Source organism: Lathyrus oleraceus, chromosome 2 (genome assembly GCF_024323335.1).
Source record: "Lathyrus oleraceus cultivar Zhongwan6 chromosome 2, CAAS_Psat_ZW6_1.0, whole genome shotgun sequence".
Classification (NCBI taxonomy): domain Eukaryota; kingdom Viridiplantae; phylum Streptophyta; class Magnoliopsida; order Fabales; family Fabaceae; genus Lathyrus; species Lathyrus oleraceus.
Genome location: NC_066580.1, coordinates 31,070,273 through 31,142,361, shown reverse-complemented (window position 1 = coordinate 31,142,361; position 72,089 = coordinate 31,070,273). Strand labels below are relative to the sequence as shown.

The following is a 72,089-nucleotide window of genomic DNA, read 5'->3' as shown; positions in this document are numbered from 1 at the left end:
TTGCAAGTCGATCATACCTCCTCTTCCAGAATTTGGAAGACTGAGGAAGCAGAGAGGTCCAAGTGTCGTTCGGATCGTCGATCACTCGATGCTCGAGGAACTCAATCATAGCGTCCTTCTCCTTAAGCTGCTGAAGCAATTCTTCTCTTTCACGGATCCAAGCACGTGAAAGGTCTTCTTCTCTCAACTCCTCTACACGTTGGGTAGGGAGGGTTGAAGGCCCAGCCACATCCAACGGTGTAGGTCTCGGATGGTCGTATGGCATTAAGTACACGGCAGCTCTCTGTCTGACCCAAGAGGTGTATGGCTCCAAAGCAATGCAGTTCTTTGGACCCAACTCGTTCCTACTCTTCTTGCGAATACTGCGCCAAGCACGGACAAATCTGGCTTTCAGGCCTTGGGGATCTTTACCCTCCTGAAAGAATACGCCTTCTAACAGAATGTTATTAGGTTTATCCTATAGGGGGAACCCAAGCTGACGTCGTGCGAGAATGGGATTGTAGCTGATCCCACCACATGTGCCAAGGAGAGGCACATTAGGGAATTCACCACAATAGTCAATGATCTGGACGGTATCATACACGCGATCATACCAAGTGATATCATCATTGGTGAGAGACATGAGTCTCTGAGACCACCGTAGACATCCCTTGTTCTCCCTTAAAGCAACTGTCTGCGGCAAGTGCGAAATAAACCACTTGTATAGCAAAGGTAGACAACAGACAATAACTCCTCCACCCTTTGCGTTCCTCAGATGCAAAGAGACATAGGCATCGCCCAACAAAGTCGGAACGGGATTAAGAACTGAGAAGATCCTAATGGCATTCATGTCCACGAACTTGTCGAAGTTGGGAAACAACACCAATCCATAGATGAGCAGCACAAACAAAGCCTCAAAGGCATCCTCACTCATGGCCTTCCCATAAAAGGTAGCTTGATCAATGAGGAACTCGGAATGAAAACCCTGAATTCCGCCTTTGGTAGTCAGATTAGCCCTAATCAGATCTTCATCTATGTGCAACAAGTTGGCAATCTCTCGAGCAGTCGGAATACTCTCTAGGCCACTGAACGGCACTTGATCCAGAATCGGAATCCCAATGAGATGAGAATACTCCTCCAAGGTTGGCAGCAACTAGAAATCTGGAAATGAGAAGCAATGATACAGGGGGTCATAAAACTGGGCTAGAGTACTCATCAACCCTTCGTCAACCTGAGTAGTCAGCAGAGGTAGAGGCTTCCCATAGCGAGCTTTGAAACCCAAGGGATCTAATACATAAGATGTCAGATTCCTTAACTCTTTTACATCGGGCTGTCTAAAGTTGTACTTCTTCGTATGCCTTTTTGGTCTTTCCATGTCTGAAGATTTTGCAAATAAACCCCTTTTAAGTTCCTTGAAAATTTTCTTTTTCTGATGACATGAAGTGCGGATGAATGCATGAATGCATGAATGCAACAATCACACTCAAGGATCAAACAAGTCACACCAAACAAAGGTCATGGGAAAGCTCATTGTATCCCTAATATCAATCATCCATTTTGGTGGATTTAGGTTTTCACCTTATCGACACCCAAGTTCCATTGATATTAACGGTACATGAACCGGTTCGAACATCCTTAATATCAACCATCCTTTTTGGGGATTTAGGTTTTATACCTGATCAACACCCAGGTTCCATTGATATTAAGGTTGTCTGAACGACTCAACCACGAATCACGGGTTTGTTGAGAGTCACGAGCATGGAGTCTCGGTTAAGAACCACCCAAAGGGAGTGTACTAGGGTTTAAACCTGCCAGACATGTTCTACCAGAGGTTCCCATAATCATCGTTCCATCTTTCGAATATTATCGGAGGAACGAATACTCGTATTCCAAAAATATTCTCAAGAGAAACTCTTATGAGTGTAGTATCGCGTGACAATCGTATCAGAACTTACATCTGAACGACCTCCGCACTACGTCCTAAAAAATAGGCCAAGATGGGTTTGGTAAACTAAGGTCCTTGGCTTCTGCGGCACATGATTGAAAGAATAATGCCTAACCACAAATAACTTGTGTGACATTATTAATCCAACATGACCTCCACCAAGTGAATGGACTCGCAAGTCAACTGGCTAAGGAATACTCCACACCAGTCAACAAGACTATGCCATTCTCCTATCCTAGAGTGCACTCGAGTTCGGGTACAGAACTCATCTCACAGATCACCAGAGCAAACAACAATTGTATATCAAGCAATTCAAACATTACAATCAATACAGTTATCCCAAATGGTACAAAAATATGTCATATAACAAATAACAATATATCACACAACAAGGGTGAAAAGTAGGCAATACCACCAAGGAATCATTGTCCCCAGTGAAGTCGCCACTTTTCTGTAGCGGTGTATTCGTCGCTATATGATTTATTGATTAAACCATAAGCAAAGCATACAATGAATTCGAGTCGCCACCGCACTTTTATTTATCCAAAGGACTGGCTAAAAAGCGAACAAAAGCCTAAGAAGTTTTACGCGTAAAAAACTAATGAAAAAGATCAAAGAGTCTGGGTAAGGGGTAAATTACGCAATGGGAAGGTGTTAGGCACCCACTACGTCCTAGGTACTCCTAGGGAGCCCTTTTCACACTTGTTGTATAAAATTGTTATTTGTTATGAAATATTTATTGTGCAAACATGATTGGGATGATGAGAAAAGAATATACAATTTTTATTGTTTTTGTGTTTGAACGGATGAACCCGTTGCCTACGTACCTTCCATCAAAGGTAAGGATCAAAACGCCGTAGTTCGGCTAAATAGATTTCCAAAATTTAGTGGATTCAATTTTAAACACAAGCCCTAAGGTCTTACGTTATCCACGGGAGAAAACTCAACCTTACACACACAACGAGTCCACCATGTGAGAACAGCTTCAACTTGCTAGTGAGGGGTTAACCCTATAATAAGCAAGGAAGACTTACAATTCAATCAACTAAGGACAAATAGGTGAGATTAACATCAACCAACTAGGATAAATCAAACCTATGGCTAATGTATGAAAACTTAACAAGAATGGACAAAGCCACAAAACAATTGAATGGGTGAAGTTAATTGGTTATGATTATTCATGAAAGTAGGGTCAAAGTATGATTAAGATTGATTCAAAAGAAGTATTATGAAAATGGAGTTTGAAAAAGTCAAGGACTTGGGGTCCAGGTTTTTAATTTAAAAGCATGAAGATGTTTGCACAATATTTATCTCAAGTTTTGAAAGCAATGTGTGAAAAGGTTTAGGACAAAGAGGGATGAATGGATGAAGATGGAGTGTAAAACTTTCTAGAAGGTTCACTTCTTGAAATCATATAGAAGATGACTCAAGTGTGTCCTTTGGAATAGACAATGAGCAATAACAAACAAGCAAAGCAAAAGAGGAAAGTCAACAAAAGCGGATACCGGATGCCAATCACTGGACTTATACCAATCTCCTAAAACAAAACTGGATATCAGAGGCCACTCTATGGACTTATACCAATCTCCTTAACAAAGAAATAAAAAAAGTGGATACCAGATGCCAATCTATCTGGACTTATACCAATCTCCAACAACAAAGCAAACATTTGGATGTCAGATGCCAATCTATCTGGACTTATTCTAACCTCCAACATATGATCATGGGAAAACAAATGCGAAATTACATGGACTTACAATTGCATCCTCACATACAACAAACAAATGCATCAAGCAAAGAGAAGATGAGTGGCCAATGAAATGGTCTTACACTCACTTCCACATCATAGGAACAATGGCCAATGAATGGTCTTACAATTGTCCTCAATGGGCAAACAACAAAGATATGTCACACAGACAAATGAAATGATCATGCACTAATGAGCAATTAATGATGATAAATGCACAAAGCATGCAAGCAGACATGTACAAATGAACTAAGTAATCAATCAACCAAAGTCATTCAGCACACTCTATAACCAAACAATGAGGCTCATACAAAGGGTTAGGCATTGAAGCCAACTGGAATAGGGTTAATGGTGCTCTTAACCTTGACATTGAGAGCCAAGGTGAAGCAGATTAAAGGATATTAGGGGTGTGCCTCATCACTCTTATCCCTGGTCAGGGAGAGCATTTGAATATCAGAAGGTGTGGGAGTTCAGAAAGATGGAACTCTCTCCACAAGTTAGACTCTATAGATCTTGGGTTTTTACTCACTATGCATCAACACATGTGGTGTGAGCAAGGTGAGTGACACACAGAATAGTAGGAGATAGGTTACATATCTCTTGGATTCTACCAATTGCCTTATTTAAAGGACTTTTCCTGCTTGGGACAAAAGTAAACAAGCACAAACATCGCCTCTTAAGGAGGACTTCAGACAGTTGCCTGGCCAAGTAACAGGCCAGGTCTTCCAGACTACATGAAGAAAAGAGATTCTACCTCAATGCAAATGCTATCAAGCAAAGCAAAGCAAGTTCTTAAAAGAACTGAGCAACTAATGGTACCTGAAACCAGTCAAACAAAATCAGTATACAACTCAAATTCAAAACCAACATAAGACAAGGATCAACACAATACAATCAGTCAAATGTGCAATGCACAAAGCTCAAAGCATATGAGCTAAGCACCCTACAAAACAAGCAAGTTAGTTCATGATAACCAAACAAACTCAAATAACTTGCATAAGTCTCTTTAAGGTATTTGCTTCTTATCCTGAAAAAAACAAACTCAAACATGAGCAACAAGACCACTAGGACAAGCCTAGGGTCAAAAAGAGATAAGAAATCCACAACAGCAAGTGAAATCTATCCAAAATAAAATTCAAACAATTAAGAAACAAACCCAAGTGGTTTCATGTTCATATCATTCATCATTATCATTTCACAAACAAATTAGGTCAAGGCATGTCATATAGAACCTCAAAGAAGTCAACAGAAAGACTCAACTCAAATCCAATCACAAACATTTCAATAAATTCTCAAATAATTCATGATAATTCATCATCCATAACATGATAAGCATACCAAATTTCAGCTCATTTGGATCAAGGGAAGTAGGTCAATGAAAATCAGAAAGTCAAAGCAAGTTCAAGCAAGCTCATACAAAGCAACAAAACATGCACCAACTTCAATAAATCATAAAACAGAAACAACATATGATAAATGAATGGGACCAAAACCATGACAAAGCTTAAGATGTCTATAATTCACATGTCAAATTTTAGATCCATCCAATAATGCATGAGGATTTCACAAATCAAATAACATCATGTGTCACAAGGGGTCAACAATTTGGTCAAACAGGGGAGAAATTATCAAACAAATAGGAAATGCCATCAATAATTCCAGAAAAAATCACATGTAGTCTCAACATCCACAAGTATATTCATGCACAAATCCAGACCATTTTGAGTTCAATAAGCATGGTAATTAAAATCATGAAGTTGGACATGAATGGTGTGACACACATTTTTACACCCCTATTCATAAAACCATATCTCATCAACCAGAAACGATAAATTCACAAACTCTACACCAAAATCACCATGAACATGTCTAGTTTAAGCACAAAAAATTTGAGAATCATTGGATAATGTATCATCATTTCACAAGCAATTTGGCAAGGCATACACAAAATGGACAACATGAACAAACCCTAGCACATTTTAGAATCCACACGTGCAAAAAATCTGGAAGAAACATCATAAAAAACTAGAGATCAAGAGAAACAATCCACAAAAAATCCCATCAAATTTGGATAAATAATGAGTGATTTATGAATTTTTGAAGATTGCCATGCCAAATGAAATAAAATAGAGAAAAAGAAATGGATTTAATTAAATGAAATAACCGGCAGTGGCAAACTTGTAATATTGAGACTCACTAAGTGAAACGCCGCGTTTCACTTAGTGAGGTGGCGTCCTCTGATATGCTACATGGCCAAGAACACGGGAAGCTCATGCAAACTCCAATTCCAAAGATCAAACACGCATATGGCATGGGAATTTTAGGGTTCTAACGCGTTCATCATCATTTTTTCCAGCAAGAACAAATCGTGACCAAAATCAAAAACCCATATACCAATGTGTTCATCTCACAGAGTACATCAACAATCCAAAGCTCATTAACCCTAATTCAAACTATCAAGAGAGAAATAAGCAAAAACATATTTGACAACCAAACTTAAATTCAATGTATCTCTCTCAATAATCAACCATTTGCCACGATTCAAGTTGCATTGTACTCAGTATAGCAAGATCTTTCTAAAGCATAGCATGATTTTAAGAATGGCTAGGTTCGAAATTTAACCTAGCTTGAAGAACAGTGATGATTTGGTGGTTCTTTGGTCGTGCAAAGTATAAACAGAAGTTTCTTGATGCTCCAGATGATGAATGGATGAGTATTGGAAGTTCAGTTGCCTTGCTTCTAGTTCCAAATTCGAGCTGCCATGGAAGAGAGCTCAATGCAACAGTGTGGATTCTTTGCTTACAGTGATGAAAAGGTACTTGTTAAAGCTTCCAAAAGGATGGTGAATGATGAATCAATGGATAGTAGCACAAGTTCCTTTGAGATTTTCAGAAAAAAAGTTCAGATGAAGAATCGAGTATTTTTAGAGAAAATGAATTTGGATCTGTTTTGGCAAAGTGTGGCTAGGGTTTTCAGACTGAAAATGATCCATATATACTCTGTTTAACATCCTTAAGTTTGGTTAATTGAGTGGTAATCACAATTTGCTTAATGAAGTGTTTTTGATATTTTGCTAAAAACCACTCAAGTTGCATGGGGTGCATGAGCTACAGTGCGAAATATGAGCCTAAACCATATCCAAATGTGATTTTTAATCATTTGCAATTGGTAAAATATGTGGATAAAGGTTAATTTGAAAGTTCATTTTTCACCCCTCTCTTTTTAAATTCAAGCCACTTGAAAAAGGCCATTTTGATTGGTTGATATTTGGTGAATTGTGATGAAGGATTTGGATAGAGCACATCAAATATGACTTGTAGCAAAAAACCTCACTCAATTTGGCCAAATGGTTTGGAAGATATGCCACTTTGAAGTTCAAAATTTTTTGAGAATGATTTGATCATAACTTGCCAACCACAAATGAGAAATGAGTGTTCTTGGACTTTTTGGAAATGAGAGAACAAGATCTTCAACTTTCATGTTGGACAAAAATTCATTTGAAGCTTGTATGATGATGTAATTTTGAGGAGAAGAACTTTCCATTTTTGGCAAAATCCAATTACAGGTCAACTTTCTATTTTTGGCAACTTTTTGTTTGACCTCAAATTCTTCACTGTGGATGTTTGACATGTTATATGAGGCTTATATGGGCATGAATGAGACCTCTCAAACCAATTCCCACCATCAAATCACTGATTAAATGCACAGTTGACCATAATTGACTTCAGTTGACTTTGCTAGGGTTTTGGTTGACCGAACCATGTTCTGATGAATTCCAAGCCCCTACCACTTGATATCTTGATTCAAAATGATGTCACAACTCATATGAACTCTTGGTGAATGATCATGGTGCCCAAATTCTTCAAGAATGGCCACCATCTATTGCTCAATGGCTGATTTGACTATTTTAACCTAGCTTGCTTCATCTGCAAGTAACATGGTTAGATGACAAAATTTTTGTACCTTTGGTTAATAGACAGATGAAAAGCAATGATATACAAATTCAATACATGCTTGGTGATCAAGAATCATACTCACAAGATAACCCACCCACTAGGAGGGAAGCAAAGGTGTACAAAGATCCTTGAGGCAATGATATGGTATGATATGATGCCATGAGGGATCTTAGGGGACAAAATTGGGGTCTTACACCTTGGACAATATTATTATTTCCTTCTGAAACTTACAGTCATAAGGGAATATGGAAGCAGATGTCAGTATGACATTCTGGCTTGTACAGGTGCTGGAGCTACAGTAGTTGTTATTTGAGGTATGCACAGATTTATGGGGGGAAGTAGTACCCTTGTGCATTGAGCATTTGTGTGTCTTACTAGTTGCATCCATAACTAGTAATTCTGTTGTTGTTGCACAGATTTAGGGGGAGGAGAAGTACCCTTGTGCATATGTGTATTACTAGTAGCCATAGCTAGTAATTGTTTTGCTTCTGCTGCAAATTAAACTACTGTTTAGTGGTTTAACTGCTGATAGTTTTCCTTGTGAACAAAAAGGACAGAATGTTCACAAGATGTCATATGTGATGTCTTAACATAAGATATCCTATGTTCCTGCTGGAAGCTATTTAAGGAAATGTGGATGTGTGGTGCTAGGTGTCAAGCTACCACTGGAGGTGAGAAAGTGGTCTTAGGGAATGGTGACAGGGAGAATATATGGAGAATGCAGACAAAAGCAGTATCAAATGTTAAGACATAGCTTGTAACGTGTCTGACAGCATTTATGGAATAGTCTTGGAACTGCTGTTTCTGGAAATAGTCAAGAGCTGTAAAAGGTATTCAAAGATTGTCTGGGATATTGGTGGTGATTCTCTGACTGATTCTCAGCAAATATGGATGAATCTTGACCAAGCATTTACTCCTACCGTTAATTCCTAAGCAGATATGTATGGATCTTGACCAAGTATTTATTGTCGCCGTTAAATCCTAAGCATGGTCTGGCCTATTTAAAGGATGCATTAGCACTCCTCTTCTCACAAGAGCGACATTTCATTCCCTCTAAACCACGGGGTTTGTTAAGATCTGGGCATACTGCTCCTGGATCTGGTTTTGTGAAGGTGTCATATACAAATGTTTAGCTAAAAAGGGGGAGAGAAACATTGTCCTGAGGATGCACCAGAAGCAAGCAATATCTGGTGGCAAGGAGAAGATGGATTCAGACACAAAAATCACTAACTGGGTTCATCAGTTGTGTCTTGTGATCTGAGTTAAGAAGACAATTGTGTCTTGTGATCTGAGTTACATTATCTATGTACTCATCATTACATATTCTTCAGGAAGCCCTCCTGTTGAGGGGAAAGGTTCTGATGCAGTTGTGTATTGGACAACTTCTTCCTCATGTACACCAACAGTGGTGGTGGCAATGGGGCTGTCTATGACAAAGAGGAAGTGCAGACCCATATTGGGTTATTTGTTTTAGCTAAAATTTGCCAAAGGGGGAGATTGTTAGTACCTTAAGATTGGCATTAATTTTGTAAAACAAATAATGTACTCACCTCTGTTGTTTTAATATGTTGGGTTGAAGAAGTTCAACATCTGGACCAACCTGCCTCAAGTAACTTAAGAACTTCCTTTTTAACAGCATCACTCATTATAGGGTTTATTCTTCTCTGATGTTCCCTAGAGGGTTTTGAATCTTCTTCGAGCGAAATCCGATGCATGCATACGGATGGGCTTATACCTTTCAGGTCAGAGATCTTATATCCTAAGGCTGAGGGATGTCTTCGTAAAACGTCTAAAAGTTGGTTCGTTTCCTCTTGGCTCAAGGTAGCACTAACTATAACTGGGGGGTTCATCTTTTCATCGAGGAACTCATATCTCAGGTTCTTAGGCAATTCCTTAAGTTTTAAGGTTGGTTTCTTAGGGCATGGCATAAGATCTGGGGTAAGGGATAAACATTCTTAAAGGTTATCATCGATGTAGGGTTCTTTAAAGTCATCATCTTCCTTTATGAGGGTTGATGGTAACTTAATTGTTTTTATAATTTCTTTTTGTTCTAATTCTCTAACACATTCATCAATGATATCTAAGGCATAACACGCGTCTCCCATCACGGGTGCCATAAGAAATTTCGAAAGTATAAATTCTATTTTCTCGTCACCTACCTCAAATGTCAACTTTCCTTTCTTGACATCTATTATGGCTCCTGCAGCCGATAAGAATGGTCTACCTAGAAGGATTGGTATATCATTGTCCTCTTTGATGTCCATGACAACAAAATCAGTAGGGATAAACAACTGACCTATCCTAACAGGAACATCTTCTAAAATGCCTATCGGATATTTGACAGATCTATCGGTTAACTGAAGAGACATCTTAGTGGGTTGTAACTCTCCTAAGTTTAACCTCTCACAAATTGCTAAAGGCATTAAGTGAAGGAGAATTGCGGTCCAAAACGCAGCGGAAATTAAAATTTCTCCTTTAGAGATCCTTACGAATGGTCATGATCAGTGATAGAATATTTACCTCTTGTGATGATCGAAACCTTTGGTGCAGATCTCTTGTGACGATCAAAACCTTTGATGCAGATCCACGAAGCGATCACGAACGTTGAACGATGACAACGTCTCTACTCAGTCCACACGAACGGGTTCCTTCAATCTCAGTGCTAGCTGGTACGAATGAAGGCTTTGAGTGAGAGAGAGAGAGTGAGAGAAAACGAAAATAATGCAACCGCCATTTATGCTTCTGCACAAGGGTTCTATTTATAGAACCACTTGTGTGGGCTTCAAGCTAAAAAGCCCACTTAAGTGTATTTTGGCCCATATCTTATAATATGCCCAAAATCACTTAAGCCCATGGTACCTTACCATATTTCGTATTCTACTCAAGTACACCGTACCTTACGATGTTCTATAATTCACTTAAGGGCACCGTACCTTACGGTATTCCTTAGTTACTCTATCTCTTATCAATCCGTCCTTTGTGTGTGACCCTGTAGGTTTTCGTGACGTTGGCAATTATATTAAATCACGCATTTAATATAATAAACAGTGAGCGGTATCTAGCAACACATCACTGCTACCCAAGACACGAAAATGTCATGTGATCTGACAAAACCATCTGTGATAATAATTATGTGTATAATTACCCTTTTGCCCTTATGTCTATATTGAACACAAGGCATAGACCGTGTCATCCTTATCCAGTTCAATATTGGGCCCATAGACATTTATCCTGTTATGTAGGATGGGAAAATTCCATCTAGGTCACTCATGTCCCTCAGCATGCTTTGTGGAGTACCCATCAACTGTCTTTATGGTTATCCAGTTACGGACAATGTTGGATCAGCAATAAAGCACTCGACTCTACATCTAGGGTCCATAGTGGTTTCAGGTCGAAGAGTGGAATACACTATTATCACCATGAGAATAACTTATGACACCTTGCATAACTTTCTATATAGTATTCTCATAGCGGGTCAATCCGGTATAAATATTACTCTTAATATTCATACCTATGTTTAAGACTTGATAACTCTTTATCCATGATCCATGAGATGTGATCATCAGTCTACAAACATAATAGTCTTAATGCTTTAATGTTATCCCACTTCACACTAAATCTCGACTACGGATACTTTAGGAATAGTGTCCTTATGTTTAATGTGTTCTCACGATTAAGTCACACTTAATACATTAAACGGACTATCTATTCCAGGGACTTTATTAATCAACCATAATAAAGAGAATGCCTTTTATTATTAATAAATAATTCGATACAAGTACCAAAAAGTATTGGCCTCTAGGGCTTACACCAACAATCTCCCACTAGCACTAGAGCCAATCAGGCATACCCCTTATGCCCATTGATCTAGTATGGCCATCATGCTTCTGCTGTGCAAGAGGCTTTGTCAGTGGGTTAGCAACATTGTTAAGTGTAGGTGTCGCAACCCGAAAAATACGGTAGTGCGAAAAAAACAACCGGCGAAAGAAAAAGATGACAGAAGAGTCGCCACCGTGCGTTATTTATCCCAAAGGAGGGAAAGGAAACGCTCGAAGTAAACCTGGAGAAAGGAAAAGGAAAAGACAAGGTCTCGCAACCAAATCTTGGGTTCGGGAGTCGATTATGCGAAGGGAAGGTATTAGCACCCCTACGCATCCGTAGTACTCTACGGGATCCACTCTTGTTGTTTCTTGTCTAGAGGGTGTATGTTTATCTAATGTACTATTTACTAAAAGAGAGGGTCAAAGAAAATGACTCGCACGGATGTCGCATCCACTGCATACGTATCTCATCTGGAATGAGAATCAGAGTCTTCGTAGCTCGGGTACCTATGAGTTAAGGATAAGTGTGCTCGCTAAGACATCGCGTCTTATGCCTACGTATCTCAACGGGAATGAGAATCAGAGCAAAACGTAGTTCAAACTAACTACGGGATTAAGGGTCTCGATTGCAACTAGGGCAAGAGAAAAGGAAAAGGTCTCGATCGCAACGAGGGCAAGAGAAAGGGAATGTCTCGATCGCAACGAGGGCGAGAGAAAGGATCGCAACGAGGGCGAAAGCAAACAAGAATTGGTTGTTAGTCGTTAGTCAAACTCGGCAAGACATCGCATCTTGTGCCTACGTATCTCATCTGAACATGAGAATCAGAGTTGCCGTAGTTCGGCTCACGCACGCCAAACAAACAATCACACAAGCAGGCAAACATGGAGCCTGAATGCCAATCACTGGACTTACATCAGCATCCGAACCAAAACACACACAAAAAGGCAAACGTGGAGCCTGAGTGCCAATCACTGGACTTACATCAGCATCCGAACCAAAACACACGCAAAAAGAAAAAAGAAAGGTGCCCGGAGTGGTCTCGCACGACCACCTGCCTACATACCTCGTCTGGAACAAGGATCAGGGCGATGTAGTTCCCCTACATAGGGGTTGCCATCTGAATATGGACTTAGAAAAGGAGGACACCAGTTGTGTCAAAAGAGAGTGGGCAATGTGTTCACATCCTAGCAGTAGGTGTCACAGCTCGCTGAATCGAGTCTTAGGCAGTTACCTCTTTGCAATAGAACGGACTACATGCCACGAGATCAGAGACGCTCAGAAAGGTCTAGAAGTGGGGAAGCTCTGCCCTAGAGTTGTCATGCAATATGTACTTAAGTGTTAGGATTTACAAATGGGAATATCTACCTAAGGTTAGCATGCAAAGAATATGGGAATTCCACCTATGTTATCATACAAAGGGTTCTATCTAATGGGTGCTACCTAATCGGAACAAGAATCGACGAAAGGAGCGAGGAGAAGTGTTAGGGATAAAGGTAGATGGCGATGCACGAAGCAATCGACTTACAAGGTTGATGGCGATGCATAAAGCAATCGGCTTACAAGGTTGATGGCGATGCATAAAGCAATCGACTTACAAAAGGGTGGATGAATACGTGCTGGTTCTGTTAGGTTTTGAAAAATGATTACTCGATGTTGGATCGAGGTTTTGATCTTGCTTTGAAATGGTTATCGAATGTTTATTTTATTTCTTGTATTAACAGATGAATAAAGAATGAAAGAATAAATATTATACATTTCATGGGAGAGGGATACATTTGTTATGAATGGGGGTTGTCATGGCAATCAAACAATATAAATATATGCCTCATACATCACACAAGTAGGCAACAGTTAATCAAACAAGTAAGATATAAACAAGTATATAATCAAATCAAATAATCAAAGAATGAAATAATGAAACAATAAACAATGTATGAGTGTAAGTGTAAGGGAACCGGCTCATTGTAAGAAAGCCCAAGAGTAAGCTATGTGAGGTTGATGGCGATGCTTAAAAAGCAATCGACTTACAAGGGTGTAAAAAATGGGCTCGATATTAAATCGAGAAAAGTATGATTTTTACAGTTTGAGAAAAATGGTTTTTTGAACTAAATCCAAATACAATAACTATGCATTATTAACAAATGAAATTATAATAAACATAAAAAACAGATATTAACAAAATACTAAAAGAATAAAAATGCTAAAGGAAAATACAATCAAACAAAAAGCAAAAAGTGTCACACATGAGTATTGAACCCTCCCCATTTAATACTATGAAACTAACCTCTTTCCACTAGACCACTCAACAATATTTGCTACTGATATACTATGTTAAATATATGAACCGGGCTAAAAAAAAAAGATTTAAAATAAAAAAAACAAAATAAACATTTTTATGGGTTTTTTATCATCTCTGTTAAAAAACAAAATAAGCTAAATAAATAAAAAGTAAATAATAATAATAAAAGAAAATAAAAACATATACATTTTTCTGATTTTTGTGTTAAAAATGAAATAAATTAGATAATAAAAGAATTAATTAAAAAGAAAAAAAGAAAATGGAAACAGAAGCTCGTCTCCCTCACTCTCTCTCACCTTACGAGCTCAGACCTTCCCCAACAATGGCATCCTTACGCACTCGCCCCTCTCATCCCTCTTATGACGCCGCTCATCAACGAAACCCTCTTACTTCTCAAAACCCAACGAATCAAACCCTCTCAACTTTCACAAATATTCTCAGACAACAAGCTAGGAGAAAAATAGAGAGAAAGAAAGAAAAGTCCTTACAAAATGTCGCAGTGGTGGCGGTGAAGAACGTACAGATGCTGGCCTCCAGGTAATCAATCTTGGGATTTTTAGGGTCTCTTCTCAGATTTCGCCTCCCAGTTCTTTGTTGTTCTCTAGGGTTTTCTTTGGTCTCTTTTCTGCCTCTAGTTTTTTTTTGCTTACTGATTCATTCTCTCTATTTATATTCTGTGAACTAGGGTTACAAATTGGTGCCCTTGTGTTCAAAAGTAGCTCTGCAAAGCACTTTGGATGCTCAGAAGTTGAATTGCCCTATCCATGTTAGATTCAAGAAAAGGTATCCTTCACAAACTTTCCTCTCTGCTTTGACCTCATACCAATTTGGGATGTTTTTGGACTTTGCCCTCTGACTGTTGGTTAATGATTTTGCACTGTAGGTTTTGCAAATTTACTGATTAATGTGTCCCTTTTTACTGCAGTGAAAAAATGGTGAGCTTGGTTTGACTTGGGATAATGGATATTTTGAAGAGTGATTGTTAACGGTTTTAATGCATAGACTGGCTGAAAATTGATTGTGTTGGCCATGCTGTTATTCATCTTGCAGGTTTGATGGCTGCATCTGAGAGATCATTTGATTTTCATGAGACTGTACTGAAGTAACTTGAGATTGTGACTGTTGCAGGGATAAGTGGAACAAATCCTCTTAACTCAAGGTCCTCCCACAAAGCCAGACGGTTATCTGTTTCCCCTTTTTCATACCTACATAGGCCCAACTGAAAGAAACTTGTTCAAGAAGGAAATACAATGATTCCAAAATTTTGATCTAACAGTTGATTGATTCTCATCCACATCATTGCCTGCAGCAAGATCGGGATAACATGCCAACCATTCAACAAAAACCAAAATGCCTGGTAGAAGAAAACTACAAGAAGGATCCTGCAGCTGCACGCATCTGTCTATAATAATACTCATCAGTTCGAAAGCTGCAGTGAATGCATTTTGAAGTAGAACAGCCCGCTGTACAATTTCTGCATAAGTTTGACCTTCAAATTCCTTCTTCGCATTATGAACTGTAAAGACGATAATGGAAATAATTCTGACAATGGCAAGACCATTCTCAAGAGCATCCTGGCCAAAATTAAGTTCTTCATCTTGACCTGAAGACAGAAGCTCGCACAGGCCATTGCTAATAAGAGAGAGAACTTCAGCGAAGGTCTCAAGAATTGTACGAGTGAACAGGATTCCAATTAGACGTACAAAGCGAGTACATAACGATTTGTAAGTCTCCTGTAAGTTGGATGCTCCTTCCTTTCCAGGATATGCTTCCACACCATTACCCCTAGTCACAAGTTTTGCTTCTATCTTCCCTCTTCCTTTGCCATCTAACTGTCCAGTAGATTCCTTGACTGCAACAGCTTTAGCATCACCAGAAAGCTGAGAGTAACTTGGTCGATTCTTCTCAAATGCAACTATTAAATTTTCTCTAGCAGTTGTAAATGGACTATCCACAGCCAGACTCCGAAAATAACGATAAATAAACTGCCAGCTCATCACCAGAATATGAAGCCAACAAAACAAGCTGATGGTGGGGATTTCCACTTGAAGGCCAGATAGATGCAGCCAGTTGCTTCTGAAAGGAATGTCTTCAACTGCTGCCTTATTTTAGTTATCCGCTCAAGTCGTACAGAACCTTTCCCTCCCTGAGGTGATTTTGAGCTTGCAGACGAAATAGCAGCATCAAGATCCACAAGTGCTCTAGGTTTGGAAACCTTCAAAATAGGTTTAACTGGCTTTTCATAACTCATAACATCATCACTCTCTGCAGGACCAAGTTTTGAAACACCATGAGATCTAAACCTCAACTGCCCAATCTGCCCAGTAAGAACTCCGAGAACATATGATCCTGGTTTCTGGGGTGGTAGATCCAAGGCAATAGTATTCCGACCAGGGTGTAACACAATAGTTGTAGAACTCTTCAATGCCTTTACACCTTCGTCAGGATCCCTGTCACATAACTCTAATGGAGGTCCAGGATTTCCAGAAAATATAATTAAGGATGACACATCAAGAGTTGCAGGGTCTTTCATTTCCCTAGTAGTGCCATCTACCGATGAAGTTATCATGCAGTTTTCCTTTGGGTGATAACTTACACTTGTTACCACTGAGGCATGAGCCCTGAATTTTGACACAACAGATGCATCTACAAGATCCCAGAAATAGACGAAGCCATCCTCAGAGCCACCAGTTACATGAGCATCCGTATTAGTAAGGCAGCAATCCAATTTGTATGACTGAATAGTGTGACCCTTATATTCTTGTAACAATTCACCTGTGGTTCTGTCCAAAAGACGCACAGTAGAGTCTAGGCAACCGGCTAGGATGCAGTTGCCATCATTTGACTTTGATATACAGTTGACAGATTGCCCAAAGCTATCAGATATTTCTCTGCCAATACGAATATCAAATGTCCGAACAGTTCCATCAACACTTCTTCCAATAATTTCAGTTTTTGTTAAACAGACAGACATCACACTGTCTGCAAATGTGTCAATAACCTGTATTGGCTCAGTGCTGTGGGATCTGCAGTCCCAAGTGCGCAATGATTGATCATAGCCTGCTGAGACTACAACAGATGAATACTCATTGAATTTTACACCATTTACCTCACCATCATGGCCACGAAACTTTCTTATTACACGTCCAGTAGCAACATCCCAATAGAAAACCTGCCTATCTCCACCACAGGAACATAACTTGGAGTCGTCCGACGTAACGTGGACGTCGCGAACTTCACGGCCATGCGGTTTATAGGTTTTGATATGGATGCCACTAATAGATTTTTCTTGTGGAAATTGCAGCTGGTGTGTAATCACAGGTGAAGCAAAAGCAGGTCGGGTGAAGTAAGACATTGCCTCCATAATGCAGATGCCTCATTGTTGCTGTTGATGATGATGACATGATGAGCTTGATGATTCCATTACAGTTCAGGATAATTATATGGAGTTTCAAAGTCTGGATTGTTCCTCATATTCCATTATCTCACTGAACTATTGGCATGATGATTAATATGGTCTGCTGTCCCAAACTTCAACCGGGCCAATGTTCCGGCAACAGGTAAGATACTTCATGGTTTTATGTATTGAACAGCTGAGTTTGTCATTTGTGTTGGCTTGTGTTTTGGGATTGTAACTGAGTTTAGCAGCACAGGTAGCAGTAAGGTGCATTGGGCGTGACAGTGGGCTAAATGACACATTCCATCTCCCATAGCTTAAAATTAAGGAAGACCTTTGGCCAGCAGTTGAAGTGACAGTCGGTCGCTGATTGAGTTGAGGACCTTGTCCGTCTTGTGGTGAACTTTGGATAATTGTTGGACTGTCTTGGTTTGGCACAATGAACATCCAGTGTGCTATAGCAGACCTTACAAAATGCAGGTTGCAGCAAGTGTATGTACACCATGGTGAGCCTTTGAATGCTAATTGATGTGCCCAGCTTTATTTGTCATTTACATGTTGTGGTGTTGGATTATTTCTGCAGGGAGGTGTCATGCTTGCAGCAGCAGGATTGATATACAATGCGTTTGTGACTGCAGGCTTATGGTCTGCTGTACAAGCTGCAGGGTGTTGGTTTATGGGCATAAACATGATGTGTGGATTTTGCATTGGCAACAGCAGCAAGCAAGGCAGGACAACGTTCATGCGCCTGCAGCCACGGTGAGATTTTCCATCTTGCCGAGTTTTGGATTCAGTCAGGCTTCAATGTCCGCTTCAAGGTATCTCAGGTCATGTTTATGTGATTGCAGGACATGTTTGGCCAGATGGAGTTAGGGTTGGAAGTGCAGCAACACATATGACATGGTGGACATGAAATTGAACATGAGTCAAATTACTTAAAAATGAAGAAACCAAGCAAAAGTATATCAAATCAAAACCTTTGGATGAAGCATCAAGGCCAAATGGGTTAGATTAGGTTTTTGATGGTCAAGAAATGGGGAGGTTGACTTTGGTCAAAGTTGACCAAAAAGTCAACTGTTGACCAAAGTCAACAATAGGCCAAAACTTCATTTTTTTTTGTATTTTCTTTGTAAATGGGATTCAATGGACAATTATGGGTGAATTTAGGGTTTAATGAAATTGGGTTGACTTTGGTCAAAGTTGACCAAAAAGTCAACTGTTGACCAAAGTCAACAGTTGGTCAAAAATGCCAAATTTTGTATTTTTGTATGGAATCAAATGTAATGAAATTGAAATGGATCAACAAAATGGTTTGAAGTTGGTTTCACAATTGGTTTAATCATGACTTGAATGTTTGACTTTTGGAATGAAAACAACTTGACTGATAATGTGTATGAACAAAAACATGAATTGAGACCATAAGGTTAGGGTTTTGGCATAGTATCCATGAACCAATAACATGACTAGTAAGTGGCTAGAAACACAAGAAACTTGTTTTTTTTCAGATGTCCCAGACTATAGATATATTCACACTCACAACACCATGACTTTGGATCAAAACCACAATCCTCATACAAAACCAAAGTAACGCTAGGCCAAGCATGCCAAACAAACATCAAAAATTCAGGAGCAAAATCGGGGTATGACAGTTGCCCCTATTTAAGCGTCTTCAACTAGAGAAAATGAAGCAGGGTATTCTTCATATGATCAAAATGGGAGATGGTTAAATACTAAGAAGACCTGGATTTTGATCCTGAATCCGTATGAAATAATTAGCAATGCCTGTCAGAATCGGCAAAGAAGCAATCTCCAGAGAAGAATCCGTCTGGTACGGTGAAAATCGGCCTGAATACCGAAACAGAAAGTTGACCTGAATACCAAAATAAATGGTAACACAGGAATACCCATGGCCTGAACGCCGCACTAAGCATCGGAATATGAGAGTATCAATGTTGGTCTGATCACCGGAAATCTGGTCTGAACAACACTTCGATCTGGAAATCGGAAAAAAAATACTGGCCTGAATGCCATAAGTACTTCGACCTGATCGTCGGAAACTTCTTCGATCTGAAAATCGGAAACTGGCCTGAACGCCACTTTGGTCTGAATACCGGAAAATTGGCCTGAATGCCACTTCGGTCTGAATACCGCCTCGGTCTGAACACCGGAATACTGGTCTGAATACCATAAGTTCTTCGTCCTGATTGTTGAGAACTTCTTCGATCTGGAAATCGGAAACTGGCCTGAATGCCACTTCGGTCTGGATACCGGGAACTGGCCTGAATGCCACTTCGGTCTGGATACCGGGAAAACTGGCCTGAATGCCACTTCGGTCTGGATACCGGGAAAACTTCATGTCTATCAGCATTGGCGAAGATAACAAAACAGTGATAAATGAGCCGGCACGCATGCCAAAGACCCAAACTGGGGATAACAATCGAAAGATTGACCAAAGAGTGCATGAGATATATTATCTGTAACCGTCAAAATGTAGATAATACACTCGCATGGAAGATTATCCATAACCGGGTTGCAGGTTGTTAAATGACTAATCGACCGAAAAGAAAAGCATCAGGGTACCAGGACTAGTCATGCAAAAGATGACCAATCAAAAGAGGATAAAGTTGCTAACTCTGAGCAAATACCCAAAAGAAAGGGGAAGACCCACTGGGGACCATACTGCTTGATCAGGGCAAGTATCCAAAGGGGACAAGACTATCAATACCACAAAGAGGGGATTACATCTACCGGTTAGTAGGCAGAAAACCACGGAAAAGTAACCAGTCATCGATAGGATGAGCACACAGGGTTAACTCTACCAAGGGGATGAAAGTGGGATTTTACAGCTACCAGTTAATAGGTAGAAAACCACAAAGATAGGACTTACAACTACCGATTTGTAGGTAGAAGCCAAAAATTCCGCTGAGGATGAGATGAATGAGTATCGGTTAGTGAGCAACCATTCATTTATGCCCCAGAGAAGTACAAGAGACAGCGAACAAGAAGCCAATTTAGGATCGATCCAAAAAGGCAAACTGAATCAAGACTCATCCTAATGAGGAAAGAACTCAATAGGGAAAACCCATCCCGTTAGGGGGGGGAACAAAAACAACCGTCATCCACGAGGATATAACTCAGTGGGGAGCGCAGAAGGAATGGTGGACATTTTCTGCTTAAGGGGTCGACTCTATACGGAGAGATCAGACACGCCCACATATGCTAGGGGAATTGAACCAAGCTTGCAAAATGATGCCAACTTCGGGGAGTAACACTGCTGGGGATACCCACTCAACTAAGGAGTCACTTATTGGGAAAACACCAACTTCTCGACCATGCTGATGAACCCAATTCTGAAGCCGATCCAATGGCGCGATGCTAAACTCTTTCCAACAACCCAAACTCGGCTGGTCGCCACGGCCTAGGGCTAATGGATATGTTTGCAATGTTGATGCATGAGTTTTTTTTTTTTTTTTTGCTTTACACAATGCCCCATGATCATGGAAATGCTATGCACTAATGATGCAATATGCTATGCTTATCTAAATGATGAATGCATAAACACACGTCTCCTTCAGAGACAACACCGGGGAACTCCAGGAACTGTGCTGAGGATCCTATAATCACGTCAACTTCCACCCTGCTGGGGAAAGACAAACCTTGCTGAGGATGCACTCCATCGAACCCGAACTGCTTGGAGATTACCCTGCTAGGGGAGGCAACCCATTCTTATCTCTACTGGGGATGATTTTCTCCAAACCCGATCCGCTTGGGGATAACAAGTCATGAAAAAACTTCAGTCTGAGCACTGGAAACAAACTTCTGGCTTGTCACTTAGGATACCGAGAATGTTTTATGCTTGCATGCGTATGTTTGAATTTTACGATGGCGTAATGCTCCGTGAAAACGGAAATGCTACGCGATTTGGGAGGATGCAATGCAATATGATTCTACATGCAGGGATGCGAAATACTGGGGAAAATGCCAAGCCGAAGCAAGGAATCCCGTTGGGGAAATGATTATAATCTTCCGGACCCTGGCACTACTGTTGGAGATGCACAGCATAATGAACTATGTGGGGAGATGACCGGCCGCGCGGTGTTCTAGTAATGGCGAGATACCGAGGCTCTGACTGGGGAGAGAACGGCGCTGTAAAACTGTTGTTGGGGAATCAATAGTGGTTCTGGCAACCATAATCTACGGGAGATGACTCAGCAGGGGGAGGCAAACACCGATACGGTACCGAGGTTATGCTTCTAGGAAAGAGATCATCGATCTGGGATTGAAAACATCGATCTGGCGTCGAACTCTGAGGAACAGCTGCTTCTGCTGGGAAGCTACAGTCTGGTACTGTCAACTTCGTTGGGGATATACAGTCTGGCACTGTTAACTCTACTAGGGAGTGTATAGTCTGAAACAACCGCTTGGGGGGTACAGTAGTGAGAACCTGCTGGGAATCTTAAGGAAATGCCCCGAGTGTACCTTTACAGCAATTTTAAATGTTCATTGAGCATGTACCTGTAAAGCTCTTATGTTTCATGATGCAATGTTTATCAAAAATTCGGACGTCATTTTTGCAAACAAAACAGTAAAATGAAAATGAACACAGAGATGTACTAAATAACATGATTTTATTGATTGAATGGCCTCTGAATAGGCGTTTACATCAGGAAGCAATCCCTGGAAAGAGGTAATCGCTCAGAAGATAAAAAAAACAGAAATTAATCTAATGGCAATGTGAAATGGATTTCTATTGGGTTCCAATTCTGCTATGACTTGCTCGTCTTCAAGATCCTCCAGATGATCAGCCTTCTGAAAAAAGTGATTGGACTGTTTCCTACCCTTCTGAAAGTTTCCAGTCATCGACACAAGATGAGATTCAGAACTAACTCAGAACGCAGTCATTCGCTTAATCCCTAACTTTTGCCTGGATCGCCCTTTCGGGTTTTCAATCCACCGGGATACCCATTTTTGCCTAAGTTGCCTTTTCAGGTTTTCAACTTACCGGGTGTACGATCTTTTCATTTTTAAATCCCTAATTTTTGCCCGAACCTTTTCATTTTCTTGGTTCGTCAGGATGCCCATTTTTGCCTGGACTATTCTTTTTACTGTCCAGCAGGTCTGTTTTATGCAAAGTATTTTTTAACTGCGTCTGAGTTCACCGGGGAAGTGAAGTCTTCACCATCCATCGTTGCAAGCATTAAGGCCCCTCCATCAAAAACCTTGGTGATAACATAAGGTCCCTCATAGTTAGGAGTCCACTTGCCCCTGTGATCTGTCTGAGGAGGAAGGATCCTTTTCAACACTAAATCTCCGACTTGGAAACAACGAGGACGCACTTTCTAATCAAAGGCTCTCTTCATCCGACTCTGATACAACTGCCCATGACAAATGGCTGCCATTCGCTTCTCTTCGATAAGACTCAACTCGTTGAACCTTGTCCGAATCCATTCAGCTTCGTCTAGCTTGACATCCAACAGGACTCTTAGAGAAGGAATCTCCACTTCAACAGGTAGGACTGCTTCCATACCATACACAAGGGAGTAAGGGGTTGCCCCGGTCGATGTACGTACTGAAGTTCGGTACCCATGCAAGGCGAAGGGTAGCATCTCATGCCAATCTCTGTACGTAACGACCATCTTCTGCACAATCTTCTTTATGTTCTTATTCGCTGCCTCAACAGCACCATTCATCTTAGGACGGTAAGGGGAAGAATTGTGATGCTGAATGCTGAAGTTCTGGCACAACTCCTTCATCATTTTGTTATTGAGATTGGAACCATTATCCGTAATGATTCTCTCGGGAATCCCATATCGACAGATGATTTCCTTCTTAATGAAACGGGCAACCACATGTCTGGTGACATTCGCGAATGATGCTGCTTCGACCCATTTGGTGAAATAGTCGATGGCAACGAGGATGAAGCGATGCCCATTGGAAGCGGTCGGCTCAATCTTTCCAATCATGTCAATGCCCCACATCGCAAACGGCCATGGCGAAGACATCACATTCAGAGGATTCGGCGGTACATGCACCTTATCAGCATAAATCTGGCATTTATGGCACTTCCGAGCATACTTGAAACAATCTGATTCCATGGTCATCCAGTAATAACCCGCCCTTAACAATTTCTTAGCCATTGCATGTCCGCCAGCATGAGTACCGAAGGAACCTTCATGAACTTCCTGCATTAACATGTCCGCCTCGTGTCTATCCACGCATCTGAGCAAAACCATGTCGAAGTTCCTCTTATACAGTACATCGTCTTTGTTCAAGAAGAAACTACCTGCCAATCTTCTCAAAGTCTTTCTGTCATTGTTGGATGCCCCTACAGGGTACTCTTGATTCTTCAGAAAGCATTTGATGTCGTGATACCAGGGCTTGTCATCAACCATTAGTTCAGCGGCAAACACATACGCGGCCCTATCAAGGCGCATAACATCAATCCTAGGAGCATGGTTCCACCGGACCACCTTGATCATGGAGGATAGAGTAGCAAGAGCATCTGCCATCTGGTTCTCATCACGAGGTATATGATACAGCTTTACTGTTGTGAAGAAAGTCAACAGTCTTCTCGTGTAATCTCTGTAGGGGACCAGAGTAGGCTGAAGGGTGTTCCAATCACCATTTACTTGATTGATCACTAGAGCTGAATCTCCGAAGATGTCCAGAGTCTTGATTCTCAAATCAATGGCTTGTTCGATACCCAAGATACAGGCCTCGTACTCAGCTTCATTATTGGTGCACTCGAAAGTCAGACGTGCGGTGAAAGGCATGTGGGCACCTTTCGGAGTTGTAATAACAGCACCAATTCCACTTCCTCTGGCGTTGACGGCCCCATCGAACATTAAAGTCCACTTTTCATCTGGATCAGGTCCCTCCCCAACAACTGGCTCTTCACAGTCTTTCATCTTGAGGAACATGATGTCTTCATCTGGAAAATCAAACTTCATCGGCTCATAATCATCAATCGGTTGTTGAGCAAGATAGTCTGACAGAATACTCCCCTTGATGGCTTTCTGGGATGTATACTGGATATCATACTCTGTTAATACCATTTGCCAACGAGCAACCCTTCCGGTGAGAGCTGGCTTCTCGAATATATACTTGACTGGATCCATTTTGGAGATCAGTAAGGTTGTGTGAGTCAGCATGTATTGTCTCAATCGCTTAGCAGCCCATGCAAGTGCACAATATGTCTTCTCAAGCATTGAGTATCTCGACTCGCAATCTGTGAACTTCTTACTCAAGTAGTAGATGGCATGTTCTTTTCTACCTGTCTCGTTGTGTTGACCGAGAACACAACCCATGGAATTGTCGAGTACCGTCAAGTACATAATCAGCGGTCTCCCTGGGACTGGAGGCATAAGGATAGGAGGATTCTGCAAATACTCTTTTATTTTCTCAAAAGCCCTTTGACAATCGTCGTTCCACCTGATAGCCTGATCTTTCCTCAGCAACTTGAAAATTGGCTCACACGTGGCTGTTAGGTGAGAGATGAACCTTGCAATGTAGTTCAACCTCCCTAAGAACCCACGGACTTGCTTCTCTGTTCTTGGCTCAGGCATTTCCTGTATTGCTTTCACTTTGTCAGGATCCACCTCAATCCCTTTTCCGCTAACAATAAAACCCAGCAATTTTCCAGATCTCACACCGAAAGTGCACTTGTTCGGATTAAGCCTCAGCTTGAATTTCCTTAACCGTTCAAACAATTTCTGCAGATTCACCAAATGTTCTTCTTCTGTCTGAGATTTGGCAATCATATCGTCCACATAAACCTCGATTTCATGATGAATCATATCATGGAATAGAGTCACCATGGCTCGTTGATATGTTGCCCCAGCGTTTTTCAGACCAAACGACATCACCTTGTAGCAGAAGGTGCCCCATGGGGTTATGAAAGTTGTCTTCTCCATGTCTTCTGGTGCCATCTTGATTTGGTTATAACCAGAAAAGCCATCCATGAAGGAGAATACCGAGAACTGAGCTGTGTTATCCACCAAAACGTCGATGTGAGGTAATGGGAAATCATCTTTAGGGCTAGCTCTGTTCAGATCCCGGTAGTCGACACACATCCGTACCTTTCCATCCTTCTTAGGTACTGGAACGATGTTTGCGACCCATGGCGGATAATTGGTAACCGCTAGGAACCCTACATCCAACTGTTTCTGCACTTCTTCCTTTATCTTTACAGCCATCTCTGGTCTTGTTCTTCTGAGCTTCTGCTTGACCGGAGGAGAACCCTCTTTGAGAGGCAAACGGTGTACCACAATGTCTGTGTCAAGCCCTGGCATATCCTGATAAGACCAAGCGAAGACGTCAACATACTCTTGCAACAGTTCAATCAACCCCTTCTTCACATCATCTTCCAAAGCAGCCCCTATCTTGATTTCTTTCTTGACGTCCTCGGTGCCAAGATTAATCACTTCAGTAGACTCTTGATGCGGTTGAATGACCCTTTCCTCCTGTTTTAGCAGCCTGGCAAGTTCTTCAGGGAGTTCACAGTCTTCATCAACCTCTTCTTCAGCTTGGAAGATTGGATTTTCGAAGTCGAAGCGAGCCATAGCAGAACTGTTATCAATAGGATCCGGTGATGTGCATCTGCATGAGTGATGGTATGTGCTTATGAGTGTGAACAGTGAGTGAAAACTAAACAAAGTCATTGCCAAATATTTTTATTCTTTTGAAATTTTGAAAACTGTAAAAATAGAAAGACAGGGAACGAAATATTTGAATGCAAAAAGACGTCCTTTATTTTTGATTAAAAAATGCAAGTGTCACATAGATGAGCCCTACAATGAGTCATTACGCCCTGGGCGGAACGTAAGACTTGGACATGCATGAATAAACAAAGAAAAATTACTCCTCTAGAAGAGTGACTTGGACAATTTCCTCGGAAGACCAATTGTTGATGACTTCACCCGGGATCCTCGGACGCACCCAATTGTCGATGTCGCAATCACTATCCCCATCTTCATCGTTGATCGCAGAGATCTGGCCATATTGGATGACGCCAGCACTGGAGAAAGTAATTGGCCCCTGACGAGTCTGAAGTGCTGAAGTTGTAGAAGTCAGCGCTGGTTGATACCCAATCCCGAACTTGTCATCCTTCACTGGTAACTCCAACAGACGTCCCCAACCGGGAGCAACACCTGAATCCACCAAGGCTTGCGCCTGCTTGAAAGATGAGATAGGGGCTCCTGCTTTAACCTCTTCCACCGGAGCTGCATCCTTGATCTGAATTGACTCGAAGGCCTAACAGAGAGTCTCATGAATTTCACCTTCTACCTCTACATACTTGAAGGTAGACAGGTTACTTACCAGTATGTCCTCCTCACCACAGACGGTGACAATTCTTCCATTGACTGGGAACTTGATCTTCTGATGTAGTGTTGAGGAGACTGCCCCAGCATTGTGGATCCAAGGACGACCCAGCAGGCAACTATACGAGGGACTGATATCCATCACATAGAATACGGTGTTGAAGGTTTGCGATCCAATCTGAATTGGCAATTCTACCTCTCCAAACACCGACCTCTTAGAACCATCGAAGGCTCTCACCATGAGATCGGAAGGTTTCAAGATCAAACCTTCTACTTCTAACCTTGACAGGGCTCTCTTGGGTAGCACATTGAGAGAGGAACCTGTATCCACCAGAACATGAGATAACACGGTGTCTTTGCATTCCATTGAAATATGCAAAGCCTTGTTATGGTTGCGTCCAGCTGGTGTTAAGTCAGAATCAGTAAAGCCCAGCCCATTGCTCGCATGAACATTTGCAATGATCCCTTCTAGCTGGTTTACTGAGATCTCCTGAGGCACATATGCAGCATTAAGGACCTTCAGAAGTGCCTCCCTGTGTGCCTCTGAACACAACAGAAGTGAGAGAATGGATATCTTAGACGGCGTCTGAATCAACTGATCGACTACCTTGTAGTCGCTTTTCTTTATAATTCTTAAGAGCTCGTCCACATCCTTCGAGAAAGTAGGCTCTGAACCAGTCTGGGGTGCAGAAGTGCCCTCATTTAGAACTTGTTTGCCTTTGGCTTTCGCTGCAGCATCAACATTATCAGCTTGGGTAACCGGTGGCGAGAATAGTCTGCCACTCCTGGTGAATCGCCCGATTCCACCAACATTGTCCACTGCGGGACCTTCAGCTTCGAGTTCCGACTTCTGACCCTCTTCTACCTTCAATGGTCATTCCACCCCATGATCGTGTGTGTATACACTCCCCCCATAATGCCACGGAATGGCCCTTTCACTGGTGAAAGGTAAAGGACCAGGGGTTGTGATTGTCATAGCGGCCGGTCGCACTGGTGGCACTGGTTGTGCTTCTGGCACACTGATCTGATTAGTCGGGTAAAAGATGGTGATAGTAGCGACATCATAGTCATACTCAGGAATCTCGTTCATTGAAACAAAAACATCCGGAACACCGGAATCAAGTTCAGTTACATCAAAATTAGGCACATTGTTTGGTATATCATCAACAACATTTGGAAAATTAAATACATTAATGGGAAATACACAATCAGCAGGAACACCATCTGTGAATTCTTCAACAACGTCTTCAAATACCTCTTCAACTAACCCTTCAGCAAATTCTTTGACAGACAAGTCTTCAACTTGGAGGGTACCATTGTCAAGCAAAACCTGGATACCCTGTTGCAGTTTCAAGCAACCCTTCCCCTGCGTAGCGCAATCCAAACAATCTTTCCCACAACCGGGGAAAACATCGGCCTTCAGCAAGCATTCCTTAATTTCCAACAACGGAGTCTTCAACTTCCACACATCCTTAACGAACTTGGCTTCCTCTTCCAGCATATTCACGTTTGCACCACCATGTTGTGGCATGGGATTGTTGACGACATTTGGAGCCGGTGCAAGGCTGATAGCCTTTGAATCAATGAGGTCCTGAACTACGTGCTTAAAAGCTTTGCAGTTCTCAATGTTGTGGCCAGGTGCCCCAGAGTGGAAGCTACACCTAGCACTGGCATCGTATCCCACCGGAAGTCTACCCACAGGAGGAGCCAGAGTGCGTAGCTGCACCAGTTGTAGTTGTTGAAGATTGGCAAGCAGTTGAGCGCACGACATTGGAAGAGTGTCGAAACGCCGGTCCATCATCCTCTGCCTCTGTTGATAGGTGGGTCTGTTACCTGGTTGTTGTTGTTGTTGATACTGAGCTGGTTGACGTTGTGGTTGCTGTGGTCGGTATTGATTCTGTTGATGTTGTGGTTGCTGTTGTTGTAGTGGTGCTGCAGCCGGAATGGTCACAGCCGCAACATACGGTTGCTGACGATAGTTTTGAAAATTATTCCTCCTGTTTTGATATGAAGATGCAGAATTCACACCCCCTTCCCTCTGCTTCTGTCCTCCCATAAATGGCTTCTTTACCCCAGATGAAGATCCACCTCCATTGTGGCTCTTGTAGGTCTTCAAGTAATTCTCTACCCTCTCTCCGGTAGAGACCACATCAGCAAAGTTGGAGGCATTGCACCCCACTAGATGCTCCAGATAAGGTCCAGGCAACGTATTCATGAACATGTTGGCCATTTCCTTTTCCAACATGGGGGGTTGAACACGGGAAGCTGTCTCCCTCCAGCGTTGAGCGTACTCCCTGAAGCACTCATTGCTTTTTAGAGACAGATTCTGGAGTTGAGTTCTGTCCGGGGCCATGTCCGCATTATATTGATATTGTTTCACAAAAGCTTCCGCCAAATCCCTCCAGCAACGGATATGGGCCCTATCCAACCTCATGTACCATTCCAGGGATGCCCCAGCTAGGCTGTCCTGGAAGAAATACATGAGTAGCTTCTCGTCGTCAGAATATGCAACCATCTTTCGAAAATAGGCTTGCACATGGGTCTTCGGGCAAGAGCTACCATTGTACTTGTCGAAGATTGGGACTTTGAACTTTGGTGGGACCCTCACGCCCGGGACCAATCCCAAGTCAGAAACATCTACCCCCAGGGGGTTTTGTCCTTCTACCGCCTTCAGTCTCTCCTCTAATCTCCTGAACATGGGATCCATGCCATGGCCCATGCCAAAGTCTTCCGGCAGCATGAACTGATCATCTTGATCATCGTGGATGGGTTGTTGATCAGGATTGTTATGTGGGATCGGGACAGGCCCCGGTCAATTAACCTCTGCATTTGGAGGATCAGTCACGACCTCTGGTTGAGTAGTTGCAGGATTCCTTTGTATCATTTGTCTAATCTCTTGCTGTCCCTGCGCTACTCCCTGGACCACGTCCATGAACTGGTTCATGCGGACCCTCATCTCTGCGAGCTCTGCTTGTAGATTCTCCATTGCTCTTTGCTGGTTTCTGCGGGTACCGTACCGGTGAATTCCTGAATCGGCTATCCTGCTGATGGAACACCAAATAATATGAGAACACCGCGGCGACACCTGTTATGCAAGAATATGCAAAAATGAAATGTTAATGCAATGACATGTTTATCACTTCAAAAAGGTATTCTACCCCCTTGATTCCAGTCTCACGAGAAAATCGAGCCATAGATAAACTTCGGAGATCAAGATGCAATAGAGAGAAGGTCTTCATATAGATAAAATCAAAGAGAATGGCCTTAGCCGATAGTACATCAAAAGAGGATTTCCACAACAAGCCTGTGGATCATCACTACACAACAATAAAGCAAAAGTAAAGGGAGGAACAAAAATCAGGACTCAGCCTCCTGTGTACAAACCATAAGGACTGCTCCTCACTTCAGCCAGTAATGCTATCGTGTCAGGATGATCTGGGAATTCTATCAAACGCCGGATAAGCAGATTTCTTTGGTGAATAACCCCATCCAACTCGTTGATGTGTTCTCTGTAGTAATTCCCATCATCTTCTCCGAATACCTCTTCAAGTCTGGATTTCTTCAAACTTGCCAACACCTTAAGTTCTTCAATCTGTCCTCGAGCCTCACTGAGTTGATCGGTGATGTAACCATTGGTAGAACGGGCACACAGAAGCTCATGGTTCTTCTCTTTCAACAAAGTCTTCAATTTCTCCATCTGACCAGTCAGTTCGGTCATCATCTCCTCCTCCTTTGCCTTCCGAGAATTTGAAAATGCATCCCATCGCTCTTGCCACCCAGCTAATTTACCATGAGCATCCATTAATTGTTGCTTGACTCGCCTCAACTCAGAACTGGATGATCCCAAGGCCTTGTCTGTCTTCCTGAAGAAGTCCACCTCCACAGCTAATTTTCCTTTCTGCTTCCCCTTGCAATCTGACGGCTTCCCCCTTCTGATATTCTGCCTCATGGAATTGATGCATACAGTCTTGCAACTTCGCACTTAACTCTGAGTTCTCGGTTTGAAGTCCCTCCATGGCATTCTTCAATTTGTCATACTCCGCTCTGCTCACTGCTGTTGACTGCTCCGGAGTAGGTGGATACAAAGGTTCTTCAATAGGAAACGGCAGACCAAACTCTTCAACTCTTCCTTGAAGCCACTCTTCATACTGAGGATAAGTCCTACAATCTCCTTTTCCAAGCACAGCTCTTCCTCTCTTGATCACCTTGAGCCAGGCCTCAGCCGCCTTACGGGATACAGTCAAATCAGGTGAAGAATGGAAAAACAGAGATTCTTCCACATCCTTTTCCAAAGGCGGAGTTCTTAAAGCATATCCAAAATGTCTGACTGCTAGAGAAGGATTATAGTTGATTCCTCCTCTTCTTCCTACCAACGGTACATTTGGGAAATTCCCACAACTGTGAATAATATCTGCCCGAAGCAAACTCCTGTCAGACCACCAAGAAATATCTTCAGCCCTCAACCCCATCAATCTCTTCGACCAACTCAACGAGTCCTCGACATCAATGAACGCTCCTGATTTGGGTAGGTGAGAAACGAACCACTTATAAAACAAAGGCGCACAACAATTCACCAATCCTCCTTTTCTATTCTCATTCCTGTGATGCACTGAATGAAAGAAATCTCCCAACAAGGTCGGCATCGGATTTCCCAATACAAAGAGGCGTACGGCGTCTATGTCCACAAATTTGGCAACATTAGGGAACAGGACAATCCCATACACACAAAGAGCCAACACAGCATTGAAACCCCTCTGGTCACCATCTTCAAGTTTCTTCCTTGCTTCTCCCAGCAAGAAACTCAAATGAAAACCACTGACTCCTCCCTTCTGACATATATTAGCCTTCAAGACTGATTTCCCCAAATATGTGGCCGAAGCAACCATGCTGAGATCGGGCAGAAACTCAGAACTGTAGAACAACAAATGTGACTTGATAGGAACTCTGAGAAAACTGGCAATCTCTTCCAAAGTAGGGACCAAAATATAATCCGGGAATGTGAAACACCTCAATGGAGGGTCATAGAACTGCAGCAGTGTAAAGAGAGCATCGTGTTGATCTTTGGATAGAACCGTGACGAAACTTAGAATCAAACCGTAATCTTTCCGGAATCCTTCTAGAGAATCATGATCCATTGACTTCATCAGTTGTTGAATAGGCTCCAAACAAACCACTGGAAACTTGTAAGCGACGTGTCTCTTTCTGCCAATATCCATCTCGGGAGAACCAGAAAACCCCGACCAGAATCAAGAAGAAGATGTAAACCCCTTAGAAATGGATAAACATGTGTTAAATGATATGAATGCAAAATGATGTGATGCAATGCAGTGACATGGAAATCAAGGTTGCTGTATCCGCTTGAACATCTGTCGGGTTGCACTGTCTGAAGAGAAAACCACTGAAGAATATAACACAAAACCCAAAACTCTGCTCCAGAAAACCGGGTTGGTTGGAGGTTAAGGTTTCCTGAATTTAGCCCGCCCCTCACTGGTAGGTTCTAAGAACAGAAGTTTGTCAGTTTCAGCCCTTTAGTCGAGAATAATACGTTTACCACTGAAGGTTTGGCATTATTACGGGATAAAAGACCTCTGCTGACTCCCCTCAACAGGATATCCTAAAGCAAGTTCCCAGTCTCGGGGTCCTCGGATTGAGCAGCGAGAATGCGCCCACCAGAGCTAACATAATCACGTCTCGGAGGAGAGGCCTCGACTGAGTTCTCGGGAGATGGTCACCAGAGTCGACGATTTCTAGAGGAATATCTGTCGTTATGGAACACCCATAGGACAGAATATATCCAAAAGAAACCTCGTCTGGAATGTGGGTCTCATGAACGACTTAACGTAGCAACATACCACGCAAGCCTCATGACTATCCACTCTAACACCTATGTGTACACTCAAGCCTGGGTAGTGGGCTTATCTCTCGTAGAACAGTCCCAACCCAACAAACAAACAACCCACAGATACAGCAAGCATATGTACATGAATGCAATAAGGTAAAGCAGGTAAATGCTGAAAATAAATAATTGTACAAAAGAATAAACACCCAACAAACAAGAAAACTACAAAAGCTAGGAGGGACTCGCTTAGGGAAACCAGCTCCCCAGTGGAGTCGCCAGCTGTCGCAACCCGAAAAATACGGTAGTGCGAAAAAAACAACCGGCGAAAGAAAAAGATGACAGAAGAGTCGCCACCGTGCGTTATTTATCCCAAAGGAGGGAAAGGAAACGCTCGAAGTAAACCTGGAGAAAGGAAAAGGAAAAGACAAGGTCTCGCAACCAAATCTTGGGTTCGGGAGTCGATTATGCGAAGGGAAGGTATTAGCACCCCTACGCATCCGTAGTACTCTACGGGATCCACTCTTGTTGTTTCTTGTCTAGAGGGTGTATGTTTATCTAATGTACTATTTACTAAAAGAGAGGGTCAAAGAAAATGACTCGCACGGATGTCGCATCCACTGCATACGTATCTCATCTGGAATGAGAATCAGAGTCTTCGTAGCTCGGGTACCTATGAGTTAAGGATAAGTGTGCTCGCTAAGACATCGCGTCTTATGCCTACGTATCTCAACGGGAATGAGAATCAGAGCAAAACGTAGTTCAAACTAACTACGGGATTAAGGGTCTCGATTGCAACTAGGGCAAGAGAAAAGGAAAAGGTCTCGATCGCAACGAGGGCAAGAGAAAGGGAATGTCTCGATCGCAACGAGGGCGAGAGAAAGGATCGTAACGAGGGCGAAAGCAAACAAGAATTGGTTGTTAGTCGTTAGTCAAACTCGGCAAGACATCGCATCTTGTGCCTACGTATCTCATCTGAACATGAGAATCAGAGTTGCCGTAGTTCGGCTCACGCACGCCAAACAAACAATCACACAAGCAGGCAAACATGGAGCCTGAATGCCAATCACTGGACTTACATCAGCATCCGAACCAAAACACACACAAAAAGGCAAACGTGGAGCCTGAGTGCCAATCACTGGACTTACATCAGCATCCGAACCAAAACACACGCAAAAAGAAAAAAGAAAGGTGCCCGGAGTGGTCTCGCACGACCACCTGCCTACATACCTCGTCTGGAACAAGGATCAGGGCGATGTAGTTCCCCTACATAGGGGTTGCCATCTGAATATGGACTTAGAAAAGGAGGACACCAGTTGTGTCAAAAGAGAGTGGGCAATGTGTTCACATCCTAGCAGTAGGTGTCGCAGCTCGCTGAATCGAGTCTTAGGCAGTTACCTCTTTGCAATAGAACGGACTACATGCCACGAGATCAGAGACGCTCAGAAAGGTCTAGAAGTGGGGAAGCTCTGCCCTAGAGTTGTCATGCAATATGTACTTAAGTGTTAGGATTTACAAATGGGAATATCTACCTAAGGTTAGCATGCAAAGAATATGGGAATTCCACCTATGTTATCATACAAAGGGTTCTATCTAATGGGTGCTACCTAATCGGAACAAGAATCGACGAAAGGAGCGAGGAGAAGTGTTAGGGATAAAGGTAGATGGCGATGCACGAAGCAATCGACTTACAAGGTTGATGGCGATGCATAAAGCAATCGGCTTACAAGGTTGATGGCGATGCATAAAGCAATCGACTTACAAAAGGGTGGATGAATACGTGCTGGTTCTGTTAGGTTTTGAAAAATGATTACTCGATGTTGGATCGAGGTTTTGATCTTGCTTTGAAATGGTTATCGAATGTTCATTTTATTTCTTGTATTAACAGATGAATAAAGAATGAAAGAATAAATATTATACATTTCATGGGAGAGGGATACATTTGTTATGAATGGGGGTTGTCATGGCAATCAAACAATATAAATATATGCCTCATACATCACACAAGTAGGCAACAGTTAATCAAACAAGTAAGATATAAACAAGTATATAATCAAATCAAATAATCAAAGAATGAAATAATGAAACAATAAACAATGTATGAGTGTAAGTGTAAGGGAACCGGCTCATTGTAAGAAAGCCCAAGAGTAAGCTATGTGAGGTTGATGGCGATGCTTAAAAAGCAATCGACTTACAAGGGTGTAAAAAATGGGCTCGATATTAAATCGAGAAAAGTATGATTTTTACAGTTTGAGAAAAATGGTTTTTTGAACTAAATCCAAATACAATAACTATGCATTATTAACAAATGAAATTATAATAAACATAAAAAACAGATATTAACAAAATACTAAAAGAATAAAAATGCTAAAGGAAAATACAATCAAACAAAAAGCAAAATGTGTCACACATGAGTATTGAACCCTCCCCATTTAATACTATGAAACTAACCTCTTTCCACTAGACCACTCAACAATATTTGCTACTGATATACTATGTTAAATATATGAACCGGGCTAAAAAAAAAGATTTAAAATAAAAAAAACAAAATAAACATTTTTATGGGTTTTTTATCATCTCTGTTAAAAAACAAAATAAGCTAAATAAATAAAAAGTAAATAATAATAATAAAAGAAAATAAAAACATATACATTTTTCTGATTTTTGTGTTAAAAATGAAATAAATTAGATAATAAAAGAATTAATTAAAAAGAAAAAAAGAAAATGGAAACAGAAGCTCGTCTCCCTCACTCTCTCTCACCTTACGAGCTCAGACCTTCCCCAACAATGGCATCCTTACGCACTCGCCCCTCTCATCCCTCTTATGACGCCGCTCATCAACGAAACCCTCTTACTTCTCAAAACCCAACGAATCAAACCCTCTCAACTTTCACAAATATTCTCAGACAACAAGCTAGGAGAAAAATAGAGAGAAAGAAAGAAAAGTCCTTACAAAATGTCGCAGTGGTGGCGGTGAAGAACGTACAGATGCTAGCCTCCAGGTAATCAATCTTGGGATTTTTAGGGTCTCTTCTCAGATTTCGCCTCCCAGTTCTTTGTTGTTCTCTAGGGTTTTCTTTGGTCTCTTTTCTGCCTCTAGGTTTTTTTTGCTTACTGATTCATTCTCTCTATTTATATTCTGTGAACTAGGGTTACAAATTGGTGCCCTTGTGTTCAAAAGTAGCTCTGCAAAGCACTTTGGATGCTCAGAAGTTGAATTGCCCTATCCATGTTAGATTCAAGAAAAGGTATCCTTCACAAACTTTCCTCTCTGCTTTGACCTCATACCAATTTGGGATGTTTTTGGACTTTGCCCTCTGACTGTTGGTTAATGATTTTGCACTGTAGGTTTTGCAAATTGACTGATTAATGTGTCCCTTTTTACTGCAGTGAAAAAATGGTGAGCTTGGTTTGACTTGGGATAATGGATATTTTGAAGAGTGATTGTTAACGGTTTTAATGCATAGACTGGCTGAAAATTGATTGTGTTGGCCATGCTGTTATTCATCTTGCAGGTTTGATGGCTGCATCTGAGAGATCATTTGATTTTCATGAGACTGTACTGAAGTAACTTGAGATTGTGACTGTTGCAGGGATAAGTGGAACAAATCCTCTTAACTCAAGGTCCTCCCACAAAGCCAGACGGTTATCTGTTTCCCCTTCTTCATACCTACATAGGCCCAACTGAAAGAAACTTGTTCAAGAAGGAAATACAATGATTCCAAAATTTTGATCTAACAGTTGATTGATTCTCATCCACATCATTGCCTGCAGCAAGATCGGGATAACATGCCAACCATTCAACAAAAACCAAAATGCCTGGTAGAAGAAAACTAAAAGAAGGATCCTGCAGCTGCACGCATCTGTCTATAATAATACTCATCAGTTCGAAAGCTGCAGTGAATGCATTTTGAAGTAGAACAGCCCGCTGTACAATTTCTGCATAAGTTTGACCTTCAAATTCCTTCTTCGCATTATGAACTGTAAAGACGATAATGGAAATAATTCTGACAATGGCAAGACCATTCTCAAGAGCATCCTGGCCAAAATTAAGTTCTTCATCTTGACCTGAAGACAGAAGCTCGCGCAGGCCATTGCTAATAAGAGAGAGAACTTCAGCGAAGGTCTCAAGAATTGTACGAGTGAACAGGATTCCAATTAGACGTACAAAGCGAGTACAGAACGATTTGTAAATCTCCTGTAAGTTGGATGCTCCTTCCTTTCCAGGATATGCTTCCACACCATTACCCCTAGTCACAAGTTTTGCTTCTATCTTCCCTCTTCCTTTGCCATCTAACTGTCCAGTAGATTCCTTGACTGCAACAGCTTTAGCATCACCAGAAAGCTGAGAGTAACTTGGTCGATTCTTCTCAAATGCAACTATTAAATTTTCTATAGCAGTTGTAAATGGACTATCCACAGCCAGACTCCGAAAATAACGATAATTAAACTGCCAGCTCATCACCAGAATATGAAGCCAACAAAACAAGCTGATGGTGGGGATTTCCACTTGAAGGCCAGATAGATGCAGCCAGTTGCTTCTGAAAGGAATGTCTTCAACTGCTGCCTTATTTTAGTTATCCGCTCAAGTCGTACAGAACCTTTCCCTCCCTGAGGTGATTTTGAGCTTGCAGACGAAATAGCAGCATCAAGATCCACAAGTGCTCTAGGTTTGGAAACCTTCAAAATAGGTTTAACTGGCTTTTCATAACTCATAACATCATCACTCTCTGCAGGACCAAGTTTTGAAACACCATGAGATCTAAACCTCAACTGCCCAATCTGCCCAGTAAGAACTCCGAGAACATATGATCCTGGTTTCTGGGGTGGTAGATCCAAGGCAATAGTATTCCGACCAGGGTGTAACACAATAGTTGTAGAACTCTTCAATGCCTTTACACCTTCGTCAGGATCCCTGTCACATAACTCTAATGGAGGTCCAGGATTTCCAGAAAATATAATTAAGGATGACACATCAAGAGTTGCAGGGTCTTTCATTTCCCTAGTAGTGCCATCTACCGATGAAGTTATCATGCAGTTTTCCTTTGGGTGATAACTTACACTTGTTACCACTGAGGCATGAGCCCTGAATTTTGACACAACAGATGCATCTACAAGATCCCAGAAATAGACGAAGCCATCCTCAGAGCCACCAGTTACATGAGCATCCGTATTAGTAAGGCAGCAATCCAATTTGTATGACTGAATAGTGTGACCCTTATATTCTTGTAACAGTTCACCTGTGGTTCTGTCCAAAAGACGCACAGTAGAGTCTAGGCAACCGGCTAGGATGCAGTTGCCATCATTTGACTTTGATATACAGTTGACAGATTGCCCAAAGCTATCAGATATTTCTCTGCCAATACGAATATCAAATGTCCGAACAGTTCCATCAACACTTCTTCCAATAATTTCAGTTTTTGTTAAACAGACAGACATCACACTGTCTGCAAATGTGTCAATAACCTGTATTGGCTCAGTGCTGTGGGATCTGCAGTCCCAAGCGCGCAATGATTGATCATAGCCTGCTGAGACTACAACAGATGAATACTCATTGAATTTTACACCATTTACCTCACCATCATGGCCACGAAACTTTCTTATTACACGTCCAGTAGCAACATCCCAATAGAAAACCTGCCTATCTCCACCACAGGAACATAACTTGGAGTCGTCCGACGTAACGTGGACGTCGCGAACTTCACGGCCATGCGGTTTATAGGTTTTGATATGGATGCCACTAATAGATTTTTCTTGTGGAAATTGCAGCTGGTGTGTAATCACAGGTGAAGCAAAAGCAGGTCGGGTGAAGTAAGACATTGCCTCCATAATGCAGATGCCTCATTGTTGCTGTTGATGATGATGACATGATGAGCTTGATGATTCCATTACAGTTCAGGATAATTATATGGAGTTTCAAAGTCTGGATTGTTCCTCATATTCCATTATCTCACTGAACTATTGGCATGATGATTAATGTGGTCTGCTGTCCCAAACTTCAACCGGGCCAATGTTCCGGCAACAGGTAAGATACTTCATGGTTTTATGTATTGAACAGCTGAGTTTGTCATTTGTGTTGGCTTGTGTTTTGGGATTGTAACTGAGTTTAGCAGCACAGGTAGCAGTAAGGTGCATTGGGCGTGACAGTGGGCTAAATGACACATTCCATCTCCCATAGCTTAAAATTAAGGAAGACCTTTGGCCAGCAGTTGAAGTGACAGTCGGTCGCTGATTGAGTTGAGGACCTTGTCCGTCTTGTGGTGAACTTTGGATAATTGTTGGACTGTCTTGGTTTGGCACAATGAACATCCAGTGTGCTATAGCAGACCTTACAAAATGCAGGTTGCAGCAAGTGTATGTACACCATGGTGAGCCTTTGAATGCTAATTGATGTGCCCAGCTTTATTTGTCATTTACATGTTGTGGTGTTGGATTATTTCTGCAGGGAGGTGTCATGCTTGCAGCAGCAGGATTGATATACAATGCGTTTGTGACTGCAGGCTTATGGTCTGCTGTACAAGCTGCAGGGTGTTGGTTTATGGGCATAAACATGATGTGTGGATTTTGCATTGGCAACAGCAGCAAGCAAGGCAGGACAACGTTCATGCGCCTGCAGCCACGGTGAGATTTTCCATCTTGCCGAGTTTTGGATTCAGTCAGGCTTCAATGTGCGCTTCAAGGTATCTCAGGTCATGTTTATGTGATTGCAGGACATGTTTGGCCAGATGGAGTTAGGGTTGGAAGTGCAGCAACACATATGACATGGTGGACATGAAATTGAACATGAGTCAAATTACTTAAAAATGAAGAAACCAAGCAAAAGTATATCAAATCAAAACCTTTGGATGAAGCATCAAGGCCAAATGGGTTAGATTAGGTTTTTGATGGTCAAGAAATGGGGAGGTTGACTTTGGTCAAAGTTGACCAAAAAGTCAACTGTTGACCAAAGTCAACAATAGGCCAAAACTTCATTTTTTTTTGTATTTTCTTTGTAAATGGGATTCAATGGACAATTATGGGTGAATTTAGGGTTTAATGAAATTGGGTTGACTTTGGTCAAAGTTGACCAAAAAGTCAACTGTTGACCAAAGTCAACAGTTGGTCAAAAATGCCAAATTTTGTATTTTTGTATGGAATCAAATGTAATGAAATTGAAATGGATCAACAAAATGGTTTGAAGTTGGTTTCACAATTGGTTTAATCATGACTTGAATGTTTGACTTTTGGAATGAAAACAACTTGACTGATAATGTGTATGAACAAAAACATGAATTGAGACCATAAGGTTAGGGTTTTGGCATAGTATCCATGAACCAATAACATGACTAGTAAGTGGCTAGAAACACAAGAAACTTGTTTTTTTTCAGATGTCCCAGACTATAGATATATTCACACTCACAACACCATGACTTTGGATCAAAACCACAATCCTCATACAAAACCAAAGTAACGCTAGGCCAAGCATGCCAAACAAACATCAAAAATTCAGGAGCAAAATCGGGGTATGACAGTAGGTACTTTACATATTTTCACACAACGTCTAAGTATGTGTTTGGATCGTTGGTGAGATCTAGGCTCCTTAGCTTGTGCGATAGCACCATTGTTATCATAATAGAGACCAATGGGATCCACAATGCTAGGGATTATGCCAAGTTCACTAATGAACTTTTTGATCCAAACAGCTTCCTTTGCTGCACTTGAGGCAGCAATATACTCGGCCTCAGTTGTAGAATCAGCAACTGTATCTTGCTTTGAACTTTTCAAGCTCACAGCGCCACCATTTCAGCAAAACACATAACCATTGGAATCATTCATATTAAAGCGTCTCAGCACCTTGTCTATGTACTCTGACTTAGGCCAAGCATTTTATGATCTATCTCTATAGATTCTGATTCCTAATATATAGGCTGCTTCACCTAGGTCCTTCGTAGAAAAGCATTTCCCTACCCAAGACTTTACTTGCTGCAGGGTAGGGATATCGTTTCCAATAAGTAATATGTCATCTACATATAATACCAGGAATACGATCATGCTCCCACTAACCTTCTTGTAGACACAAGGCTCATCTTCGTTCTTGATGAATCCATATTGTTTTACTATTTCATCAAAACGAAGATTCCATGAGTAGGTCACAGGCTCATCTTGATCCATGAGTAATACATCATCTTGATCCATATATCTCAGGTAGGTGACGTATCCTGCCTGACCTACGCTGGTCTTGTTCTACTTGAGCAGGTTGCTCTTACACAACTACTTGTGTTTCCTGCTCCAATTCCTCCATAGGTGTGTCGATGCTTTGTGATTCTTGAATTTCTTCAAGCTCTACTTTCCTCCCACTGGTTCCTTTGGAAATAAAATCCTTTTCTAGGAAAACTCCAGTTCGAGCGACAAACACTTTGCCCTCAGAAGGATTGTAGAAGTAATACCCTCTTGTTTCTTTAGGATACCCCACAAATAAGCATTTGTCAGATTTGGGCTCAAGCTTAGTTGAAATTTGTTGTTTCACATAAACCTCGCAACCCCAAATGTAAGACATATGTGGTTTCTTACCACTCCATATCTCATATGGTGTCTTCTCAACCTTTTTGGATGGAACATGGTTAAGTGTGTAAGCTGCTGTCAATAGTGCATGTCCCCAAAAGGAGTTTGGAAGATCGGCGTGACTCATCATGGATCGGACCATGTCCAACAGGGTTCGATTTCTTCTCTCAGACACACCATTCCATTGGGGTGTTCCAGGAGGAGTGAGTTGGGATAGGATCCCACACTCTTTCAGATGGTCATCAAACTCTAGGCTTAAATACTCACCATCTCGATCTGATCGAAGAGTTTTAATATTCTTACCTAGTTGGTTTTGTACTTCATTCTTGAATTCCTTGAACTTTTCAAAGGACTCCGATTTGAGTTTCATTAGATACACATAACCGTATTTACTGAAATCATCGGTAAATGAAGTACTGAAAACCTCCTCTGGCTGGTATGTTCAGTGGTCCACATACATCAGTATGTATGAGGGCCAAAAGATCATCAGCTCTTTCATCTTCTCCTGTGAATGGAGATTTTGTCATCTTCCAAGTACTTTGGGCAGTTTCTCTTCCAGTGTCCGGTCTTACCGCAATGGAAGCAGGTGCCTTCTTTTGCTATTCCTCCACTAGGCTTTAAAGCAGCAACGGTGGGTCTGGGTTTGGCAACTTCCTTGCCTTTCCCTTTATCACCCTGCTTAGTGGGCCTTTTGTTCAGTCTCTTTCCATTTCCGATCATCAGAATGGACTTCCCTTTTGACTTCAGATTCTGCTCGGCAGTTCTTAACATGGCGAGCAGTTCAGGAAGAGATTTGTCCATATCAATCATACTGAAATTTAGGACAAATTGACTGAAACTATCTGGCAACGATTGCAAGATCAAATCAGTCACAAGTTCCTTTTCGAGGGGAAAACCCAATCTCTCAAGGTTTTCCACATACCCAATCATCTTGAGTACATGGGGACCTACAGGGGCTCCCTCAGCCAACTTGCTTTGAAAAAGGGCTTTTGAAACTTCAAACCTCTCATGCCTTGCTTGCTCTTGATAGAGCATCTTCAAGTGTTCGATCATATCGAATGCTGACATGTTCTCATGTTGCTTTTGCAATTCTGAGATCATGGTAGCCAGCATGAGACAAGCAGTTTCATTAGCATCATCGACATGCTTCTTATAAGCATCTCTTTCTGCCTTAGGTGCAGAACTAGGAGGTTCCTCTTCAGGAACAGGTGTCTCCAAGACATACAGCTTTTTATCATGTTTGAGGACAATCCTCAAGTTTCGGTGCCAATCCAGAAAATTTGTCCCAGACAATTTTTCCTTGTCAAGGATTGATCGCAAAATGTTGTTATAGGTGTTTGTTGTCATGGTTATAAGGATTAAGAAAATATAAGTATCATTAACATGTTTAATTAGGCCTTTAATCAAATATGCTCCCACTATTTTACTCAAAGCAAATGACCCTCATCATTTGATTCGGAAAATCCCGTTGGAAGATTTTCTAGTGGGTCGAGATCCATATTTCACTTCGTTCTAAGTCCGCGTAGGCGGATTACACAAAACTAGGTTATTTAGGTAGGAACTCCTTCCAGTTGTATCTCATACAACTCTCGAAAATTTCAGTTGGGTGAATAACTCCTTATTCCAATCCATCATATGGATTATTCCCAACTCTTGCTTCTAAACATATATAATAAAATTATAATTAAGTTTGACTCATCGTTTTAGCAGTTGGATATTACAATTATCCCATCGCACCTTAACTAATACAAAACATGCACCTCGTGTAGGCGAAACCTACATTATTCGATACCAGTCTTGATGAGTGCTAAAACTTGGAAAGCAAACATATATAATATTATTATAATTTGTTTAGTTAAGTTTTACCCATTGTCTTAACAGTTGGATATTACAATTATCCCATCGCACCTTACTAATATATAGATCATGCACCTCGCGTAGGCGAAACCTACATTATCCATTACTAGTCTTGATGAGTGTTAAAATTTGGAAAGCATAAACTTAATATTTAATTTGAGGGAATTGCAATTGTTCTGATCTCACCGGCTTAATTATCATATAAATCGTCTCTCTCATGCATCAACATATATTCACATGCATCAACATACATACACATGCATCAACATACATACACAATGAAACAGTTATGGCCCCTAGCGCAATTGTTCTCCCAAGCCAATGAGAGAACCTAAGCTAACCTAATAACGATCTAAGCTTCTCCAAGCAAGATCTTCAAGGTTGTCCTCCTTTAATATTGAATTCTTCTCTAAGCTTCTCCAAGCAAGATCTTCAAGGTTGTCCTCCTTTGATATTGAAATCTTCTCTTTCTTCATAACATTGTCTTCTTCTCTTTCTTCATAACATTACATAGAAGAAACTCGTTTTACATACGAGGGTTTGAGATGAGAAAAGAAGTTACATTAAGAGATCAAAAGGAGAGGCACGACACGCAGGTCGTATTTAAAAACCAAAACAAAATGAAGGAAGACTAAGGCCATAACTGATCACAACAAGGCAATAATAACAATCACATTATTATTATTAATTTTTAATTCCTTTAATTAATTAAAACCAAATTAAATTTCGGCGACCGGTCACACTACGCAGAGTTAGTCGGGGGTTCCGCTGCCCTGTCCAAAATTTTAATGAACAATTCATTTGAAATGGACATTGTTTTGCATCAACACAACCCTTGCGTAGTCACAAAACAGAAACCCCAAAATTTTGACTCTGTGAGTGTGACGACCGTCACAGGCATGTTACGACCGTCACAGGCCATGTGAGTGTGACGACCGTCACAAGGCACGTTACGACCGTCACGCATCCAGCTTGTTACGCTTGTTACGCTCGTCACACGAGCTTCACGCGGCCAAAATAACAGAACTTTGAAACAGTCTACAGACCTCTTCCAAAAGCCCTAAATTCACAACTCTTTGACGGCACAACCCTTGCGCCGTCACCAACCCTAATGCGCCAATTTCAGACCGTCAAACACACCTCGATTATTGATTCAGTATGATTGATCAACATGTCATTGCTTCACCATACTAATGTCGGATTCCGAAGCAAATGACCATTGATCGCTCAAAGGAAAACAACCATTTAGTGTTTGAATGAACGAAACAGAAACAGCATATCACATATACCGTACTTTTCATTAGGATTACTTATATCATATATAAGTTGATCGGTCTCAATTGTGTAACCTATGGACGATCGATGTATCGCTGCTTCACCATACTAATGTCGGTACCGAAGCATAGTCAACATCAATCATCCAACTCGTACACTCGTGATGCCAAATTTAATTACCCGTTTAATTAATTGATTCATTCTGTCTTTTAATCATATTAATACAGAAATTAAACAGCTATCCGATTCATGGTTTCGTAAGTGGCTCTGATACCACTGAAGGAGAATTGCGGTCCAAAACGCAGCGGAAATTAAAATTTCTCCTTTAGAGATTCTTACGAATGGTCATGATCAGTGATAGAATATTTACCTCTTGTGATGATCGAAACCTTTGGTGCAGATCTCTTGTGACGATCAAAACCTTTGATGCAGATCCACGAAGCGATCACGAACGTTGAACGATGACAACGTCTCTACTCAGTCCACACGAACGGGTTCCTTCAATCTCAGTGCTAGCTGGTACGAATGAAGGCTTTGAGTGAGAGAGAGAGAGTGAGAGAAAACGAAAATAATGCAACCGCCATTTATGCTTCTGCACAAGGGTTCTATTTATAGAACCACTTGTGTGGGCTTCAAGCTAAAAAGCCCACTTAAGTGTATTTTGGCCCATATCTTATAATATGCCCAAAATCACTTAAGCCCATGGTACCTTACCATATTTCGTATTCTACTCAAGTACACCGTACCTTACGATGTTCTATAATTCACTTAAGGTCACCGTACCTTACGGTATTCCTTAGTTACTCTATCTCTTATCAATCCGTCCTTTGTGTGTGACCCTGTAGGTTTTCGTGACGTTGGCAATTATATTAAATCACGCATTTAATATAATAAACAGTGAGCGGTATCTAGCAACACATCACTGCTACCCAAGACACGAAAATGTCATGTGATCTGACAAAACCATCTGTGATAATAATTATATGTATAATTACCCTTTTGCCCTTATGTCTATATTGAACACAAGGCATAGACCGTGTCATCCTTGTCCAGTTCAATATTGGGCCCATAGACATTTATCCTGTTATGCAGGATGGGCAAATTCCATCTAGGTCACTCATGTCCCTCAGCATGCTTTGTGGAGTACCCATCAACTGTCTTTATGGTTATCCAGTTACGGACAATGTTGGATCAGCAATAAAGCACTCGACTCTACATCTAGGGTCCATAGTGGTTTCAGGTCGAAGAGTGGAATACACTATTATCACCATGAGAATAACTTATGACACCTTGCATAACTTTCTATATAGTATTCTCATAGCGGGTCAATCCGGTATAAATATTACTCTTAATATTCATACCTATGTTTAAGACTTGATAACTCTTTATCCATGATCCATGAGATGTGATCATCAGTCTACAAACATAATAGTCTTAATGCTTTAATGTTATCCCACTTCACACTAAATCTCGACTACGGATACTTTAGGAATAGTGTCCTTATGTTTAATGTGTTCTCACGATTAAGTCACACTTAATACATTAAACGGACTATCTATTCCAGGGACTTTATTAATCAACCATAATAAAGAGAATGCCTTTTATTATTAATAAATAATTCGATACAAGTACCAAAAAGTATTGGCCTCTAGGGCTTACACCAACAATCTCCCTCTAGCACTAGAGCCAATCAGGCATACCCCTTATGCCCATTGATCTAGTATGGCCATCATGCTTCTGCTGCGCAAGAGGCTTTGTCAGTGGGTTAGCAACATTGTTAAGTGTAGGTACTTTACATATTTTCACACAACGTCTAAGTATGTGTTTGGATCGTTGGTGAGATCTAGGCTCCTTAGCTTGTGCGATAGCACCATTGTTATCATAATAGAGACCAATGGGATCCACAATGCTAGGGATTATGCCAAGTTCACTAATGAACTTTTTGATCCAAACAGCTTCCTTTGCTGCACTTGAGGCAGCAATATACTCGGCCTCGGTTGTAGAATCAGCAACTGTATCTTGCTTTGAACTTTTCAAGCTCACAGCGCCACCATTTCAGCAAAACACATAACCATTGGAATCATTCATATTAAAGCGTCTCAGCACCTTATCTATGTACTCTGACTTAGGCCAAGCATTTTATGATCTATCTCTATAGATTCTGATTCCTAATATATAGGCTGCTTCACCTAGGTCCTTCGTAGAAAAGCATTTCCCTACCCAAGACTTTACTTGCTGCAGGGTAGGGATATCGTTTCCAATAAGTAATATGTCATCTACATATAATACCAGGAATACGATCATGCTCCCACTAACCTTCTTGTAGACACAAGGCTCATCTTCGTTCTTGATGAATCCATATTGTTTTACTATTTCATCAAAACGAAGATTCCATGAGTAGGTCACAGGCTCATCTTGATCCATGAGTAATACATCATCTTGATCCATATATCTCAGGTAGGTGACGTATCCTGCCTGACCTACGCTGGTCTTGTTCTACTTGAGCAGGTTGCTCTTACACAACTACTTGTGTTTCCTGCTCCAATTCCTCCATAGGTGTGTCGATGCTTTGTGATTCTTGAATTTCTTCAAGCTCTACTTTCCTCCCACTGGTTCCTTTGGAAATAAAATCCTTTTCTAGGAAAACTCCAGTTCGAGCGACAAACACTTTGCCCTCAGAAGGATTGTAGAAGTAATACCCTCTTGTTTCTTTAGGATACCCCACAAATAAGCATTTGTCAGATTTGGGCTCAAGCTTAGTTGAAATTTATCGTTTCACATAAACCTCGCAACCCCAAATGTAAGACATATGTGGTTTCTTACCACTCCATATCTCATATGGTGTCTTCTCAACCTTTTTGGATGGAACATGGTTAAGTGTGTAAGCTGCTGTCAATAGTGCATGTCCCCAAAAGGAGTTTGGAAGATCGGCGTGACTCATCATGGATCGGACCATGTCCAACAGGGTTCGATTTCTTCTCTCAAACACACCATTCCATTGGGGTGTTCCAGGAGGAGTGAGTTGGGATAGGATCCCACACTCTTTCAGATGGTCATCAAACTCTAGGCTTAAATACTCACCACCTCGATCTGATCGAAGAGTTTTAATATTCTTACCTAGTTGGTTTTGTACTTCATTCTTGAATTCCTTGAACTTTTCAAAGGACTCCGATTTGAGTTTCATTAGATACACATAACCGTATTTACTGAAATCATCGGTAAATGAAGTACTGAAAACCTCCTCTGGCTGGTATGTTCAGTGGTCCACATACATCAGTATGTATGAGGGCCAAAAGATCATCAGCTCTTTCATCTTCTCCTGTGAATGGAGATTTTGTCATCTTCCAAGTACTTTGGGCAGTTTCTCTTCCAGTGTCCGGTCTTACCGCAAAGGAAGCATGTGCCTTCTTTTGCTATGCCTCCACTAGGCTTTAAAGCAGCAACGGTGGGTCTCGGTTTGGCAACTTCCTTGCCTTTCCCTTTATCACCCTGCTTAGTGGGCCTTTTGTTCTGTCTCTTTCCATTTTCGATCATCAGAATGGACTTCCCTTTTGACTTCAGATTCTGCTCGGCAGTTCTTAACATGGCGAGCAATTCAGGAAGAGATTTGTCCATATCAATCATACTGAAATTTAGGACAAATTGACTGAAACTATCTGGCAACGATTGCAAAATCAAATCAGTCGCAAGTTCCTTTTCGAGGGGAAAACCCAATCTCTCAAGGTTTTCCACATACCCAATCATCTTGAGTACATAGGGACCTACAGGGGCTCCCTCAGCCAACTTGCTTTGAAAAAGGGCTTTTGAAACTTCAAACCTCTCATGCCTTGCTTGCTCTTGATAGAGCATCTTCAAGTGTTCGATCATATTGAACGCTGACATGTTCTCATGTTGCTTTTGCAATTCTGAGATCATGGTAGCCAGCATGAGACAAGCAGTTTCATTAGCATCATCGACATGCTTCTTATAAGCATCTCTTTCTGCCTTAGGTGCAGAACTAGGAGGTTCCTTTTCAGGAACAGGTGTCTCCAAGACATACAACTTTTTATCATGTTTGAGGACAATCCTCAAGTTTCGGTGCCAATCCAGAAAATTTGTCCCAGACAATTTTTCCTTGTTAAGGATTGATCGCAAAATGTTGTTAGAGGTGTTTGTTGTCATGGTTATAAGGATTAAGAAAATATAAGTATCATTAACATATTTAATTAGGCCTTTAATCAAATATGCTCCCACTATTTTACTCAAAGCAAATGACCCTCATCATTTGATTCGGAAAATCCCGTTGGAAGATTTTCTAGTGGGTCGAGATCCATATTTCACTTCGTTCTAAGTCCGCGTAGGCGGATTACACAAAACTAGGTTATTTAGGTAGGAACTCCTTCCAGTTGTATCTCATACAACTCTCGAAAATTTCAGTTGGGTGAATAACTCCTTATTCCAATCCATCATATGGATTATTCCCAACTCTTGCTTCTAAACATATATAATAAAATTATAATTAAGTTTGACTCATCGTTTTAGCAGTTGGATATTACAATTATCCCATCGCACCTTAACTAATACAAAACATGCACCTCGTGTAGGCGAAACCTACATTATTCGATACCAGTCTTGATGAGTGCTAAAACTTGGAAAGCAAACATATATAATATTATTATAATTTGTTTAGTTAAGTTTTACCCATTGTCTTAACAGTTGGATATTACAATTATCCCATCGCACCTTACTAATATATAGATCATGCACCTCGCGTAGGCGAAACCTACATTATCCATTACTAGTCTTGATGAGTGTTAAAACTTGGAAAGCATAAACTTAATATTTAATTTGAGGGAATTGCAATTGTTCTGATCTCACCGGCTTAATTATCATATAAATCGTCTCTCTCATGCATCAACATATATTCACATGCATCAACATACATACACATGCATCAACATACATACACAATGAAACAGTTATGGCCCCTAGCGCAATTGTTCTCCCAAGCCAATGAGAGAACCTAAGCTAACCTAATAACGATCTAAGCTTCTCCAAGCAAGATCTTCAAGGTTGTCCTCCTTTAATATTGAATTCTTCTCTAAGCTTCTCCAAGCAAGATCTTCAAGGTTGTCCTCCTTTGATATTGAAATCTTTTCTTTCTTCATAACATTGTCTTCTTCTCTTTCTTCATAACATTACATAGAAGAAACTCGTTTTACATACGAGGGTTTGAGATGAGAAAAGAAGTTACATTAAGAGATCAAAAGGAGAGGCACGACACGCAGGTCGTATTTAAAAACCAAAACAAAATGAAGGAAGACTAAGGCCATAACTGATCACAACAAGGCAATAATAACAATCACATTATTATTATTAATTTTTAATTCCTTTAATTAATTAAAACCAAATTAAATTTCGGCGACCGGTCACACTACGCAGAGTTAGTCGGGGGTTCCGCTGCCCTGTCCAAAATTTTAATGAACAATTCATTTGAAATGGACATTGTTTTGCATCAACACAACCCTTGCGTAGTCACAAAACAGAAACCCCAAAATTTTGACTCTGTGAGTGTGACGACCGTCACAGGCATGTTACGACCGTCACAGGCCATGTGAGTGTGACGACCGTCACAAGGCACGTTACGACCGTCACGCATCCAGCTTGTTACGCTTGTTACGCTCGTCACACGAGCTTCACGCGGCCAAAATAACAGAACTTTGAAACAGTCTACAGACCTCTTCCAAAAGCCCTAAATTCACAACTCTTTGACGGCACAACCCTTGCGCCGTCACCAACCCTAATGCGCCAATTTCAGACCGTCAAACACACCTCGATTATTGATTCAGTATGATTGATCAACAGGTCATTGCTTCACCATACTAATGTCGGATTCCGAAGCAAATGACCATTGATCGCTCAAAGGAAAACAACCATTTAGTGTTTGAATGAACGAAACAGAAACAGCATATCACATATACCGTACTTTGCATTAGGATTACTTATATCATATATAAGTTGATCGGTCTCAATTGTGTAACCTATGGACGATCGATGTATCGCTGCTTCACCATACTAATGTCGGTACCGAAGCATAGTCAACATCAATCATCCAACTCGTACACTCATGATGCCAAATTTAATTACCCGTTTAATTAATTGATTCATTCTGTCTTTTAATCATATTAATACAGAAATTAAACAGCTATCCGATTCATGGTTTCGTAAGTGGCTCTGATACCACTGAAGGAGAATTGCGGTCCAAAACGCAGCGGAAATTAAAATTTCTCCTTTAGAGATCCTTACGAATGGTCATGATCAGTGATAGAATATTTACCTCTTGTGATGATCGAAACCTTTGGTGCAGATCTCTTGTGACGATCAAAACCTTTGATACAGATCCACGAAGCGATCACGAACGTTGAACGATGACAACGTCTCTACTCAGTCCACACGAACGGGTTCCTTCAATCTCAGTGCTAGCTGGTACGAATGAAGGCTTTGAATGAGAGAGAGAGAGTGAGAGAAAACGAAAATAATGCAACCGCCATTTATGCTTCTGCACAAGGGTTCTATTTATAGAACCACTTGTGTGGGCTTCAAGCTAAAAAGCCCACTTAAGTGTATTTTGGCCCATATCTTATAATATGCCCAAAATCACTTAAGCCCATGGTACCTTACCATATTTCGTATTCTACTCAAGTACACCGTACCTTACGATGTTCTATAATTCACTTAAGGGCACCGTACCTTACGGTATTCCTTAGTTACTCTATCTCTTATCAATCTGTCCTTTGTGTGTGACCCTGTAGGTTTTCGTGACGTTGGCAATTATATTAAATCACGCATTTAATATAATAAATAGTGAATGGTATCTAGCAACACATCACTGCTACCCAAGACACGAAAATGTCATGTGATCTGACAAAACCATCTGTGATAATAATTATATGTATAATTACCCTTTTGCCCTTATGTCTATATTGAACACAAGGCATAGACCGTGTCATCCTTGTCCAGTTCAATATTGGGCCCATAGACATTTATCCTGTTATGCAGGATGGGCAAATTCCATCTAGGTCACTCATGTCCCTCAGCATGCTTTGTGGAGTACCCATCAACTGTCTTTATGGTTATCCAGTTACGGACAACGTTGGATCAGCAATAAAGCACTCGACTCTACATCTAGGGTCCATAGTGGTTTCAGGTCGAAGAGTGGAATACACTATTATCACCATGAGAATAACTTATGACACCTTGCATAACTTTCTATATAGTATTCTCATAGCGGGTCAATCCGATATAAATATTACTCTTAATATTCATACTTATGTTTAAGACTTGATAACTCTTTATCCATGATCCATGAGATGTGATCATCAGTCTACAAACATAATAGTCTTAATGCTTTAATGTTATCCCACTTAACACTAAAGCTCGACTACGGATACTTTAGGAATAGTGTCCTTATGTTTAATGTGTTCTCATGATTAAGTCACACTTAATACATTAAATGGACTATCTATTCCAAGGACTTTATTAATCAACCATAATAAAGAGAATGCCTTTTATTATTAATAAATAATTCGATACAAGTACCAAAAAGTATTGGCCTCTAGGGCTTACACCAACATTAAGCTCACACTAGCTCATAAGTCAAGAAAAGCTTTTTCGATGACATGATTACCCAAAAGACAAGGAATGGAGAAATTTCCAGGATCTTTATCTTTCTTTGCTAATTTGTCCTCGGAAATAGCATTACATTCCAAAGGTTTCGGATCGTCAAGTCTATGTTTATTGGTAAGGATGTCTTTGAGAAACTTTGCATAAGAAGGTATTTGGGTGATGGCTTCTGTGAAAGGGATTTCTACATGAAGTTTTTCTATAACTTTAATAAAATTTTGATACTGTTTATTGATCTGGGTTTGTTTGAGTCTTTGCGGATATGGTATAGGTGGTTTATATGGCGGGGGTGGTACGTAAGTTTTATCTTTAGGTTCTTCTCCTTTCTCTCGACCTTCCTGGTTTTCAGATTCCTCTGGTTCCTTTACTTTGTCTGAGGGTTTGGTACATTCCTTAGAAGTTTCGGATTCACTCAATCTTGGGTTTGGTGGCTCATCATAAGCGTTCCCACTTCGTAGGGTAATGGCATTGGCTTGTCCTCTCGGATTTTGTTGAGGTTGTCCAGGGAATTGTCCTCCAGGTGTAGTCTGAGGGGCTTAGTTTAAAGCTACCTGAGAGATCTGGGTTTCAAGCATCTTAGTATGAGTAACTATTTGGTCAACCTTGGTTCCTAACTGAGCAATCAATTCATTAACATGAATGTTTTGGTTCATGAACTCCTTGTTTTGTTGGGTTTGAGCAGTGATAAAATTTTCCATAATTTTCTCAAGGCTCGGCTTTGGTGGCACAGGTTGCATAGGTTGATTTGATCTTGGGGCTTGATAACTAGGTCTCGGAGGTGCATTATTTTGGATAGGGTTATTGTTTTTATAGGAGAAGTTCGGGTGATTCCTCCATCCAGGGTTATAGGTATTCGAATATGGGTTCCCTTGGGTGTAGTTCACTTGCTCGGAGTGGGTTTCGTTTAATAGACTGCATTCTGCAGATTGGTGTCCTTTGGTTCCACATATCTCACAATCCGACGAAACTGCGGCTACAGTATTCGGGTTTATATACATATGCTCGACCTTAAGGGCTAATGCGTCCATTTTAGCTTGCACCATGTCTATAGAACTTAGTTCATGCACTCCTCCTTGGGCTTCCTTCTTCTCAACTGTCACTCGTTCGACTCCCCATGATTGATGGTTTTGAGCCATATCTTCAATGAGGGCACTAGCTTCAGGGTAAGGTTTGTTCATCAGAGCACCGCCTGCGGAAGCGTCGATGGTCATCTTTGTGTTATAGTGAAGTCCATTATAGAAGGTTTGAATGATTAACCAATTTTCTAAACCATGATGTGGGCATGCTCGTAACAACTCTTTATATCTCTCCCAAGCTTCGAACAACGATTCTCCTTGGTTTTGGGTAAATCTAGTTATATGGTTTCGAAGAACGGCGGTCTTACTCAGGGGAAAGTATCTAGCAAGAAAAACTCTTCTAAGGTTATCCCAAGTCGTAATGGAATTGGGTGGAAGGGAATCTAACCATGATAGGGCTTTATCTCTGAGGGAAAAAGGAAATAATCTTAAGCGTATTACCTCAGGAGAAGCTCCATTGGTTTTAAAAGTGTCTGCTAATTGAAGAAATATTTTTAAATGTTGGTTAGGGTTCTCAGTAGCGAGACTTGCGTCTCTGTTGCACTAGTTGCAACAGGGAGGGTTTAAGTTCAAAATTATTAGCTGGGATAGTTGGGTTTACTATACTAGAACTAGGTTCTTCATTTGATGGTTGAGCGAAATCTTTAAGAGGTCTTTGGTTTTGATCTTCGGCCATAGCTCTCTTAATTCTATGAAAGAATAAACATGCACGAGCGTAACGTTCAGGTTCCGCCAAAGGGTATACTAAGCTTAAACTTCCAGTACTGCGAGTTCTTCGCATTGACCGGCGGGAAATAGCCTAAGTCTAAACGATATAACAACAGGAAAATGAAATTTGACGAAATTGGTCCCCGGCAACGGCGCCAAAAACTTGATGCGTTGCTTTTCGCAAGTATACGAATGCGTCAGAGTAATATAAAAGATTGTCGAATCCACAGAGACCAAGTGTCAATCTATCGTTATCTATTGTTATGGTGTTTATCAAAGGCAATCGAAATAGGTGTTTTTGGAGTGTGCAATGAAAAGTAAAGTGTTGAATAAAGATTAATTAATAAAGACAGGGTCGAATGTAATTCATGTAATCAATTAATAATCCAAGTACTTGCTAATAGGGCTACTTATGGGCAATGTTTACTACTTTGAAAAGAACTAATTTAACGGGAACTGTCGCTTTCGCGTATTCAGAATCGAGTTGTACTCCCTAATCAAACCCTCTTATTGTCACTAATAAAAAGGCGCGCATTGCGTTAGAGTAGTAAACCTATTTTTAAGAAATATAGTATCTTGACTAAGCTGAAAAGTATATAACCTGGACTTCTTAACCAAAAGAGGTTCTCACGAACCAGACTCTAAACTTATAAACGCGTCTGAAAATAGTTTTAAAATCTCTTTTCTTCTTAAGTTAAAAACTCATAATGAACTAAACAAAGCGCTTTCGCTGTTTTTGAAATAGTTAAAAACAATTAAGTTTAAAAAGACGTTGGACGGCTTTCGATCTTACCCAACAGAATTGAAGTGCGAGAAAACTCAAGTTAAAAGTTAAAACAGCCCTTGAGTGCTTCTACGAACAATTGTACGGATTATCGGTTCAATTACGATCCTCACATTCTAACCTTATAAATTTAGTTAGACATGGTAAAGTAAAAGTGCATTAATTTAAATAAAAGTAGTGCGAGTGCGGAAAGTAAATAAAAGTAGTGCGAGTGCGGAAAGTAAATAAAAGTAGTGCGAGTGCGAGGAAATAAATAATTTAAAGCGAGTGCGAGGAAATAAATAATTTAAAGCGAGTGCGGGAAAATAAATAAAGTAAAGCGAGTGCGGGAAATAAATGAAAGTAAAGCGAGTGCGGGAAATAAATGAAAGTAAAGCGAGTGTGGGAAAATAAATGAAAGTAAAGCGAGTGCGGGAAAATAAATAAGATAAAGACAAGTAATAAAAATCTGCTCCAATCGGAGGGTTGAGTAAATTGCAAAGCGGAAATGAAAATGGCGGCAGGATTAACTTCCTTCCAAAGTGCTCCAAACTCGATTACAGACTCTATTACACAATTGTGGTAACACTCCAATGCGAAGCGATTACCACTTTAAAATACTGAATATATGCCTAAGTGAAACAAAGTTGCTCTGAGTTTGCCTCTGTTCTAAGTTTGGATGATTGTAAAAGTGATTTCGAGTTTCTATTTATAAGCAAGTAAAAAGATGGAAATGACTTGGATGCCCTTCAACTTGAAAATGGGAGGGAAATTATTTTCCTCTTGTGGCGCCCGCCACAAGGCCATTTTGAGGCGCCTTAGTGGAAATAGTGGAGAACGTGGCAGTTGAGGGAAGTTGAGCTTTGGACACGTCATGGCAGGGTCTATGACGCCAGCCATGGGGTAGGCCACAAGTGCAAAATGCTGAATTTTAGGGTTTTTAGCTCTTTTTCACTCCTTTTCTCGATCGGGCTCCGATTAAAGTAAAAACCTGAAAACAAAGGAAAACATAGCAATAACACAACAAAATAACAATAAAACAACTAGAATGCATGTGAAATCAGAGTCGAAAATACGGTAAATTTCAGTGTTATCAATTTACGCAATTAAAATAAACAAATGCAAGACTAGGATAAGGATTTATTCTAGATTTTGTAAAGAAAATGAAATGAGAGACCATATTTATAGAAATTGTAGATCAATAAGGACCTTAAAAATCGTATCATATAATCAAGATAGAATTCAGAGATGCATCTCCGGATCCATATTTTTTTCCAAAAAATAAGGGTCTGCTCGGTGATGTATATCTGGATAGTCCCCTGTTTTGTTTTTTAATAATTAAAAGGTGTGTCCAGAGATTCATCTTTGAACCCACACAAAAATTATGCATTTCAAAACCAATGTATTGTGCATTGGAGAATTTAAAACACAAATATTGTCCAAAGATTACCACCCAATTTTATAACATTATGCAGTTCGTTAAATATAAAAAATATGTTACATTGTTAGATTAAAACTAAAATGCATCAAAAAATATGTCATTATCTAAATATATTGGTGGTTCATTCTTCGACCTTTCCTCATTTACTTCTATTTCAATGTCTCTCAACTTGGTGAACTCTTTCATCCTTTCTAGAAAATGATTAGACCAAGTTTCAACATCTTCCGTGAAATGTATCGTCCACTCCGACAATGTCTTTGGTATAAGACATCCTGATTTTAATTAAACCTGAACAAAATGTTGATTTTTAATAGACAACACATGATGTTTTCATATGGATTTTGAGATGACTTACTCCAAAGTGGAAAGAATGTTTATGAGAAACCATATCATGTTAAATCAAACGGAGTCGAACCAGTAAGATAAGGAACTAGAGCATTGAGAATCGTATCATAATTTTCATTGTTCCCGTATAGCTCTGTGTATGATTCTCTATGCGTCTTCATCTATTGTATAAGATGACTACAGAAAAATTGGTTGTTGTCATCTCCCTTACCGAGTAAACCTGAAACAACTCGAAAAGCACAATTGTCGTCACCTTAAACATTTATAATCTTTCAATGTATTTGTGCATAAAAAGTATCATCTCTTTAATGTGTATGATTTTTGGTAACAGCGGACAAGAAAATGGTTTGCAAATGCGAGCACCCTTGAAAATAATTTTTTGGGATTTTGGAGTCAGAGAATCCGGAAAATGTGAGTTAACGTGTTCAAAGTATGAAGAAGATTATCTTGTGGAGTTGTCACTTTGTGTCGGTTTGACCTTTTTAGGGGCACCCTTTGTTTTAACTAGTTTTGACGATGGTTTCAAATCCATTGTTTTTGGAAGTTGCTCTTTGATGTGCAATTTCATTATGTCACCAGCTTTCATGAACCTTTCTTGGATCAGTTCCCACTTGGTCATGATAGATATGTTTGATTTATCATCCTTCATAACACCATCATCATCAAAATAAAGCATTTTCCAGTGAGTGCAAACTTCATCCATACGTATTGGTTTATCAAGCTTCTTCTTCTTTGAAATTAAACAAGCACATAGAAGACTCTACGTCTTCCTAAGTGTACATCCACACTCTGAGCTATCTGAACCTGTTTTATCCGCTTGCTTGGGTTCGTGAAAAATAAAATTCAACATCTTCCAAGATACATTGCCAACCAACTTTGAATAAATAATGTTGTCTTGGAATCGGTGTTCTAACACAGTAATTCTCAGGCCCAAAGATGCTTGTATATTATTATGTTGGTTTTGAAGCATTTGGTTCACGGAGTCCCAATATCGACAAATATATTCTTTACTGTTTCCCAACCAATTCTTTAGTCTAGCATGTGTAGATTCAACTCTATTAATTATTGTATTGTCAAAGTGTCGAACCTGATCGATCCATGCACAAACAATCTTCTCTTTAACCTAATCCAAAATAGTGCCCTAAACATATTTCAGCAAATCTGGACATATCGTACACACACTCCTAAAATGTAGAATAAATTCGGCATATAATTCTTCAGGGGACGAATTTATTATAAAATTTCATGCATCCATTATATTTTCTACCACCACACCGAGTTTGACAATTTTTACATCCTCACATATGACTTATTTCATGCTAACCGCGGGTTTTACTCGACTTCTCACATTTTTGGTTATGTGGTACTTACAAAATAATGCAAACGGTGTAGGAAACACCATTGCAATCAAATTCATCAGTGTGATGTCGCAGTCGATGATTATGATTTGTGGCATGTTTTCTTGGTCCTTCAACCTAGTCTTGCACATTTCTAAAGCCCAATTGTCCTCTTTTTTGGATTCTAAAAATGCAAAACCAAATGCAAAAGTCATCTCTATAAAAGTAACACCAACAATTTCCCATAGTGGAAGTCTATACTTGTTTGTTTTGTATGTTGAATCACCTATGAGCACGACGGGAAATATGTTGAATAACTTGATGGAATCTGGATGACTCCAAAATATATCTCGAACGATGACTTTATCCTCACAAACTCTGTACCTAAAAAATTAGTCGACATTCTTTAAAAGCTTTAACAGTTGTTGCATGTCAGATCTTGGTCCTCTTACCGCCTTGTTGTCTCGAGCACACACGTTGTATATTTGCTTTATATTTGAAACATTTAGAGGTATTTTTCCATTTGAAAGATGCGAGTATGATTTCTGGCGCCACCATGTTTAATGTCATATCGGAAATAAGTTCCCTCTCATCCAGAATAAGGCGACATACAATGGGATGACTGACTAGCTTGTCACTCAAGACATGATTATGTATAGCGGAAATCACATTAAATTTGCATATCTCATCCATCGTACGATATTCGTGCAGTTTAAACGGACACTCACATTTCCTCGATCCAGTGTCATCTTGTCTCAACTTCCTAATTTGTGGTTAGTTCTCATTGTTACAAATGATTGTCTTCTATTTGAAACATTGTCTGGCCTTCCGATTACAACACCAAATCCTAATTTTCCGACCTTCCTGCGGAGTTATTGTATCATATGTTCACGAATAATAAACTTTCTTTATTTGTAAATTGGCACAAACATCCACCTCGACAACAATAGGTGAGCACTCGATTTTAGATCATCATTCACTTCATCCAGTCTAACATCATCATTCAATTTATCTGGCTTAACATCATGCTTCACTTCGACCGATTTAAAATTTACACTCACAATAGCTTTGGAAAACATATTTGGGTGCACCATATATAATACCACCATCAATAGAAAAAGTGTGAAAACTCAAACTATCAAGCCAATCCGGATATGCATATTCGAACCACGAGAAATTTCGTTCGGAGATGCATATCCAGATTCAACATTCCTTTTTCCAGCTCAAACCAAATTAATGCAAGGAATGATGGACGAAATGAATGAACTTTACATGGAATTCCAACTTGTTTTACTCCCTTTGAATTGATGAAATATAATAATGATGTTTTGGTCTTGATAAGTTGATTGAGAACGGAGGAAACTTTTTAAAGGGTTTTTAGGGTGAAGTATAGTTTCAAGCATGAAGAAGATAATCATGTAACATGATGTTTTATCTAATTTCTCATTTGATATTTCCGAAGATACATATTCGAAAATATCACTGAATCGTTTATTAATTCAGTTAAGTGAAATAAAACACCATAAATTAGTACATTGAATAATACATCTCTAGACATATCCAAATAACATTCGAATATATATATTCTGACCATATTTTTCACAAAATGGAGTGAATCTAAAAAAAAGTTAAATACAATTTTGGGTACATCCAAAAATACATCATCAAAATTATAAAAGATATTTCGAATTTCCAAGAATATGAAATGTCATTTTTTCCCAACACTACAACTAAGGTCGCATAAAGTGTACTTTCCGCAAATATAATTTGATATGCAAATGATAGCCCAACTAATTAAATACCACACATTGGAGTTTAGATATCACTTTCAATGCCAATTGTTTGTTGAATGCAAAGTCAAACCCACGCACTTATCATATCTACTTAGTGCATTATGCCTCAACCGTTAATTGAGTCTTGCATTTTACTATATCAGAATAAAATAAAATTCATGTCACTTTCAATTATCAATATACTTATTTTCCTTAGCTTAAGTTTTTTTACCCAAGATCTACACATTGAAGTAACCAACTAATTGTTTTGTAAAGTAATTTTGAAAGTGTTATATATATATATATATATATATATATATATATATATATATATATATATATATATATATATATATAAGCATCTCTTTATTACATACCCTACTTGATATATCCAAATTTTTATGAAACACATGCAGTGTCAGAATGCCACCGACTTACCGCTATAGCTTCTTCCACGTGTCAACTTCCTCATGGCTTTATCAAGTTGGAATCACATGACTCAAATTCTTAGATCTGAACTTAGGAATTTCTAATGCTTGAAACTTAGTTTTCCTTCTAACTTTTACACATAGAGAATCAATTCAATTACAATTTTCTTTGCATTTTTTGAAAATGAAATTGAATTCCCATTTTTTCTAATGACTCATATATATATCATCATTATCGATTATTTATAATCTTTTGGTGGTTATGACCACTATTAGTCTATTCTTGATGTTTCTATGATTTTTTGTCATTATATAACTTAACTAATATTACTAAATAATTGAAACTAACCAACACAACACATTGTATATTTTAGTAATTCATTAGAAAAGCAAGGCTTCTTAAATATACACCACTTGAGACACCATAGCTGGCAGCATATGAATGCTACATTCTCATCCACTAACTCATAAAAAAGCTACTTACTTAGTTTGCTTCTATTCACAATAATTTCACACACACCAAGAATAATGGAATATAGAAGAAACTCATCATCATCATCATCATCATCAACATGCCTTCTATTCTCAATTCTTTCTTGTCTTTTTCTTTCATGTTTCTTAGGATCTGTTGGAGCTTACAAAAATTACACAGTGGGGGATTCTTTAGGCTGGTTTGACAAACTTGAAAAACCAACTGTTAATTATCAGAAATGGGTTGCCAAAAAACAATTCAGCTTGGGAGATTTTCTCAGTAAGTCATTTTGACTTTGTAGCTTTTATAGCATAAATATTTTAGTTTCAGTTCTTTGATCTGATCTCCAATTTACACTGAACTATCTTCTGTTTATAATCATAAATATTAGATCATGAAAAATATTTTACTTTAGAGTAATAACATTAAACTGTTTTTAGATTAAACAGTCAACACTACGATGATATCTAATCAAATTGACAAAAATCATGGCAGGGAAAGAAGGAAAATTTTGATGATATGATCATTCATCTTGTAATTTTTTTTCTTTTTAACATATATGAGATATGTAGCATAACACCTCTCAAAGAAGGCGTGTGGTATCCGTATCTGACTTGTGATTCAGTTTATTCATTTCTTTAAATTATTAAAGATATCAAAATTATTACTGCTGTCGACGTATCAGTGTCAATATCATCTGCGTCAATATCATTTGCAATATCCTTCCCTGGAAGGATCAACTTTCTCTTCACATAAGAAGTTTATGAAATTGGCATAAAATTAGATTGGTTAAAACTTTCAACTATACATGAGAAGTTTTTTATTTCCTCCATGTGATGTATATGCTGTTTTTTTTTGGTATGTTGAAGCATTTAGTCAATTTATAAAAGTTATGCTTAATTTGGACGCACTAACAAAAGTACAATGTACTAATTATTCTCAAAATAGCTTAACAAAGAAATTTAGTTACTGAAATGACAGTTTCCGGTCCTTTTTCTTGTTTTTATTCCTTTCTTTTATTACAAATATTCTCTTTTGATATCGAGTGAGTGATCATTATGAATCAGTCTGTCACACGGACACAGAGATTCATAATGGACACAATACTGACGGTAATACTTTGATTTTGTATGTAGTTTTCAATACAGACAGCAACCACACTATTGTTCAAACATACAATTTCACAACATACAAACAATGTGACTACGATGATGCACAGGACAAAGACACACTCCAATGGTCATCAGGTTCTCAACCCAACGGTGAAGTAACTCCACTCACAGTGGCAGTTCCTTTGTTGAAAGAAGGACCAACATATTTCTTCTCGAGTGATTATGATGGCGAGCAATGCAAAAATGGACAACATTTCAGAATAAATGTGACTCATGGATTAGGGTTGCCAAAGAGTCTTCTACCAGATGATTCACCTTCTCCTGCTAGTCCGGTTTCCGGTGACGATGACTCGGCACCGGACACAACTGTTCCTTCCAATTTTAACAATCCTAAGGAAGACAAAGATGATGATAAAACAAGTGATGAGAAATCTGGTTCTTATTCAGTGTTAAAGTATGCACAACTTTACAACAAGTTTTATGTGTTTCTTGTCTTTTTAGGGATGCTTTTGTTGTTTTAGTAAGTTAAATACCATTTATTTATTTTATAGTAATTTTTTTATATGTTATTATTTTGTTGATGTGAGGTGTGAGCTAGGATATACCATATATGTTATATTGTTGTATAAACTTCAAATTATATTTATGGTGTAAACTTGAAATTATATATATTGAAAAAGAACAAGAGTTCAAAATAATTTCATATTTGTTTTTTTCCTATTCATTGAAGGTCCTATTATATGATAATATGATATTATTATTATCTATGAAACAATGCCAAATCATGTGGGGCAGAGATGTTAATGGCAAAGCTCTTAGACATGTTATTATGACGGATTGTAGTTTAACTTTAGTTTGAACAATGTGACTTTTCTTTTTATATCAAGGATCATGTTTGTATATGGTTGTATCATTTTTGTGTTTAGTTTTCCTTTTTCATCAAGGATCGTGTTATTTATAGCTGTGTCGTAATTGTAGTTGTGTCTTAACATGTTATTTATAATTGTATCATAGCATTAAATTAAGTGTAGTTTAAAAATTGCTAACTTTTCTTTCCTATAAATGTGCATGTGACAAACTTTAATAAGAGACCGAATTAGAAAAGGATTATTTTATACTAGGAGAAATGATATTCCTACCGTCAAAAACTAAGGGTTATTTTATACTAGGAGAAATGATATTCTTACACCGAAAAATTACACATACACTGCATTTTATTGTTCATCAATACAGTCAACAATGAAATATTATAATAATATATTTTTTAAAACATAAAATATAAAACAATATTATTCTTTTATTTTTAAATTAAATGATATTGTTATAAAATTGGATGATTAATCAATTTCATAATTTTATTAACCAATTTTGATGACAATTCAAAATTTATTTGGACAAAAACGTTTATTAACCAACTTTATAATTTTATTAATCAACTTTTTACTTTTTATTAACCAATTTTGGTGTACTAATAAAAAATTATTTTTAATATCTGAACGTGTATTAACCAACTTTATCACTTTATTAACCAACTTTTTACATTTCATTAATCAATTTTATTTCATTACTTTAAATAGGAGTATTGTTCATACACTGTCCATATACCGTTCACGCACTGTTTATGTCCATCTACTGTTTATACACTGTTCACACATTGTTCATAATTTTTTTTAATTTAAAAAAAAAAGACACTATTCACCATATAAATACGGTGTATGTATTTGATGTAAGATGTGGTGTATGAATAACGTAGCTGTTTATACTAATGGATGAATGTTTTCAGAATTATTGAATGTGTCACAATTGTAATCTTTCAGATACGATGGATGATGCTTATGTTCAGGTGAATGATGAGGTCTGATTGAACTTTCAGTTATAAATATATGTGTGATGATGGGTGCATGATTATGATATGGATTAGTATTGTTAATAAAGGGAGAGAGATGTTGTGAGAATTCAGAATTGTTAATAAAGGGAGAGAGATGTTGTGAGAAACATTTTAACTAAAGAAGCTAATATGCATTTATGAAAGTTGTATATAACCTTACAAAATGCGGACCGAAGTATATTTTATAAATACATTTGAAGCACAACCTTACAAAATGTGGATCAAAATTATTCATTATAAATAACATTAATATTAGGATGGAATTAGATGATGTTAGATCAATATCTTCACATATATGAAATAATACGAATTGAATGAATCTTATTGAACCAAGTTGAATATATTAATATTTTATAACAAAATTTTCACTTCATCCAATTAAAAATTGAGATAAAATTAATGTTAAGACAAATCATGTTAATTTTTTTGAAAATAAATATCACATATTTTCTCGATTTTAAAATATAACTGAGAGAAAAAATAATTTAGAACATGTTTCGAATCTCAAGAGTCGTTTATGTGTTTATTTCTTTAAAGATGGGGCATTTCTTTTTGTTTCATTTTATATTTTTAAATTAATGATATATTTTTTCAGTTATTTTTAATAATCGAGAGATTAAATTATCATATTTTACTATAAAAATACTCGCTAGTCAGATTTTACTCTAAATCTAACTTATAAATAGTTGCTCCAAAATCGTACGCATCATTCTTTAGATGGATTGCAAGAACAAAACATTTTTCTGCCCTTGAAATTTATCTCACATAATACTGTTGATGTTGTTGTTGTATTTTTTTTAATAATCTTCTTATGTTGTCAATCAAAGAAAACATTGAGAAATTTATTGATTTTCTCGTTTTACAACATTGAGAAATGTATTCCTAAACACAATCATTTATTTCTCTTTCATGCGAAAATATTTGTCATGAAAACATTTGATCAAGATAATGAAATTTTTCTGAAATGGATTGCAAGTACATAAAAACAAATTCTCTTAATTGGAATAAATAACTTATCAGAAATTTGAAAAGAAATGTTGTTCTCCAAGAATTCATTGTCAAAATTTTAATTTGTTTAAACAATTAATTTTAATATTTTGCGTAAACAATGTAATTATAAAAAAAAAACTTTTTCCCTCAACTTTTAACAGAAACCGAGGTATGTGGCGCTTGAGGTGGAACATATTTTATTGTATTTTTTATGTAAAAAGAAACACATAATTGAGGTAAAGTATAAGCGTGCTTATTTAGTTTCTTCAACGTCCTTAAACAAATTTTTATCGTGCATTTAATGAGTATCAACGCTCAAGACATTGTCATTAGTGATCTTCATGAAACCTAAAATCCTCATTATAAAAGCATTATGAATATTAAATATTGATAATGAAACATTTGAAATGAAAATTTTGAAACTTAAAAACCATTTATTTTATTTGGGAAAATTTCTCTAGGATGAATTGCAATAGCAAAAAATTATTTGGGTTCAAGGTTTGTGTTCTTAAATAATCATATAAGTGAATATTTATTTTATTTATCTAACTTTTTTTTATATATCAGAAACAAATAAATGCAAAACTCATAGAGAATATTTTACATCCAACATTTGTTCTTCCTTAAGATCAATGAAACGAGATTTCCCAATATTTGCTCTTCTTCAAGATATTCAGCATTTGTTCTTCATCAAAAGCGATGACGATGAATCAGATTCAATATTTTTACTTTAATATTTTGTTTAAAAACAATGTAATATTCTGTGTAAACAATGTAATTAGTAAACAAATTAATTTATTAACATTTTGTGTAAAGAATGTAATGAGTATTAAAAGAAAATAATATATATTTCCCCATAGTTTTGTTATTAAACTGAGAGGTATATGGTGTTAGTTTGAAAAATATAAAAAAAACTATTGTTGGGGATCGAACCCATGACATCCTTCGTTACTTCGCCTCTTTAACCGAGGTTAAATCAACTTCACGTCTGAGGTTACATGTATTTTTTGTAGTAGTGATAAATAGTTAAAATTAAGATAGATGGTTACTTATAGTCTAAACAATATTAATCTAATTTATGATTAAAAATAACAATTACTTTATACATATGCAACTAGGGATGAAAAAACAGGATTGATCCGTTAGTCATGTCTGTTTTTCCTGCACTTTAACGTGGAGCAGAACAAGGGTTTATGTTTGCATCCTCTAATGTGTTTGTCTCGCTATGACCCGTTTTTTATTTTTGGACTTTTGTAGGCACAAACATTAACATAAATTATATATTCTTAGACTTAAAATATGCAGTGCCGACAGGTCATATGTGCCCCGTACTCACATTTAGTGTGGGGCAGGTCAAGTTTTTAGGTTCGCACCTTCAAATATGTTTGTCCCGCTCCGCCCCGTTTTTTTCGGAGTTTTGCGGAGCTAGTTTAAATGGAACTGACGTGTCGTTTTCCACCCATACATTCAAATAACTTAAAATATGAGTTATTCATAGTACATCACCTCACTCATTGTTTTTAATGATTCCCTTCCTATCAAAACTTTAACTAATCAAATCTTTATTGCTTCAAAGGTTTGATGAGCATATTTATAAGTTTCATATTAGTATTCCAGTTTTATAATTCAATATTCTTATTTTTTACTGGATCACATATAAAATGGACTTCCTTTCTATATGTTTGCCTCTGTCATAGCTAAAATGATGTTTGGATAGATCTATAGCTGATTTTTTTATCTAGAAGGAACGTCATGCTAGATATCTTAGAGATGTTTAATTCATCAAGTAAAATTCATATCTATAAGGCTTGACAAGATACAAATGAATCTGCAACATACTCTGATTCAAAATGATAGTGAAACAATCCCTCATTTCTTATAACACTAAGAGATTAGATATCTGTCAATCATAAACAAGTATTCAACTATACTATTTATACTATTTTGGTCTCCACCCTAATTTGAATCCAAATAGCCAAACACTACCTCTTTTACATTGTTAGGTAGAATAATTTTATGATAACATGTGCCTTTTTACATTAATTAAAATTGTTTTTTTATAACTTTTAGATGTGATACATTTTGTTGTTCCATAAAAATGCTTACTAGACTAACACTTTGGCATGAGTCAGACCTAATTTTGCAAAAGTATCTTAGTGTTCATAAGATTTTCTTAGAAAACAGTTTTCACGGGCTTTATATATGCTTTTTTTTCTAAGTTTAGATCTAGTTTCAATAGACGTCACAAGTTCATTTCAATTGACATGTTAAATTTCTCTAACACATATCCTAGTACAATAAAACTCCTTTGCAAGTGTTCTTAAACTCCCTTCTAAAAAAGTAAGACAAATTTCCAAGTTTAAACATTTTAAATTCCCGCGTCATACATGTGATGCTTTCTACATTTTTGAACTGTTGGAGCATGGGACTAACAAATCCCTGCATATAAACAAATGATCTATGAGTTTTTCTTATTTGCATGCTTAACATACACTCAATGTTTTGATGAGTATTTTGTGAATCCTAGTTTGATAATAAAGTTATCAGTCATTTTATTCAAAGATTTTAGGGCCTTCTTCAAGACATATAAAACCTTTATATACATTAGCACATCTCATTCCTGACAATTGAGCTTAAACCTCGGTGGTTAGCTCGCATAAACTTCCTCCTCTATTGTTCTATTTATAAATTATAAATTCATATCAATTTGGTACATGAATCAACCTTTTATGTTCAAATATGCACACCATAATTTTAATTGTTTTAAGTCTTTACACTGGTGCAAGACTTCATTGGAGTCTACACCAGTCTTTGCAACAAGCTTTAAGATATTGGCCTTGTTTTTCATTTTTAAACTTCACAATTTGGTCACATATTCACCTTATAGACATGTTTTTGTCCAAAAGTTCATATGCGTGGCACCCTTATGTAGGATGGTCATAGGTTTTAAGGAATTTCGGTGGTTTTAGGGTTTGCTCTTAGTGGTGAGAAACATAATTTTGTGGTGTTTTTGGATACTGAGAGAGCAAATTCACATGAGTTGAGAAACTCTTTAGTTTTTTGGATGTTTCATGCCTCTATCCGAGTTGTTCTCCTCAACTCTAGGGTTGAGGTATTTATAGAGACTTACGGGCCTGGATTTAAGGGACTTCTGGTAATAGTAACCTCCCCACTTTGACAGGGGAAGTTGTTGACTACCTATTTCTTAGGGAGTCATAACCAAAACTTCCTACACATAATGTTGTAGGTTATTCTTATGCCCCCCCCCCCCACACACACACACACGCGCGCGCGTGTTTCTAATTAGGGCGAGTAATTAGTGGAGTTAGGATTATATATGGGCATCATACTCTAAGGTGATCATCTTATGGGGTTTGGCACAATACCTTCTTGTCATGGGATTTTACAAATATATCACTACAATGTCCCACAAGCACGAGAGCTTGGTGAAGAGCAAAGTGCTTTTAGACTTATCATCTCTTTATATTAAACACTTCAGTTGAGGGAGAGTCCCTCAGTAAAGGGTGGGTCCCTTAGTTAGGATGAGTCATCACCCCCTGCCATGTGTCTCCTGAGTAGCTTGTGTGTCAGCTAGAGGATGTCAAACATCAGTCAAATAATTCAAAGACGTCAAAAAGATAATCAATTATGAAAGCTTGATCATTTTACAGGAAAGAAGCGTGTGTGGCATTTAATGTTTCTCATGATGATTTTCCTGGAGAAACCCATTCTAGTTTTTTTCCTTACACATGTACGTAACACATGGAACCCCATCCATTTCTTGCAAAAGTTTCTCTATTAGGAAAGTATATTGTTTATGCTATTGATTTTTATCTATAAAGGGCATTGGCTTACTTTTTAGAAAAAATATGTCCCTCTTCCTTCCCTTTTAGAATTTCTCCTTTGTTTAATAAAAGAAAGTCGATAAACGCAGTGGTGCTTCTTTAAGTGCAGATAGGAGAGATTATGAGATTTTCTAATCCCTTAAGGATCTAAGCACTCCAAATTTTAACTTCTTCCCTCCTATAAGGAACTTATGGACAGGAAGAAAGCTAATGGTGTTCATGTTCGAGACATTGTGTCCCTATATTATGACTCTGACATGATCGCGAGGTTTCGTCAGGATATTAGGTTCTCAAGTACAGGGCACAAATAGGATGTAGTCCTTGAATCATGTTCAAAAACAGAAAGAGCCAACATGGCCACTAGAGGCGGTTTGTCTGCTCCTTATTTTACATTCATCTTCTTGTTATTCATGAGTTGGTGATTTTTATACCCTTTATTCCTTTAGAGGAAGACTTTATGGTGATCGTTATGTCTCTCCCTATCACGCCCAACGTGTAGAATGTCCTCAGGGCCTTCGAGATCATATGTTATAATTTGGGAGTACCTCTCATTATCGAGGTATTTTCCTCTCTTCTTATAGTTGAAATTATATCCATCTTTGGTTGGGTAACTTTGTGTTCTTTGTCTAGTAGGAATTTGTTAGAATCCTACGCAGATCCATGTGAGGAATGGAAGGACAAGTTTGTACGGATCAGAGGGCGAGAGGACGCCTCCCTGGCTACCACAAAGGCTATGGGTGACTTTCGTTTTCCTCTTTTATGGATAACATATCTTCATCTTATGAAAGTGGTAGACTTCGGTGCCTTTTTCCCTCTTGAGCGAGAGGTAGTCTAGATATTAAGTTGATTCGAACATATGAGCTCTCGTACTCTAATCACCTTGGACCGAGAGGATGACGATAGGGTAGAGAAGTATCAGGGTAAGATTTATGGTATTAAAGGAAACTTTCTACTTGATATCTTGTTTACTCTTTTATATGTTTTTAACATTGTTTATTCATAGGAGATATGTCTAAAATCTCGCTTAGGGAGAGAAGCGATCACTTGATTCAGATGTATGCTAAAAAAACTAACAAATATGTGTGTGCCCTTCCCTATGAATTTATTAGTGATTGGAGAGAAGTGGCAGAGCGAGACATCCCATGACGATGAAGCTCTCCCTCTAAAGAATCAAATAAAGGAGTAAGGTCCTTTGAGGCCTTCAAGAGGCCACTAAACAACTAGTAAAGGAGAAAAGATGGGTGGGGCACTTGTTCCCACGGCTGAAGCTATTTGGCCCTCACTATGGAGTGACGTTTCCTTTAATGTAGTGATGTTCTCTTGGCGTTACCTCTCTCTTCTAGAGAAATTTCCTGGTGACTATCAGTCAATTCACAACAAGCCTCTTTCCTATTTAACGAACCTCTTAGAGGTTCAAAAATTGAGATGCCTCCTGTAGCGGTAAATTCATGACCATTAAGCTATGGAAAAACTTAACGTCGACAAAACCAGAGTCGCCACCGCACTTTTATTGTTTCCAAAGGAAAAGGGAAAAGTTCGAACAAAACCCAAGGATAAGAAGTTTTCAAATCAAAACTAATAAAATGCCAGAGATTATAGGTAAGGGGGATGGTTACACATAGGGAAGGTGTTAGCACCTAAAGTGTCCTAGGTACTCCTAGGGAGTCCTTTTTTATGTGTGTATGTGTTTTTGTATAAAAGATGTTTGCAATAAATAGAGTGTGGGGATGAGAGAAGAATTCATTAATTATATTTTTGTGTTTGACAAGACCTTCGAGCTTGTGCCTACATACCAACATAAAATGAGGGATCAAAACCTCGTAGTTCGTGGTATCAATTTCAAAGTGAGTGAATTGCTTTTAACAAAAAATTTAGTTTAAAAGAGGTACAAAAGGCCCAAAAGTTTGAATGAGTGTTAGTTCTTTTTGTCTTTTGAAATATTAAGTCAATATGGTTAAGTTCATTTACAAGTTTGATTTTAAAAAAATAGAGTTTGAAAAATGCAATGGCATAAGGCCAAAGTTTCTAATTTGCAATAAAGTATAAGTTTAGAAATCACAAGCAAAGAAGGTTTTAAAAAGGGGGGAGAGATTTGAAATTTAAGAAGTGGGAGGAGATGAATAGACTAATCCTAAGCAAAAATTTAAAAGTTAAGAGTTGAAAAGATCTGACCAATGGGATGCAATCCAATGGACAAGAATGTCATATAGAAACCCATTTTTCCTTTGGACTTTAAATCAAGCCATATCAACAAGCAAGTAGCACAATGAAGAGCAAGGCATCAAATAAAGATAGCCACATCCAAGCTAACAACTTCTTGGTCTTCTTCATAATCTTCCCCATGTATCAGATGATATACTCCTTGAATGGCTCAGAATAAGGCATCAGATCCAGGTTCAAAATAACATTTGTATCAAGACCATGTAGCAGATGAATTCAGGAAGATCTCAACACTTGCATCAGATGAAAGCTTAAATTACAATAACTTGGTTTCAGAAATGTTGGCATTGGCCAAGTCCTTTTGCATAGGGAATGTTGCCTAATTCTAAGTTCAAAGCTCAGATCAAATCCAACAGTCCACACAAACATTTTTTAGGGGTTTTTGTTGTTTATTAAGCATTTTAAGGTCCTAAAACCATAAGCACAAACAAAATATACAAACAAATATATACAATCACAATATATGGCTCAAGTGGTCAAAATGGCATTAAAATAAACAAGTTAAATGGTATGTATAATGGCAAATTATAAATGGCTTGAATTTAAAGTGCATAAACTAAATGACTTGAAATTAAAAGTTAGTCAAATGTTAGTTGATTAGATGTTAGTGGAGTTTTACTTTTTAGTTGTTTAAGTCATTCTTTGGAGAACACTCAACCCTCTATTCACAAGCATGGATCCTTGAACCAAGACATCTTCCAAATGAAGGAAAAAGGCCAAGTTTCCACACAATACCATGAAAGGGGGAGGCTTACAATCTCACTTACTAGAATGTTATGCCTTTGGGTCAAAATTTAGCGTTATGTTAAGCAATCGTAATTGGACTTATGTAGAAGTCACAACTATCTGAGGTCAGGCAATAGAAATTTTGGTGTTAATGCATGTTAGAGACATGGTATAATGAACCATACTCCTAAAACATACCACACACAAAAAGAAAATGATCAAAGGATGAACCTAATCTCATCCATACCTGTATTGGTTCATCTAACACAAAGTTATTTATGAACCAATTAGTCTTAGGATATTGAGATGTCATTGGTCAATGAGAGGGATGGGATAGAAAGAGATTGAAGATGAAGAGATAGGGGAAATGAGACAAACACAAATTGGTCATGGGAGGAATTTTATCAAATTAAAATCATTCATTCATTTTGGGAGATGAAATGTACCTTTCATCAATTCCCTAAATCCAATGATTTTAATCCAACAAAAGTCAAATCAACCTTGACCAAGGCCCAAACACATAGTCAAACTTCACAAGTCAATAAAAATAGCTCAACATAATTTCTACACAATTAAACAATTAAAAACCAAATTAAAATGCATTAAATTAAATTATGTTTGATCAAAAACCTAAAACCTCTTCAAAACGCCAAATAAATGGCCAAGAGATTTATCATAGGTCAAACAAGGTCAAAGAACCTTGGAGAAAAATTTCATCATTTTTGAAAAGTCAGAAGTATTTTTAAACAATTAAAAATATGCACAAAAACAATTAAATCATGAAAAATATCAATATTGATCCAAAAAATAATTTTAATTTAGAAAATGAAATAGAAAAATATTTGATTTTTTTTGGTGAAAGTCCCATATTTTTTGGATCAATAATGAAATTAATATGAATTAATGAAAATAAAGCAATTAAAAGAAATTTCAGAGAAAACAAAAAAACGTGGACCATCTGATCTCCCTCATTAATTGAGGTACCATATCAAATGGAACAGAGCGCGCGTTCCACATATGTCTAAGTCAAATGAGATGCACGCATGGTAATCATAAGCAACGCCCAAGATTAAAATATTTTAAAAGGATCCTATGGTTGAGATGCTTCCAACACATCGCCGGAGCCAGAGCTCCGATCTTCTTCTCCAGTGGACCTCACCGGACTGGTCCACCTTCAACCATCACCAAAATGAAAAAGAAAGACATGGATTTAAAGAAAAAATGCTTAGGAGCTTGAATCTCGCCTCAATTTTGTCTAATTCCAAGTATATGAAAAGATACAGGGAATTGAATTTTGAGGATCATGATCTGAGTTGCTTCGATTTGACCT

At 38.9% G+C, this 72,089-nt stretch overlaps 3 protein-coding genes and 1 non-coding gene across 4 annotated transcripts; 2 read left to right on the top strand and 2 right to left on the bottom strand.

The window, feature by feature from the left end:
- Positions 1 to 15,744: 15,744 nt before the first annotated feature.
- On the bottom strand, positions 15,745 to 17,112 carry LOC127121751 (uncharacterized). The gene has a single exon (XM_051052194.1). The coding sequence runs from the start codon at positions 17,110 to 17,112 to the stop codon at positions 15,745 to 15,747; it is 1,368 nt and encodes a 455-aa protein (XP_050908151.1).
- A 19,650-nt stretch (positions 17,113 to 36,762) lies between these two features.
- LOC127121750 (uncharacterized) lies at positions 36,763 to 38,130 on the bottom strand. Its single transcript, XM_051052193.1, has one exon. It carries the CDS (start codon positions 38,128 to 38,130, stop codon positions 36,763 to 36,765), a length of 1,368 nt encoding a protein of 455 aa, XP_050908150.1.
- A 14,772-nt stretch (positions 38,131 to 52,902) lies between these two features.
- Positions 52,903 to 53,009, top strand: LOC127125051 (small nucleolar RNA R71). Its single transcript, XR_007804517.1, has one exon. It is a non-coding gene; the product is annotated as a small nucleolar RNA R71 (small nucleolar RNA).
- Positions 53,010 to 59,851: 6,842 nt separating this feature from the next.
- On the top strand, positions 59,852 to 61,785 carry LOC127117866 (blue copper protein). Its single transcript, XM_051047989.1, has 2 exons — positions 59,852 to 60,257; positions 61,115 to 61,785. Exons 1-2 carry the CDS (start codon positions 60,035 to 60,037, stop codon positions 61,609 to 61,611), a joined length of 720 nt encoding a protein of 239 aa, XP_050903946.1. The 5' UTR covers positions 59,852 to 60,034; the 3' UTR covers positions 61,612 to 61,785.
- Positions 61,786 to 72,089: the final 10,304 nt, after the last annotated feature.

What these genes read in the sequence shown, in the direction of transcription:
- LOC127121751 (XM_051052194.1), bottom strand. Translation starts at nt 17,112, where the DNA reads ATGGAGGCAATGTCTTACTTCACCCGACCTGCTTTTGCTTCACCTGTG.
- LOC127121750 (XM_051052193.1), bottom strand. Translation starts at nt 38,130, where the DNA reads ATGGAGGCAATGTCTTACTTCACCCGACCTGCTTTTGCTTCACCTGTG.
- LOC127117866 (XM_051047989.1), top strand. Translation starts at nt 60,035, where the DNA reads ATGGAATATAGAAGAAACTCATCATCATCATCATCATCATCAACATGC. An exon ending in CAGCTTGGGAGATTTTCTCA is followed by an intron (nt 60,258 to 61,114) that starts GTAAGTCATTTT and finishes TTTTGTATGTAG; the next exon opens with TTTTCAATACAGACAGCAAC.